The sequence below is a fragment of the Lagopus leucura genome, unplaced genomic scaffold, assembly GCF_019238085.1.
Source record: "Lagopus leucura isolate 7727_CA_CO unplaced genomic scaffold, USGS_WTPT01 Super-Scaffold_100047, whole genome shotgun sequence".
NCBI lineage: Eukaryota > Metazoa > Chordata > Aves > Galliformes > Phasianidae > Lagopus > Lagopus leucura.
The window spans coordinates 621,170-691,451 of NW_024962293.1; the positions used below are offsets into that span (position 1 = coordinate 621,170).

The window sequence follows — 70,282 nt, forward strand, 5'->3', positions numbered from 1 at the left end:
AGCCCCGGGCGTGGCGGTGCCCGGAGCTGCGCTGCGGGGCCGCCCGTGACTCAGAAGGAGCAACGACGGGGCGAGCAGCGCCAGGGAGCGGCTCTGCACGCAGTGAGATCTGAAGGCAGCGAGGGCACGAGCGCAGGGCCGGGGCGTTAGGGGACCGGGGAAACGCTACTGCGAGCCGGGACTGTCATCAAGCGCTGGGAAACGCTAACTTGGTCATCAATAAAAGCATGCTTAAAAGTCAGTAGTGGTTTTGAGGTTCTCCAACAGTAAACGCTAGAAAACAGGAGGTGTTTTTTTTTTTTTTTTTAAACTCGCTATAAAATGACTTAAATTTACAGGTTGGTTTAAGATGAAATGCTGTTTTATTGGTGGCCTTAGGCCAGGGCAGCACAGCAGCAATGTTTGGGTTCATTGTACCCACTGCTCTTAAACATTCCTAAAGTTCGTAAGGATCCATAAACTGTTTCTGTAACACAACAGATGGAGCGGGGTGTGCTGATGGAGCAGAGCTCGTGGGGACCAAGGCTTTAAGGTCCTAAAACCTGATCGCTCAGAGACGAGTTAAAAACAGCCTATATACACACAAAAAGTGTTTATTAGGCTGCTGCACTTGGGATACGTGGGACGGCAGAGGGGATGATACCACATCTGCAGGGACTAAAAGCAATCCTATCCACATATAAGTGTTCCGAGGGATACCAACTATTACACCACTCAGTTACATTAGAGCAAGTTCTAACAGCGGCTGGTTTGCCAAAAAAAGACAAAATGAGTAAAAAGATCTGGAAGAAAAGGGCTGTTGGCACTGCTGGCAATGCAAACAGTGGCAAATGACTGATGGACATGTTAAAATTAACACCACTAAATGGGACGATGACATTCAACGCTGTAAGGAAGTCTGCACAGTACGCCTGCAGTATTTATACCACATCAACACTTCAGCTGCTCTTGTCCATGAGAACCTGTATTTTTCATCCAGTGCGATCTACAAACATGTTTTGTCCTTCGCAATTGTTGCAACTACTTTCATTCCACACCAAAACAATATAATTCCTATATGTATTTTGTGTAACTCTTCATTTTACATGATGCAAATGAAAGTTGGTATCACTTTCTAGCCAATGAATACATCAGGAGGAGTCGTTCGAAGTTTCAGCCACAGGTAGCAAAAAAGCTAAAATACACGTACTGCTGTTCTTCCTTAACCTCCTTCTCTGTGTTGGAGAAAAGGTGGCCACAACGTCATAAATGCAAGTTGGTTTTTCTTTCTTGTTGTTTTTGGTTGCTTTTTTTTCCTTTCTACATTTGTGCTATTCTATTTAATTAGATTTGGAGCCTAGGATGTCCTTATTAATTTTGCTATTTTGAGGGGTCTACTTTATGCTATAAACTACAGATTATGTCATAACATTTTATTAGATCTCAAGAAGTAATTCGGTTCACACACACTTTGGAGTAGAGCTTTTTCTTGGCTGATACTCTGGAAACATTATCTTCTCCCATACAATCTTTTAGATTGTTTTATTTTTATAAACAGATTCCCTCACTGAGCTATAAAACATAGCTGTCCATAAACATTCCAAGCAATTGGTAGAAAGAGATAAGCTTTATATATTTATATCTGCAAGTTAATTGGAATATAATGAGGAATAAGACAGAGGAAACCTTATACAACATACAGTCATACATAATAAAATTCCCCAAAGTAAACAACAGCTCAGCATTGCTGCCTGCACCCTGCCACGTTCTGCTTTTTCTGACAGTATAAAGTACAGCCTTAAGTGCTGGATGATAAAGGGTGTGCAAGGCTGGATCACCTTACAAAGGCAGATTGCACTGAGCAGCTCTGAACTTACCTGCTTGGATAGCAAGGATTCCCCTGTTTTCATTCATGCTGAAACATACATAGAACTCAGCAGTTTTTTTATGCAAAGTTAACAACTTACCAAGTCTAATGAAAGTAGTTTTTTGGTTGCATGTAAATGTGCACACAGTCAGTATTGTTCAGATCAGAGTAACTGAAATGGATATGCATCACAAAACCACCTGCAATGCCCCACCTTCATCAGTTAACAAAACAACCTTCATCTCATTAACAGTCCAGCCACTCTGAGGCTGGAAGGCACACATTGCCAACGTGCATTTCTGATTAACAGAAGGAGCAAATCGGGACAAACAGCACTGGGAAACTCTGAAGGGCATTAAGGAAGCTTTGGACTGTAGCAGTTTTAAAGAATGCTTCTCTTTTACTTTAAAATCTATGGAAGTCACTATCCACATCACACGAAAACCAGGATACAGGAATTTCAGGTGAAGGTTCAGTGAAGGAGCAGTATCAGGAACAGGATCTTTTGGGGTCACGCTTTTGAAGGCTGCTGTTAACATGTTCAATTGCATCACAGTGAAACAATAAAACTATGTCTTTTAGTCGTTGCACAAGACAAGGGAGATAACTATAGCCAAGTTTATATTTTTGAGCTGTACATAACCAAAGCAGTTCAAAGGAACCACAAAGAATAAAGGAAGCAAGCAACCAGCTAGCTGTACCAGCAAATCAGAATGGAACCCTTCCAGCATGACAGCCCCCCAGAACACTGTGCAGATATTAAAAGCACTTGACATTTCTGATTGACAGGAACCTGGCCTAAGCAGTCAAGAATTCAACTTCTGATGCAGTCTAAGCTAAAGGCAATGTATTAAATAACTTGATCCCATTAGAATGTGTCAGGCCTTGCACAAGCTGACAAGGCTGTGTGTGGCCTGCAGTTCCTCAGACATCACGCTGCAAAGAAAGGAAGCATGAGACAAAAGCTGCATTCTCTCTGCCATTTTTTCTCCATCCTTTTTTGTGCAAGCTTGTCTTTTGTCTGTATACATAAACCATGGAAAAGCTGCAGTTTCTGAATGATCACTAGTGATAGCTTTTGGAAAACAGCTATTTGAACTACTACTTACATTCACTTTGCAGTGGTATTGCTTAACGTTCCTCTTCTACAACTCTATTACTACAGAGACTATTTCTGACAACACTGAGAATTCTGGAACCACTCAAACAAGGCCAGCGCATTTATAAACAAGGCTTTTTATTAATAAAATGTTTACACCTTTTTTTGCACAATACATTGGACTGGTAGTGATTTAGCATGTTATTACACTATAAAAGTTTATTATGAATGCGTAAGCTGAAAATGCCGTTTACATTATGCCAAACCAACATTTCTTAATCTTCATTCTATGCACTACATGGGAGTATAACAATACAAACTAAAAGGAGAAAACTAAAGTCTGGTTTTCCTCGTTAGCATCTACAAACCAACAATACAGACAAACCTGTACACGCCCTCGGGACCAGCCCAAGAGAAGACTAGAAAAGTCTCAGAACATTCATTAGCTTGGGAACTCATCACTGTACGATTTCATCACTCGTGATCTGACTACGTTTCATGCAGTGAAGCAATGGTAGTAAATTTGTGCAGTTTACAGTGCTGCAAATGCTCTGTAACTTTGAGCGGCTTTAGTTTGTTGCAGTAAGAGACACCACAATAAGAAGGCACAGATCCTTCCATCTTTTTACCAGGTTAACTCAATACCGTAAGGAAAAGGCAGATGGTTCTTAAGAGGGATAAGAACTGCTGATTCCAAAGTTAACCTTCACGCTTAATTTTACAGGCATGCATTTATTACACCGCAAGAGCTAAATGCACATCAGGTGATTCTTGTGCCCCAAATACACAAATGCAAATGTAAAGTTTTTGTTCAGACACTTCCAGAATGATTCCCTTTTTTCTTCATCATACTGGGGGATGAGAGGGTGCAAAGGGGAAGATTGCCAAGAAGTCTCAAGTGTCTTACAGCTAAATATCCTCCATTTCTGAGTCTTATGTCAATTCACTGTGCCACAGTTTCAATGCTGGATGCACTGTATTCAGAAATACCAAGTACAAAAGAAGTTAATCGTTTCTGTACTTCACATGATGCTGTTAGGCTTTACAATAATTTACTTCCTCTAGACGACAGTGCTTCTTGCCCTCTCATCTAGTATAGTGAAGCAGTGCTACATGTCTCAGCTGCTATGATTTCTCAACGATTTCATAAAGCTGCTCTAAAGATGACCATTTTGTTCACAAATATTTGCTGCTATGACAGATATTTCTTGAACTCTTGAGGAGAAAAAGACACTTGTCACCTTTTCTTGGCTAAATCCCAGAAGGACACAAAGAATAAATAGTGAAGAAAACATAATGGATTTAATAACAGGAAATTCACACTGTGACAAAATGAAGCAAGAAAGCAGCAGTGAATTTATCAAAGGTTTGCTGCATCTCAAACCAAAGTGCAACAACTGGATGGTGTCTTCTGTCCATACAAATGAAAAGAACAGCACAAAAGCTTGTCTGTATCCTTCAGCATTAGAACAGGAATAGCAGTTGGTTTGTTCAGTAACTTGTGTTTAAAAACATTGACAGGAATGAAAGAAAAACCCAATTTTCTTGAATAAAGCAGTTAGTGTTTCAGCAAAAACTTAAAGCTCCTAACTTGCAGGATGATGCAACGGGAAGAGCAGAACCATTTCTTCTAGGAAATTTCTGTTTTAGAACAAGGACAGTTTCAGTAAATGCTGTACCAATTTTTAGGGGGCCAAACTCATCTTAGTGCCTTGATTTTCCATGCAAAATAGGAGGCATCAAATAACTCTGAGCTACTAGAACTCCTGTAAGGATTTTGAAATAGCTGTTTACAGCACGTGCACCTAAAAATTGAGGGGAAAACTGTGAGGAGAAGGAAAGAAGGAAAGGATGACTTTAACATGTCAGAGATGAAGCCCATCAATATGCTCAGGATAGTCTCACGTCCCTCAAAAAACCTAACGATCAGTGACTTCATGGACAGTCTGGTAACGCTTATTCCATTTTTGCAGGTCAAACATTTTTGATCCTAACTGATAAAAAAGAGTTCGCATGCAAATTTTCAAGACTACCAGAAGATCAAAAGGGATTTTTTAAAAATAAGTGTTGACGTCAGAAGGCCTAACAGTTACTGAGAAATGTGTTTTGGCACTTGAACACTTGCGTAAGAAACAAAGATAGAGTTTGAAGCTTCTTTCTTTCGTCATGCTGGAGTCATAGAACTCTAAAAAGGTCAGCTGATGTTCTTTTGTTCTAAAACACTGCTAAGAAATATTAGATTAGTGATTGACAACAGATTCTTATTTTGCCTAACATTAGCAGGGATGTGATCTATTAACAGAGATGTGATGTGAACACAGAATAGTTCAGGAAAAGACCTATGAAAATCACTGAGTTGAACTGAACACTTCAGGGCTAACCAAGATTTAAAGCACAGAAAAACATTCAGGCAGGTTTTGAATATCTCCAGAGGAGATTCTCTGGGCAGCTGTTCCAGTGTTCCCTCACCCTCAAATTAAACATTTTCTCAATTCCATATGGAACTTCCTGTGTTCCCATTTTGCCCACTGCCCCACGTCCTGTCACTGGGCTCCACTGCAAAGAGCCACTTCATCTGCCCTGAAGATATTTATAAGGGTTGGTAAGATCCCCTCTCAGTCTTGTCTGTAGTTCTCCAATGCCAGTAAAGGATTCCTGAGCCAATTTTGATGTATTGGTAAGAACTTGCAGAGCCCAGAGCTGCACACAATATCCAAGGTGAGGCTACACCAGCTCTAAATATGGCAGGAGATGCACCTCTTGACCAGCCAGCCATGCTGTGTGCACTCCATAACACAGTTTGCTCTCTTGGCTGCCAGGACACACTGCTGGCTCATTGTAAGCCCACTGTCACCAGCACTCCCAGGTCCCTTTCTGCTGCTCCAGCTTCTTGTCTCCCAGTCTGTACCTGCATATGGCACTGCTCTGCCCCAAGTGCAACACCCAGCGTTCTACTGTTGCTGAAATTCATGCCACTGCCAATCACCCAATGCTCCCATCTATCTAATCTCTCTGCAAGGTCTCCTGTCCTCCAGGCATGATCACCTCCCAGTTTATTGTCGTCAGCAAATGTGCTGAGATTGCATTCCACTCCTGCACCCAGGTTGTTGATTAAATGGTTGAACAGAGCTGGCTCTAGAAGCGAACACTGGGAATTGCTAGAGACTGGCCACCGACCAGACGTAGCTCCATCTACAAACCTTTCAGTTCTACCATCAAGCCAGTTCATCAACTCAGTTGGACAGTTTGTCCATAAGGATGATGTGAGGGAAAGCATCAAAGGTCTTACTGTGATCCAGAAGGACATCTACTGCCTTTCCCTCACAGACCAAGCAAGTGGTCTATCACTGAAGGAGATCAAAGCACCAAGGCAAGGCTTTCCCTTTGTGAACTCACGTTGTCTATGCCTGATACTTACTCTTTCCAAGCACATAGATTTATTTTTTTCTTGAGCAGGCTGGTAACATTAAATTGTATTACATACACCAACATATTAAAAATGAGTTTAAGCTGAGCACCCCTTCTAAGCTGTTATCTGCCTGATACTGTGGCACTTCCAGAAAAGGTCTCACTGAAGTCAGGAGGGATTTAAAGTGCAATGATTTGTTTTGCTTCAACATGTATCTAACAATATAAAAAGTCTTTACCTCCCTGTCAACAGCAAAAGTTGTCAGAATTCTCCTAGAACTTTTTAAAGCACCTATTACAAGTTTCAGTAGTTTGGCTACTAAATGCCTCTGTGTTTTGTTAAGCACAAGCTTCCACATTTCACCTACCTAGGCACTTAGCATGCCAGCTTTAAACACATATAAAATACACTACGAAACTACTCAGCACGGATCAAGAGCATCACAGGTCATTTAAGAGACTGAGAATTCATAGGGAACGATGAAGACCCCTCTCCAAAACTTAGGCAGCACATTGAAGTAGCTCCAAAACTAAATAATAAACTATTTATCAAATGATGTTTTTGTACAGATCTGTCCTTTCTGAGCAGAGAGTTGGTACTGTTTAGAAGCAGAAATAGTAATGTTCTGTCAGTTAAAAAAATGCTCCGGATCAACGCTATGACACACAGCTCATTAGCTTTTTACAAACCTGATGTTTGCCCCTTCAAAACACTTTGTGCAGCAATCACTTCCCTTTTATAGCATTTTAAAATCTAGTCTCTGTGATGAGTGCCATTCATTAAAGAGAAAGGCAAACCTCAGGACTTCAGTGTTATTCCACTATTTCAACAATTCCTTCACAAAATTATTAATAAGTTAGCTGAAATGGTTGATCATCAGTATTTCAAACACTCAAAGGCTAATCTGCCCCCAAATAGAGAAGTTATGGTGGAACAAAATATAATTAATTTCAGCAAGCCTAGTACAAAATGGAAGCAGATGGCCTTAAACTAATACAGAAGAAACCATTTTCCTCCAACGAAAATGAGACACTGAACGTGTGTGTCTCATCCAGAGAGGACTGCACGTCAGCTTTCAGCTAAAGCCAACTGATCAACAAACAGTTCTCTTGGCTCAAACCAACTTACATCAACAGTCTGCCATTTTACATAGGCACAGTCTTTAAAAGCAGTTTCACTTCAGCATTTGGGCAATCTGAAACAACGGCCTTTCCCATGGTTCCACTAACTGGAGTAATTCAAGATCAGAACTGCAAGAAAGGTATGAAGTCTGCTTTTCTGTGTTTCCTTCAGAGAAAATACTTCAGATGACAGAAAGCCAGACTGCAAACAGAACAAACCTCATTTTCACACTAAAGCTTAACAACATATTAGCATGTACTCGATTACTTGAGTCTTTTAAAGAACCTCAATAGTGCCAGTAGGAAAGAAAAAAGCGAAAATAAAACTAAAAAAGCACAAAAAGGTATGGTCAATCTATGGTTTAATTGCAAGCACACTAAAACCAACACAATAAGCTAAACATTGAATTTGAAAGAAAAAAAAAAAAAAAGAGAGAGAGAGAGAAAGAAAAAGAGCCCCACCAAAACAATAAAAGAAACAAAACCCCAACCCTAGCAGGTAAAAAAAAGCCCAGGAACTTAGAGGTAATGATCTACATCACCACGTGTCTTAAGGTTACTTTTTATTTGTACTTTTGTGCCCAAAGCAAGAATGATTGGGTGCACCAAGATGAAAACCTGTTCAACAGACAGACCTCACACTGTACCAACAGCAGCCTCTATTGGACCTTTCAAACGTGATTTAAAGAGAACTAATTTCAGCCTGTCTCTGGAAGAAATTACAGCAATGATATCTAAAAGATGGTGGAGAAAAAAACCTGATGGAGAACCCCAGGAGTGCATGTGTAGGTGTGGAATGGAAGGAGCAAATAAGACTGCAAATTTTTAAAGACTGTTTTTACATAATTTATAATATTTTAAACACTGGTCTCATAAATATAATATGAACACTTTACACATGCTAAGCAGTTAAAGGCTTCCCCCAGATCTTTTAAGTCTTATCAGAACTATTGGAAGCATCTGTTTACAGCATCTGCTTTTAGTCAGTAATCACTTCATTTAGTCAGAACTACACCTAGGCTTTCTTTGACCAACAGCTTAACGTCAAAAACTTGTAACAAGAAGATGCCTATGAGCATATCAGTTTGCCTCAAAATGATTAAGTCAGCACAGAAAAAAAGATTGTCCGTGGTTTAAGGTCTGTTGCATGTGTCCCCACCCCCGCTGCTTATCTTTAAATAAAAAGTGCAAATGGGTCCTGGGGAGTGGACGGACTGATCTGACTGTTATCTGCCTTCATTTGCTTATTCTGTAGCCACCTCAAACACAACTGTCCCACTGTACTTTGGATTAGCTACACTTACATTTCAAATAAGGCTCACTGAAGAAAAGAAGAAGCGACATCTCACTAAACTTCAAAATCCAGACTCCTTCCACCCACCCCCAAGTCCCACAAAAGTGCTCGTTTTCCTTTTTACAAAAACACAATCTCAATTACAAAACTACTAAACATTTCAGTTCAACCATTCATAGTCAGCTTCCTTTTAAGAAAGGCCAAAGAAGTGATGATGGATTCCCTTTGAATGCAAGAGATACTACAACTTTTTGTAAGTAAACAGGCTGACATACCATGGCAGTCTTTTCTGCGAGCATACAGATGTCAGATGAACTGGTCCATTTTTACTGGACCATGGGCGTATGAACACCAGCAGATAGAGATCTAAGACTGATAATATAAATCCAACATGAACTATTAACTTCCAAGACCACCTACTGTATAAACAAGTCTGATTTTCAAATGGACCAGTCAACAGCAGCTGCGCTTTGTCACCGACGGCTGTCTTCTAAGTTTGAAGCCCTTACCACTAGATGGGGGGTTGGTGTCAGTTGATGGGATTCTACGACCTACAAGGAGGCAGAAAAAGACATTTATGGCAAACATATTTGAAACTTACTCTTTTCATTCAGTGTATGTCAGGTCATAACTTCATTAGTGCATAACATAAGAATGGCAGTTAACAGTCTGCACTGTGTTAGAAGTATGGATCCACAAATAAAAGTGAAGCAGCCTAAGCTAACTTCACACTTCAGGCTAACCTTGTCTCAGAGTCCTACAGCATAGGAGCATCCAGAGAATATACTCTGCAGGATGCAGTACCTTCTGGAAGCTCTCTGCTCTTGATCTGCCCTTCCCCAGCAGACCACCTGCATCAGGCTTAACACCAACATGCTTCTAAGAATAGCTGCTTCAGTCACCCAGTAAGCGTTTGAAGCTGACCATTCCTGGTTGAGCATTCTTCTTGAGAGGGATTTAAGAAATTATTCCATAGCTTACTCAACAGAAATCTTTAGTTTAGAGAACAACTATTAAAGTCAGTAAACCAGGAAGCTTATATACAGGACATACTTTTGACATCAGCTTCAATATACTGAACTGCTTACAAGAACAAGAAATGTCTTTTCATTTGAGAAACAGGATATCTGTATACTGGTGCTGCTGCCTGAAACATATCCTACAAATAATACTTTATTCACTTAGGAATACTGTTTTTCACTCATATATGGAAAAAAGTGTTTGCCACCATCCTCTGCCATGAATGAGACAGAGAAGATTTGCCATTTAATTGAAAAGTGAGGTATCACAAAAATACTGCTGGAAAATACACATACTAGGTGCTCTTTCTTAGGCAGTAATCTATTATTTTCAGTTCTTATGTTTTTGAAAATGCATTAGCTGGGACTAAGTACAAGCACCAAGAGTGAGAATTCAATTCATTTCATGAGCTGTATGAAGTCTGGATATTCGCCACACCATTTACTGTCCCTTCCATAACCTTGGAAGTATTAACTGCATCATTCAATTACAGACATAGTAAGATGACACTGACTGCTATTTATCCAGCAGCACAAAAGTACACCTAAAGTCCCTAGATGGAACCTTCAGAAGCCATTAGACGATGAAAAATATATGCAGCTCATTTTGCAGTTAGTATTCATATTTGGATGTCACACTTAAATCAGGATACTCTTGCCTAAATAGCACAAAAAACAAACAGTATCAAATTTCTACTTGAGCTGCTTGCAGAACACATTACCTGTTTAAATACTTACTAATTTCTATAAAGAGTTCATTAATGTTTATTGCATTTTTCGCACTTGTCTCTACAAATATTGCATGAATGGAATCTGCATAGTCTTTAGCATCTTTTTCCATGACTTCCCTGAAAAGAAGCAAAGAAAGAACTGCATGTAGAAAAGTACTTAATTCGGAACTTTCAGAGACTGATTAAGCTTTTAAGTGTCATGTTTAATGAGTATTTTGTATTACCTGTTTTGCATCACCCTGCTCCCTCATCCTGAAATTGATATCCATTTTTCACTGTGCTGTCTCCTTGTTTAAGGGCAGGAGCATCCCTAGAGCACAAACTAACAAGGCCATCTGACATGACAATGGAGTTTCATTCTTGACTACTCTAAGTGTAGGTCTGCAATCAATCACTGGGAGTAGTTTATTTTTTCCCCACACATACAAGTTTTAGATGCATTGAAAAGACCCTCATGTTCACTCCCCTAATCCAGTGATTTCCTACAGCTGCTTAGAAAACCAGGCATCTCTCAGTGCTGCACAGATCATTAGCATAGCGTTTAGTTTACGTGAAGCAATGAAGACATAGCTGGGAGCAGGAACTTGCTGAGACTGTAACCAACCACAGAGCCAAGAAGCGAAAATAAGTATTTTACACCCTCAAGCAGGCAGGTTGCTAATGCAGTATTTCCTTCAACAACAGAAAAAAACCCAAACCAAACCCCAGCAAATAAAGAGAAGACTATGCTCTCCATGTCTTTACATAACGTTTCTAAAACACATAACTATTTTCAGTAACAAGAGACTTAGGACATCAGGACACTAAAACACTGCCTTCAGGACAGTGTCTCAGATATTGCCTCTCATAAGGAGAGGAAATCTTACTCATCACAAGGACTCTTACTCATTAGCTTCAATTGCAATGTTTACATGATTTACAGCTCCACCTAAGGACCAAGAAATAAGTGCAAGACTTCATACTGCATGCCTTACAATTGACACATAAATAATTTTATTCCATACTGACTCCAGGGGACATGCTATTTCTATCAGGTTATTACAGCATGCTAGGTAACTAAAATATAGGAACAATTTATAAACCTATACCAACTTTGCAGTGGTTCCTTAAACACAAAACCATCTGTCTCTCATGAGACAGCAGCTGCAGTACCTTTTCCAATGAAAGCTAAAAACAAGGGGTTTGCACACACCTTCGTTCTGAATTCTGGGTTATTTAACCAGGATATGAATAATAAAGGGCTTCTTTTGTTTTTAATACATGCCTGCTTGAAAGTTTGGCTGTTCATAAAGTTTCTCAAAAACTTTTCCCCCTCCCTGCAACCATTCAACCACAGCCAATTCCACCCTAATGCTTAAGCAGTGAGGGAAGGCACCTGAACAAGCAAGTCAGAAAAATCTACACAATGCTTTCTAACAGGCTTGATGTTTTTCATAACAAAATGAGGTGTTACAGATTGACAGGAGTACTTCTTATAAAAGGAGGTAAACAGCTTGTATTACACTGTAGTTTCATAGGCAGTTTTAAGCTTGTGTAACTTGGCACTGCCACCAGAAAGGTAATCCTGTCTCCCTGTAAACTTCTCATTCGTAACCCTGCTGCCCCTCCTCTGCCATGCTAGCAAGTTACCATGTTGTGAGCGAGATAAATACACATGGATAAGTTTTCCTTTTTAAAATCGGTTAGTTTTAATGTAGATCAATTTTACAGCCTGATTTACTGCTAAATCACACGTGTACTCACACCAACAAAGAGAAGGATGTGGGCAAGAAAAACAAAGGCAAACTAACCAAGTTTTCTGGCAGTGGGAATAGCTCAGCCTCCTTGTGAAACTAAAATGGCAGTGCAAAAAAAAAAAAAAAAAAACCAACTTAAATTGCTCTAAATCTTTTACCAGCTTTGAAATCTTAAGAATAGCATCTTTAGCACTATTAGCTTGTCTTTCATAGGAAGGCTCCAAACTGTCACCAATTATTTACCTTACGTCGTTAAGATCACATTTATTTCCTGCAATAGCTACAACAATGTTTGGAGGTCCATGTTGTCGAAGCTCTTTAACCCAGTTCTTTAATGTTGAGAAAGTTTCCTGATGTGGCAGGAAAAAAACAGAATTAATTAGGAGCCAGAACTGCTTCATAACATGAAAAGAAGAACTGGTAATGCTGAGTAAAAATACAATGGAATTTATTGAATTTCTTACCTCTTTCGTGATGTCATAAACTATAATGGCAGCTGCTGACCCTCTGTAGTACATTGGGGCTAAAGCACGAAACTAGAAAAAAAATAATATATTATGAATCTGATTTTTCACTGATCTCCTGAATTTGCTTCTTAATATTAAAACGAGAGAAAATTATTTTAAAATTTAACATTAGCACAAAGCTTTTCTTTGCAGAGAACCAGCACAACAGAACATGTAAGCTTCCATAAAAGCACTATTATATGAAGGCCAACCAATAAATAGCTTGGGGATCAGCAGCACACCTACCATAAAAAGCAAGCAGCCCAACTTGATTTTGACTGAACGAAAATCTCTCCTTTAGTAGGCCAGTTATAAACAGACAAACCCACAGGATATACACTCAACTTTGAGTGGAACAAAATCAAAATTGAACTTTTTTATTCTTGCCAATGCTTTTGGAAAAAGTAATTCAAAAAAGCTAGTGTACTGATATCTGCTGATCTGAGCTGTCCAGAGGATCGGGGCAATCTCCAGCCTTGCTGAAAAGTGGTTAAGTCGTGCCACTCATTAAATGCTAGATTAAGAAAAGAGCATTTTTAACTGCAGGCTTCAGGGATTTTGCTCAAGTTTTTCCTCAAAACTCGGAAAATTGAAGCACATTTAGAACTAAAAATGGCAAAATTAGAACTAAAAATGGCAAAAACACAAAGCTGTGTGATCCACTGCAAACAGACATTTAAGGAACATTTGGATAATAAAAGCTTACAATAATGTTATTGCAATATTCAAGATTAAATCTACGTAAGATATATTCAGCTGGTTGTGAATTTGCAGGCTATAAACCAGGTCTGTACCTTCACATAATGTTCTGAATCCATCACAGCAAGAAAACACAAAAATGTGGGGTACATGATTGAATATCTTTCCTCAACTTCCTAAATACCCAATGTTGTATTCTGCTCATTAAAAAAAGAACCAGACAACTACTCTAAGAAGCAGAACTCTCATGGAAGCAGAATAAGCTACACGTGCAGTTCTGATGTAACCATATGAACTCTGGTCTTCTGTGCATCTTGTTAGCAGGGAAAAAAATCAGGAATAGAACACAGATTTTCATGAAGGCCTATGGTTCTTATAAAACATCAATTTCCTTTTGCTTAGTACAGTTCAACTGAGAGCAATATTATAAATCATGAAAGTTTTGGTATAAAGGAGAATTCCAGACCATTTACATTTGGCTCTCAAATTCTGCTTTGAAAACAGTAATTTGAACACAAAGTTCAGAATAGAAAAATATTTAATAATGGGAAAGGGAAACACAGGCAGACATTCAGTTCACACTGGGGCATAATCCCTCCCCTCCACAAATACTAAAATGTAAAGGGAAACATATTTGGTAAACCACCACTTGGACTGGTTGCAACTTGGCTTTTTGATTATTTGACTATTTACCTTGGGAACAAACCAACTTTCACTCACTGATTTTGTAGTACTCTCATTTCCTGCCTGCTAACACTTAGATACATTTTTCCACTTAAGAGCAGTCAGCAGATAAAATACATTAACAAAACAGATGTTAACAGGAACACTGCATTTTCCTTTTGCTGTTTTTTCAAAGACTGCAGCTTGCCATCCTGACTGATTCGCATTTTGACAGAACTAAAATGTAATTTCTACAGTTAGGCACAAATATAAGAATCCTAACTCCTTTAAATAGCCTTCGTCCAACTTTACTCAGGGCAGAAGAAATGAGAGAACAAAAACAGCACAGGCATGTAGCTGTACGTCCAGTGAACGAGTGCACATCTCCAGCACAGAGCAATGCTAGCTTGCCACTCCCTGAAACCATGTAGAACAAGGGGCTGCCCTATCTAGTCTGCTAATGGGATTTAGAAGTAGAAAATAGCAAGCACTCCCCCAAAAGCCAGTATTAGGAATTGTGTTTATAAGTATCATTTAGAGATCGCAATTCTTGAATGGTTTGGACGTTCTTGCTGTTCCAGACCACCACAAATGGGATTCTTTCCAAGATGCACTGTCAGATGTGCTGCATGGCAAGAAAACCACACAGCAGGTTTCAGCACAAGGCATGTATGAAGATCAGCTGCGACCTGCAGTGACAGTACTGGCTTCCTTGGAAGTATGTGGGCCCCACAGAAATTTCTCTGCGGTGTGGAATAGCCCTTAGAGATACCACAGAACTCAGATCAGAAGCCAGGGTAAGTCATCCTTCCTTTTTTGATTAAAACAAAAACCAAACAAAACCAACAACAGTAACACCACACAACTTGAACAGAAGAAAACTAAAGAGATGTCACTTGGTCTAAAAACAAAGACACAGAACGTACTGGGCATGCACAGAGAGCTTCCTCAGATTGTAGCATGCTGAATCCAAACAGGATGGAATGCTAATACGTAATGGATGCTTCCTGCCAAGTTGTTGCAGGCACATTTGTAAGACTTTTTTTTTTTTTTTTTTTTTTTTTTTTTTTTTAAGAGTACCACTCTCTTAAAAGTTTCATTTCATTGCTTAGAAGACTCACATTCAAACACTACCATTTCAGAACGAGTTCTGGTGTTCACATCAGGCATGCCATTAACAGTAGATGCTGACTGACTGCTGCAAATAGAAAGACTGGGACATTTTTGATAACATGCACACACACACAACACATCCCTGATGATGAAAGTTGGTTTTATATCATGCTGCTGGGAGGAAATCAGTAGTCATTTGGAATCCAGAGTTCTGAAAGCAATACAAATATACTAGAGTGACTTTCTAGACATCAAGTGTGTTACCACACTAAAAATCCAGCAAGTCAGTTTCACCAGGACTCCAGAAGGTCAAATGACTGCATGAAAATAACTAAGCCTTTACAAGATTATTTCTTTCCCCTGCTTTGTGGTTTGGGCTCGGGTAGGGTTGAAACACATCACAAACTCAGAACGGTATATGCAGACAGGATGAAAGATATTGATGCTACTTACCCGTTCCTGTCCAGCTGTATCCCAAATGAGGAATTTATGCAGCTCATTTTGATACTGTACAGTCTTGGTCATAAATGAGGCTCTGGAAAATATGCCAAAACATCATCTTAGAACATGACTGCCATGAACTGTTAAACAGGTTTCTATTTCAATTAAATTGCTTTTCCTCCCTAGATGCAACTGATTACAATTTTCATATATAAATATTGAAACTGAGGCAAAAGGCCCTATTCAAAGGATGAAGTTCAACTAACAAACCAGAAGAAACAAGAATGCAGGCTGTAAGCCTTTTGGGAAAAATAAAGGATGTATGATGACCAAAAAAAAAAAAAGTCAGAAAGGTCAGCTTTCTCAACAACACTTTTCTTAAAAGAAGAGTTGTTACCACGGATTATCTGAACTTGTACAGGATCCTTTTGGAGGGTAAGAGATCAAAGCCTCACCCTTGGCATCAGCTTTTTTTTTCTTTAACATCTCGGTACTAAAATTCAAACGAATTCTTCATCATTCCACACTTGGGATGACAGCACAGGAGAGTCTTATTGCCATTTGTAGGTGTTAAGGGGACAGACATCAGTAGTAACTCACTCGCTGTCTCCAACCTGTACAGCTCCCATAACCTGTCTGTCATTATATCTCAGCCTGCAGAGGCTCTTGCAGATCTAGAAGACAAACGAAAATTCTCTTCTTCAAATGCCCCTGCCCCCAGCTTCCAGTGTATTACAGTAACATTTTGAACTGCTTCTGTGTTTTGCTTGATCTGTTTAATGTGAATCAGTGTGCCTCTCAATAGAGGAAACTCTAAGATCTAACATTTTAAAAGAGAAAGTTCTTTGCTGAGTCTGTAACCTGTAGCCATTTTTTATCAGAAAAACAACACACTGAATGCAAATAGCCAACGATCTCTAGATGCCATGATTACTTTAGGCATATGAGATCATACATTATGATCTTAAACAGCTTTTATATGCTTAATTTTCATCATTCAAGATATTGTAGACTTCCAAACATGTGCTACTGACAGTTTTGGACACGATGGTAGATAGTAATCTGGAGGCATCCTTTGCTACAGCTTCTTAAACTGTATTAAGCTGTGTAAATTCAAAGCAGAAAGCAAGAGTCATTCAGCATGACAACATTAAAACTCAGTATCTAAGACTCCAAATTGCAGTTTCTCTTGCCCAACATTTTACCAGGGCATGAAGCTTTAGTGCCCATTACAATTTTGTAGTGAATAGAATTGGTATCTTCCAGCATGTCTCACTGTTACAGGAGGACAAAATTATTATGCATGCTTAAAATAAAGGGGAGCAATTATACAATGCTTCCCTCTGTTAAGAGGTAACCTTCTCCCATTTCCTTAAGCTCAGATAGTTTGCCAAAGAGCATGTCATTGTCCAAAGTTCATTGTTATTTTAAGAAGCTAAATATATGACTGCAGCATCCCTACTAAGAAAGGATCTAACTACAATTTATTTAAGTAGAATAAGCTAGATTTATTTTAGCAATGAGTAAAGGTAAAGAATATGATAGGAACATCTGCTGTAAAGTGCAAAAGACTTTGGTTTCTTTAAGATTGCTGGAAATTCAGCATCACTTCCTGAATTAGACTCTCACTGACAACTTCTCTGGTTCTACAAACCAAACCATGCCAGTGCGTTCAACTTGAATTGAATGGCCATACTTCACATCACAATTCAACATGCCCAAATGGTAGCTGACTACAGAGGCTCAGCTGCACCTGAAATTCTCTGAGAAGCGTGACAGAAGCAAGTGAGAAAGCATGAGCAGGAGTGTGCAACTGTAAGACAAACTGCTCTGGGAGCATCCAAACCAGAGTTAACCTTGAGTTATTCTAAGAAAAGCAGCAGTATCCCTCCAGATTTCCTGGCTGCTTCTCCCAGCAAACACCATAACTACACAAACACCTGTACTACACTCATTCAGAGTGCCTATGTAAGGATACAGAGAGCGATGCAAGATCCTGCAGCAGCAGCATGAAGTGTCCCCAGCACTGACCACACAGAAGTTCCAAAATTCTAACAGGGTTTCTACAGGCTGCCCACACTCAAATTTGAATTAATTATGGTGAAGTATGATTGCTCATATTCTTAGAACAGTGGAACTAGGACAGGAAACATAAGATCATATCTCATGCACTCAAATACCCCGGAGGAAATATTGCTTTGTTCTCACCTTTAGCTTTGCAAGATGCTCTAAAACTCCTCTCTAGTCCTCACTTTATTCTTTCTACCCCCTTGTCTCAATTAGGAAATAAAAGCATGGTCTAGCAAAAGATCCAATAATTCATTTTTTCAACTTCACACCGTCTGGCATATGGGAAGTTTGGATCAGTTGTATCACCACTGCAAAGTACTAAAACACCAAGTCCTTGGACCATTTAATTTATCCAGATCACCAAAAGACGCAGATTTTCAGCCTGTCACTTCAGAAAACCACAGGAATCCTGTAACTGTCACTAAATCAATGAAAGGAAACAAAATCCTGCAAAGTATCCTCATCACCACAATGGTGAGCACTTTCCAAAAGTACCACAAGGTATTCCCAGGCCTTCTCTTCAGGAGAAACAAAATAAAACTAATGATCCAATGAAAAACACTCTCCTAAGCTTTCTCCAGAATGCAAAGAGTTCTGTTGTCACAACAAAAGCAATGCAGATCACACAGATCTTTGCTCTGCAGCTTTACAGTCTTGCAGATACGTGGGGCCTAAACCAGCACAGTTGTTTTTTCAGAATAATTTGAGAGATAAACAGAGGAGAATGCAAATCCACTCTAGGTTACTCCAAGGTTTAACTCAGGCAACTTAAATGTGTGGTCACACACATCTCACTACAGAACACAGCATCCCACAAAAATAAATAAGCGCTCCCCATCTTTGCAGATTCTGTTACCACACCTGAACACCTACTAGTTAAGTAGATTTATTATTATTATTTAAATTAAAAATCAAGAACAATGAAAAAACCACAGCATCCAAACAAACAGGATCTGTGTGTGAGCATGACTGACCACTTTAGGCCTCTGTAGATACCATCCATATTAGTCAGCTATTTAGCAGACTAAACTATAACAAAATGTTTTTATTTTTGTTTCTAAAAGTATCTGGAATGAAATCAGGTGCCCAATTTCTCAGAAAACCTCACAGAATACAAAAAATAAACTGATCTTCCAGTAGTGTCTCAACAAGAAGCTGTGCTTGCAGCTATGTCACTGTGAGCAGTAGGTCTTAGCTTTCTGCACACACTAAACTTAAACGTTTAGAACAGGTTGGCCCTTGGCTTAAGCAAACAGCACCACAGCTACTATCCCCACTGCAGTTTCACTGTCTTCCAAAAAAAGAATATTCTTGTAGCTAGCCTGAGAGCCAAGAACGTTCAGTCCTTGAAAGCATAACAAAACAATCTAGCAATCTATCTTAAGGGCTACCTTTGTTAACAGGAAAATTGAAATAAAAACATAATTCCTATAGAACATCTTGCGGTTTGATACCAGTATTTATAATGAAAAAACAGGAAGAGGAGAGCAGCAGGGAAGAGAGCAAAAGAGAGAAAGATCAAGGAAACTACATTCTTTAGAAGGACAGGATGAGATGTAGCTGACATTTAATCAGCAGAATCTTTTTGATCAAAGCTGTAGTGGAGGCTGTGTGGCACCTGAGACAGGAAGATGCAATGCCCCCCACACTTCTCAGCATCAAGTCATGTCCTCCTGCAAGTAAAGAATTGCTTCTGAGCAAAGCAGCTCATAAGATATTTTGAGAATAAAAAAAAAAAAAAAAAAAAAAAGGCAAAAAATCATCAGAAAAACTTTCAACCACACCAGGAATTCCCGATGTCCTCCCTCTTATCTATTTGAAGATCTGAGCTAGGCATCATTGCTCCTCTGAGGCTTACCTGTAAAAAAATCCTTAGCTGTGATAGCAGCTGCACTAGCAATTTCTTCAGTTACTTAAGAGAATAGGTATAGCATATCAAGGTATAACATCAGACTGAATTAATGAGAAGAACTATAACCTGATTTAATATATTAATATCCGCAAAAGCCTTGGAGACTTGATATTGTAATTGATTCAAAAAAAGAAGGTCACAGTTGCATTATAATCAGACTTCGAAATTTAAGAATAGCATTTGAGAAACACATGTTCATCTAGCAGAAGCACCTGAAGTAAAATACTCCTAACACGATTTTATTAGCTGACACTAGCAACACAATATGGGCCCAGATCTTACAAATGAAAATTTCATTTAGTTTCTTACCCTATTGTTGGGTTGATGTTGGGATCAAAGCTATCTTCCACAAATCTCCACACGATACTTGATTTGCCCACACCAGTGTCCTAAAAAAGAACAGAAACATGAAAGAGATAAAACTTGCTGTAAACAATTCTTTTTGTCCTCCCATCTTACAATATTTTGTAGGAATAACACATTCCTGCAGAGAATCTCAGTGAAGTTAGAGGTTCACAAATATTTCGTTTTCTCTTCTTTGTAGTATTGAAAGTATTATTTTCTTTGTTAACTAGAAAAATGAAACATTTCTTGTAAGTTACAACTTCTTAAATAAAACTGTTATCAAGGAGTAGAAAAATCTGTATTCCTTATTTATCAGTCACTCAACCTTACCCTAGGTGTATACAAACCATGTATGAATTAGAGCACAGAAAGACCTAACACATTTAGCAGCATATACAGAAACTGAATTTAGTACTCCACCTTTGTAAACCAATCAAGCATGTGAAATTATACAAATGTGACACACACATTTCAACTTCTGACTAATGCCGTCCCACCCTGCTTAATGAAAGGCCTGAGATGTCTTGTATGACGCACACCTGAGACATGTTTCAAATACAACTTTACAGGGTTGAAAACGGAAGAAGAGAAAATATGACATAAAAATTTCACATAACATTGTATTTGCACCACCAACTTGACTGTTAAAAAAAAAAAGTAATAGTAGACATATCTAGGAGTGAAATGATGCACAAAACCATTCCCAATAGCAGCTGGACATCCCGAATGGTCATTTATCCAGGCAGGTAACAACAAGCATTTTGCTTTGAATGTCCAGAATCAACAAAGCATTAAGGAAACAAACAAACAAAGACACTTCACTGAAAATGAAGTTCTACTCATACATGTTCTTAAATTGCCCTCCTATCGGTGACGGTGTATGACCTTGGTTTTGGACTTCATAATATTTGCAATCTCAAGAACAACGCAAATATTTAAAGAGAAAAGGAGACGCAGCTCCTGGCTCCTAGAGTTCGGGAATCATTTTTCTTAGCTGCTTCTCTTCTAAGATGAGGAAACACAGGACAGTGGGAACACAGAGCAGACAGGAACTCTGCATTGCCCCAGAAGCACAGAAACATACAGCTTTCTCTCTGAAGGGCAGAGAGGCCATCTGGGAGTCCTGAGAGCACTGCCTGCAATGCCCCCAGCACAGGACCGAGACTCAGGGCACTGCCCTGCTTCCCACAGCAGCTCCTCAGCCCGGCAGCACTTGGCTTCTTCCAGAGATTTTGAAACTTCGACGTCACTTTGCTCCAAGTCTCCTCCTTCCCCATTGCTAGTGCTTAATGCACTTTCAGAAGCCAAATACCGTTAAACAAATATAGTTCTGCTTCCCTCCCTCTCTTTCAAGTTTGATTTTAGATATTTGCGACCTCCAAGCCCGAGGCAGCGTGCTTGGGAAGCGTGAAAGCGTCCACCAGCTGCCCGGGCCTCCCGTCCACTCCTTTTCAAGCGATAACGCTGGAACACATCAGCGGCATCGTTCCGTCAGGAGCCCCGTCCCTCAGCACGGCTCCCCGCCCTCCGCTGCCGGGGTCGGACAGTCGGGACCGGGATCAGCCCCGACTCCGGCGGGGCCGCGGCCCAGCGCTCAGCAGGGCAGGCCCGGTTGTCGGAGCCACCGGAAGGCCGAGCCCGGCGATCTCCGCAGCGAAGGGCGCAGGGTGGACGGCCGCCTCCCTCTCTCCCGCTCGCCCGCCGTGTCCCGCGCCGAGCACTCACCCCCAGCAGACAAACTTTCAGCTCCCTCAGAGCCATGGCCGGGCAGGCTGCACCTTCAACGAGCGCCACAGACGCGGCCCAGAACGCTCATAGCCCTCCTCGCCAAACGCGCGAGGCCCGAGAGACGCGGACAGCCGAGCACCGGGAGCTCCGCCGCCGCCTCCCGCTACCAACGCGTCTCTCTCCTCAGGCGCCGCGGACCCGACGCCATCTTGGGCGGCCGCCGGAGTCACCTGACCACACCCCCCAGCGCGGCCGCCACCGCCCGCAGCTTTCCTCCCTCAGAGGAAGGGACGGCGGCCGTCAAGGGGCGATCCGCCGGCGGGGAGCGGCCGGCTGTTAAACCGGTCGCGTTTGGAGGCTGAACCGAGGGCAGGAAGTGCGGGCGGCTCCTCCCCGCGCGCTCCCGTCCTCCTCCTCCTCCTCGCCCATGTCCGATCCAAGATGGCCGGTAAGTGGGCGCGGGCGGGGGGCGGCACCGGGCAGCGCTGCCACGGACCGTCCTCACCGCCGCCCCTCGAACCAACCCCTCGGTGTCTCTTTTGTTTTTGTTCGTAGGGATCCCTTTGTATTTTGTGGATTTGCAGGATGACTTAGATGATTGTGAGTAACCGTTTTTTATTTTTCTGCCTCCCCGCTCAGGCCCTCCCCCGCCCCACGGCCCCGCTGTCACGCTCTTTTCACCTCTCCGTTTTTACCCCCGGACGGCTTTCGGGCGGTCTGACGGCTCGCGGGCCTTCCGAGGGATCGCCGTGCCGGCGGGGCGGCCCGCGTCGCTCTCGTCGCCGTGCTGAGGGGCGACGGGTCGGGACCGCCGAGCTGCGAGGCGGGGGGGGGGGGGCCGGGGGCGGCTTAAAGGATTGACTGTGCTGTTGTTGTGGCTGAAAGTTGGCCGGGGCCGTCTGGGGGGATTTTTGCTGTACTAATTCCGATGGGTGAGGCCTCTGAGAGCTTTGCTAAAGGCGCTGCGTTTTGTTTTTGGAGCATCTCCGAAGCGCAGACTTCGTTACTGTGTGCGCTACTGGGGCAGGGCGTGAAAGAAAATCCGCCTCGGTGCTGCTCTTAGCCGACACGAGCCCGTGTGTTTAGGTGAAGTGCCCTTCCTTGGGTGCCAGACGAGGCTGCAGCCCCCGGTCCGGAGTTGTGTCGTGGGGTCAGAGTTGTAGGAGTGCGGGGCAGCCTGGAGATAGCTGTGTCTCAGGAGATAAGGCTTCGGCTGCTGCTGGTTTGAACTAGAAAGCGGCTGGCACATAGGGTGGTTGGGATGCTGTGTTGAGTTTTCCATTAAAAAAAAAAAAGAAAACGGAAGCAGAATTTGTTTTGTTTGTGCACTGGTTTGTTTAGCATGTGAATTTTATTGTGAAACAGTGCTGGAAAATGTACAGCAGAAGGATAATTACAGAATAACTTTTCCTGAATCTTATCATTAGTGTTTAAACCCTGTTTAAAGAAGGTGATTTTGAGGAACAGCAGGAGAAACATTGGGTACAGAACATTGAAGTTCTTTACAGAGAAAGTGGTGAGGTGCTGGAACAGGCTGCCCAGAGGGGCTGTGGATGCCTCGACCCTGGAGGTGTTCAAGGCCAGGTTGGATGAGGCCCTGGGCAGCCTGGTCTGGTATTAAATGTGGAGGGTGGTGGCCCTGAATGTCGCAGGGGGGTTGGAGCTTCGTGATCCTTGAGGTCCCTTCCAACCCTGGCCATTCTGTGGGGTGTTAAAGAGGCTAAGTGTCCCCTGGCAAAGTGTGCAGGGATGTGGCCTCTGCAGGCAGGGAGGGGATCTTCCTATGGAACGTCATTAGCTGGTGCTGCTAACTGGTTTTGCTTTCAGTGCTTGAGGCTTCGCCCTTTTGGGTAGTAGGACAAAAAGTGTTCATTTGTATTTTGATAATATTTAGAAAATGTTGGGATTAACAGTATGCAAGATAGCTCATTTTGTTTTGTGTTTGTATCTGTAAGTGTATTACACATTGATATTTGTGCAGAGACTTAAATTGTAACGGTGTGAGTCTTATTGAATTGTAAATTATAATTAGAAATGGGGAAACCTTGGAGGGTAATACTTGTAGTACATGGGTTTTTTAGTACATAAGGATTTGGAGCCTTGTTAGTGCTATAAGGAGTTGTTATAAGTAGGTACTGGAGATTGCTGGTTACTGCAGTCAGTAAATGAAAGAAGGCCACACCAAGACCTTAAATGACAAAGCATGCGAGTTTTGAGCGGAATTTAGGTGAGAAAGATATCAGATGATGCATTTCATCTGTTCTGTAGAGCAGAATCAGTCTCACCTGAGTTTCTCTAACAGCCAGAGAGCTGCAACAGCACCTTATTTAAGACTTAGAAATATTCGATTCTTTCTACTCTAATTTAAAAAAAAAAAAAAGCAAACAAAAATCCTTTTCATAGTGCTAGCAAATGCTCAGCTATGTGAATTGATTGCATCAGTTGAATTGAATCCCATCATTGAATTGTTCCCAGTTCCATTTCTCTTTTTTTTCTGTCTGCAATAAAACAAAGATACTAGTGTGTCATCTGAGTTCTGTTTGCTGAGCATAAAGCACAAACAGCAGAAATAAGTGCAAATATCTCATAGCGTTTTGTGGGTTTGTCCTGGAGTTAGGCATTCATTCTCCATTAGTTTCCTCTATATATATATATACACTATCACAGGTGTTCTTCCAACACGTGGGATAGGCTTAGGTAGTTCAGTTGAGAGGGACCTGTAGAGCCCATCAGATCCATCTGTCTGACCACCTCAGGGCTGACCAGAAGTTCTTGTTTATAGCTGAGCAGATTTGAAGTTTTTTTGTTTCACTGGAAAGAAAGTGCTGAATAAATACTTCATTCACCTGTGAGCAAATATTATATACATTAGAAGTACCACCTTATTTTTTTCCATTTATTTACTGCTACCCTGTAGTCTAAACCTTGGAGCTATCTATAGCTGCTTCCTTTATGGGGAAAAAATTTGTGAGAGAAGTGGAAATGGGTTCTGCTGTGACTGTTCCGGGTATTGAGAGTGCATGCAAAAATTTCGAGTATTTAACTCTCTTCATCCTTAGTAAAAGTGGTTTACTCTGTTTTCCCTCAGGTCCTAGAAGCACTAATGTGTACTTAGCCAATTTAAATGAATAATAAAACTGCTCAACTAGTAAAGCTAATCCTAGGTGTAGCATTATGGTCAGGCTATAGAGATTTGTTTCACTATCATTTGACTTGGTAGGAATTCTGCTCAAAATGTATGAAGGGGCCAATAGTAAAATGGGCTGCTGAGTGCATTCATTTTTGAGTTGCTCTGTAGTTCAGTACAAGTGGGAACTAGATGAAGTTAATGGCAAGTGTGTTGGGTTTTCATTATTATTGTTTGTGTTGTTTTCAAGCCTCAGTGGATCCTTGCACAGCAGGTGGCTAGCCTCAAAAATCAGCTAGTGCAAGAGTGCTCAGTCTGTGTGCACTTCAAATATGTAATGCTGCAATTGTGCAGGCGTGGGGATGGGCAGAAATTGGTTTATGAGATGGGAAAGAGTTACAATCTCCAAAAGGAAATGTGCATCCACTCCTACAGCCTGTAGCTTCCTGCCAGCCCTCAGTCATACAGTGGGTTTGCTTTGAAGCAGGAAGTGCTGGTACCTTCAGACGAGCTTGGAGGGATCCCAGCATGTGGATAGATCAATCCCTATTAGCTCTGTGCAGTGTAAACTATCTACACTTGTGCAAATAAGTGATTTGAACCTGACAACTTCATGGTTGTTGTTTACGTGCTCTTAGAAATAATAATGGCCCCTTGAATGAAACTAAGGCTGCCATAAGAACGAGTATAAGAATGAGTAGCACGTGCTTCTGGTCAGGTAGCTGTGGGTTCTCTTTGTCTGTATACATTTTAAGTGGGAACAATTGGTCTAAACCCACAATTGTCGTCTTTTTGAGTTCCGTTGAGCTGTTGGTGGGAGCTTGTCTCCAACAAGTAGAGTTGCTCTGTCTTAAAATTGGAATAGGTTCCTTAGAAATGATGTCTTCAGAAATCCAGTCTGTTTTATTCTTTTGTTCCCCAGAGGACTGCGGCGTAATGTTTTGCCCTGAGTATGTCCAAATAATTTCTTTCTTTTTTTTTAATGACCTGTATTTCTGTGGAGAATGTTATGGCTTCAGTTTGCGTCTGATACAAGGAAACCATTTCCTACTCAAAGTAATGGATGTCTTCTGTGAGTTTGAAAGCAGTGTCTTCTATAGATTCAGTCCATTTAAGCATGTAAAGTGAAACCTGAGTATTAAATAATGGGAAATCAGTCATATGTATAAAATTGGACTTTCTCCTTGCGGGGAAAAAGCCAAGGCTTAGTGCCCCTGAGTAACAGATTATCATTTGTATAAAGATTTGTAGTGGATATTGATGCAGTTTAGAGCCAAAGTCCATCGCACCTGGTCTCAGATTAAGGGGTTCTTTAGAGAAGTGTTGGTGACAGAAAACCAGTGGTAAAGGATGGATAGAGTTGAAACTTCGTTGTACTGGTTAAGGTACAGCCACTGCAGTGCTGAAGAAATTGTTGTGTCGGGAACGCTGTGATTCTGTATATGCACCATTTAACCTCCTGGCAATTTGAGAGAGTATTATGAAATAATAACGACTTCTCTTTAGGGTGTGCAAAAGCTTTATACAGTCTGGGATGATGTATTTGGAAATACTTCAGTTTTTTATTTAACCAGAGTACTGAAGGGGTGGTTATGTAGGTCTTCACGTGCATATCTGTTAATCTGCTAAGTATGTCCTGTTCTTCCCCTTTTTGTAAGCAGGAGAAATTGATGCTATAAACGAAACTGTGTCTGGTTTGTTTATTTGTTTAGCCAATGGTTTGCTGTATATTTTGGTGGTACTTTTGGGGGTTGTTGTGTTGTTTGTTTTTTTTTTTTTAAACTTCCCCTCCCTGCAGACAGGAGTTCTCTGCCTATGGAAGCAGCCTGGAGTGCCTGGATTTTTTTATAGGCAGTTTCAAACACAGACCGTTTGGCTTGTCATTGTGCTTACGAATTATTACCAGTTTTGTGTTTTCTTTACCAATCTAAATACCTAATGTAATGTCTTGCCAAGTCAGGAACTGGCTTCTGTTTTACAGTGCTTGTCACTCCTAGCACATGTGCTGTTCTGAGACCTTGCATCTGAGAAGCAGTAGTGGCATGATTTGTGTTTAAGGAGTATCACACTTGCTGTTATTAGTGTGAACAAAGTCCGAATAATTCAGAAGCGTGCTTTGCTGGGAAAGTTTTAAACTGAGAAATATCAGCTACTCCAGTGCAGTATTTTCTGCCACTTCGATTGCTGTATGTGTTTCTATATGAAATGAGAGAAACTCTGTAGTTAATAATGTCTGCAGTAAAAGGCTCCCTTAGAAATGAGGTGAAGTTGAGGTGTTTTCTAGGCTACCAGCGTGATGTAGATGAGTGAGACCCATGACTTCAGTGAGAAAAAGGAGCCTCGGTAGCTTTGAAGCAGACAAGAGTTTGTGGGTTCAAAGCAATATGGTTTGGGATTTTGTCATTGCAAAAATTGCCATTTCTCGTAATGGGACTGATTCTTATTCTGAATTTGTCTGTTAGTTGGTGGCACGTAATTCTTTCACCTGAGCCCTCTTTAACATGCATGTAGTTAGCTCACTCAAGTTGCAATGTGAAATGTTTAAAGGGAGAGATATTATGACAGCTGAAATAGATTGCACTTCAAGGCTTGACTTTACAGCTCTGTACACAAGTGTTGCTCTGCACTTAGTTAGGCACAACTTAGAGATTTTTGTAAGCGGTTTTCAGTGATGCACAGTTTTGCTTTGAAGGATAGTTCTGAAAAAAGTGTTGGTGTAGGATATTTTGTATTCAGCATCTCTTGCTGACTTTTGTGTGATTTTTAAAATTGCTTTGTTTTGTTGTTCTGTTATACTTGTCTTTCAAGTTGGATTTGAAGATTATGGACCAGACTGTGATAGCATGAGGATAACAGCATTCTTAGACATTCCAGGACAGGACAATTTGACCCCACTGGCTCGTTTAGAAAAATATGCCTTCAGTGAAAATGTATTTAACAGGTAAGGATTCAACAGTTCTGCTGGAGTCTACTAGTGGATGTCAGGGGTTCACTACTTCTCTCATTATTTTGCTAAATTGAACATTTGCTTGAAAAACAAGCTGTTACAAAATACTTTCCATAAAAGGTAGTTTAATCTGTTGGTCGTTTAATGTCTTTGGACTCCATCTTTGTTTTGTTGGAGCCTGGCAAAATTGTGTACCTTGTATGTCTGAATGATCAGAGTAGATCTTGGTCTTGTGTTTTAGGGTTTCCATCTGGTTTTGCTAAGATCCTGCCATGTTCCACCCATGTTGTTGACAAGATACTAAGGCGATTAATATGTTGTCTGTTCACAGGCAGATTATCGCCAGAGGTCTTCTGGATGTCTTTCGAGATTTCAGCAGTAATGAGGAAGATTTCCTGACTGTAATGGAAATTGTGGTCAGGCTCTCTGAAGATGCAGGTTTGAATGTATTTATTTTAATTTTTGTAATTCTGGACCATGGTGATGTGTTGCGAGGTTATTCTATTTATTTCCTTCAGAAACCAGCAATCTCAGTGGTAACATTTCTGTATGTTTTGAGTCTTTTCATTTTAGTCCATTTTGTAAACGTTAGACCAAAATAAAATCCTGCCTTTTTCTTAAGGCTTTTAATTTTGAATTTCCTGATTTAGTTTTTGCTTTTTTTAATTGGTAGAGCCGACTGTACGTACAGAGCTGATGGAACAAATACCTCCAATTGCCATTTTTCTGCAAGAAAGTCGACCAAAATTCCCAACAGCGTTTTTTGAATACCTGATGCCCATAGTGGTGAGATATCTGACAGATGTGAACAATCAGGTAGGAAAAACAGGCTGTGTGAGTGAAATATCTGGAAATTGTGTTGTGGTTTGGTAATCCTGAAGCACGAGAAAAAAGGCAATAAGGAATTCCCTGTTAATTGATATCCAGTTCTTCTGTAGCACTTTGTATTTATTGAATGCAGCACAATTTACTATGGAAGTCTGAATATATGCATTTTTTCTTACTTCCCTTAGTGGGGAACTTGCAGGATTTACCTAATGGCATATTGACATTGTGTTACTGGAGTCATGGCTTCTGAATTCTGACTTACACTTCAGATTTTGGCTTCTCACAATGTGATGCAAGGGCATCTAACAATTAGATTAACATTTAATATTTATTATTAATTATTTATAGTGCTAAACTTTTTTTTTAAAAAAACAACTTTTAACTTTTTTTTTTTTTTTTTTTTTTTTTTCCTCTTTCTTTAACCTTGTACCTTTGTGTTCTACAGAAGCATACCTCTTGTAGCTCTCACATCAGTAAATGTTGTTTTTACAGCTGTAGACTTCTGTTTGTTCACATTAACAGGTTAGAAAAGCAGGTCAAGAAGCACTGCTCATACTTTTGGAACAAGATCTTGTTTCTCAGAGTGACATTGAAAACAAAGTGTGTCCAATTCTGTTGGACCTCTCTGCTCCTGACAGTGATGATGAGTATAAAGTGGAAGCTGTGAATGTGAGTGAACTTGAAAGAGAGCTTGTATCTTTACCTTGTTAGGCTTTTCTTTAATTGCTTTTTTTTCTATTTTTTTTATCAGTGTTGTTATAAAGCCCTTTTGGAATGTATTTGTGACAGCTTTTGTGCAGTACTTTAATAAGCCTAAGAGCTCTACAGTAATCATGGAACCTAAACTTTCTATGCCATCGCTATTGCAGTTTGTTGTATTTCTCTGTTTATGATAATTTGCTCAGTTGCAAATTGCAGAAGTGCTGTAGTGATATAGTTGAAGCTGGAACCACAGCTTGTCTGTTAAGCTGTTAGATCTTGAATCTGTAAGTTTGTTAGTTATTTGTAATGTTGAACACTGTTGGAAAAACATAAATTCTCAAAGGATTTGGGCAAGGTCAGGACTTGATACCTTATATTGAGAGATTTAAAAAACACAAGTAATTTTTAGGAGCAGTTTGGGACTTTGCTTATAAGCTTTCTAATTTTCTTGTCCTTCCTCATATTCTCTTCTTCATTTCAGATAATCTGTAAAATGGCTTCTATGCTGAGCAGAACAACAGTTGAGCACTTGCTACTTCCTCGTTTTTGTGAACTTTGTAGTGATGGGAAATTGTTTCAAGTCCGAAAGGTTGGTGTATTTTCAACTGAAAGAATTTGTGTATATGTAGTTATTCAAATGCCTACTTGAAGAATTAAATTATAACTTTTGCTGATGAAATTTGAAAGATTCTTAGAAGAATGCTTTCCAGTTTTTGGAATGGCTGTAGTTTCTGAAGTTCAGTAAAGAAATAGGTAACAGTCCTTTGGGAATAGCAAGCCTGGGACCATTTAATAATTTTTCACAACCAATACTTAAACCACCATGGTCAGTTCTTCAAAACCAGAAATTCAGAAGGAGTAGATATTTGAGAGATTCATCCTATATTATTGAACAGAGAAGTCTCAGAAGTGTGAGATTTATTCTAAGTTATGATCAAGTACAAAGGAAATTCATACTATGAAGTCTTAAAATAGTTCAGTAGATTTAAAGGTCACTTAGAACTTCAGTTTGGACCCTAATGTAAGCTGTGGTTGTTGGAATGTGACCTGTGTTAGACCATTATAATTCTGACTTACATTAAATAAATCAGACATTAATGGAGGCCCATGTTAATTGATTTTAGATTTCAGCTACTTCTTTTGCATCATGAATGAATGTCCTATCCTGCCTTAATTATAGAATTTGTAAGTTACTGCCCTGTAAATGGCACCAACTTGAGACCTTGGTTAAACTTTGCTTCAGCAAAGCGCTTAAGCCAGCAAAGAGAGTTCTATCAGTGCACCTAAGTCCTGACCCTCATATCATGTTTTAGTCTGCTTTATTTTTGACAGCTGAAGTTCCAAGTCATTAAACTTCCAGTAGGCTTGTTGGGCCCTTTTAATTATTACTGAAGCAGATGAAACTCTTCACAATGCAGAGTACTTTTCACTATTGATTTCAGAGACATGTGGCTTACGGAAGCCTGCTCTATCGAGTCTTTATCTGGGGTGAGCTAATGTTACAGGATGTAGTTACATGGCTGAAATTTGAATAGTCAAATGTGCAGTTGTTACTGGGCGTAAGTGGTGAAGTTCATGATGAAACTAAAGCACTTGAAAAGTCCAGAATGTTGTTACTGACTTTTTTTTCTTCAGATTTGTGCGGCTAATTTTGGTGACATTTGTAATGCAGTCGGGCAAGAAGCCACAGAAAGACTTCTGGTATGTTGGGAAAAAATAAAAAATAAAAATCCAAATCCATTTACAACGCATGTATTTATCAGTTCAAAAAGTTGAATAATGAGGTCTTTTCTTGTAATCTATGTTGATGCATTTTTGAAATGGTTTTGTATAAGGCTTGATTGCAATTGTATGTCAGAACTGGAATTGAGCAGAAATAAACAGCTCTTGTTTTTCAGAATGTTTTTAAATATAATTGGTGGCTCATATGTATACTTTTGAACTACTGACTTTCTTTTCCCTGAACTAGATGAACAATCAAGTTATAATTATAAATGGCTAACTTTTCCTGAAATTATATTTTCCAGTACATGTAGTTATACATAAAGCCCTAATAAAAGTAAATGGGAAATATATATTAACTGAAGAAACAGGGGAAAAACTACTTTTAACCTGTCCTCACTCATCTGTTCTGTGAGTTTTCGTCGTCTCCAGTTCCAAAGAAATATACTGATAGTAAGTTACTACAGTCTTTGCTTAGTCTTTAATTTGTCTTGGTTTTGCTTATTTTTGGCAGATTCCCAAGTTCTTTGAGCTTTGTTCTGATAGTGTTTGGGGCATGAGAAAAGCTTGTGCTGAATGCTTTATGGCAGTGTCTTACACCACATCCCCAGAGGTCCGCAGGAGCAAACTGTCCCCACTCTTCATCAGTCTTATTAGTGACACTTGTAGATGGGTAAGTAACTCGCTTTGTCACTGGTGCGTCCCCCCAGGCAGATCATACACAAATAATGAGCAAGTCAGAGGCACACTGTAAGTTCTCCACACAAAATTTGCTAGGGTAAGACTCTAATCTAGTAAAATTTAAGCTTCTCTAAAAAGATTTTTAACTTGCTTTACCTCTTTTGTTACTATGAAAGAAAATTGATAGAAATTCTAAGTGTAGTCTTCAGAGAATAGGTTGCTTTTGTTAAATGTGTTCTTTGAAGTCTGCACTGAGACCCTTACCATGTTTGTAGATGCATGTTTAATATTCCAGCATTCTTTTTATAGATGCCACTTATTTGTTAATTGGTTATTTTTGGTATTAAATGAAGCTGTTGTAGTAAGAAACAACTTCAAGCCTAATTTTATTTTAAGCATTAGCTCTACAGGAGTTGCACGAATCCTGAATGTTGTCTTTCTCCTACACCAGGTTCGTCAAGCAGCTTTTCAGTCTCTTGGCCCTTTTATTTCCACTTTTGCAAATCCGTCAAGTGCTGGACTCTACATCCGAGAAGATGGGACACTGAGCATCCGGCCATCAGCACAAGATGTAAATTCCAATTCCTGCCAACCAAGCAACAACGTGACTGTAATTGCCTCTACTGCAAATGCTGCATCATGCAGGTAAAATCATGGGAAAGATGTCCTGTAGGGGAAGGGAGAAATAAGAAGGTAATTCTTTTAGTTGTTGCTTGGGGTAAAAATCTTGAAAATAGTTCCAGGAAAGGAATGAAATACGAAGTCTTGCATGTACGTCTGAGTGTAGCCACATTATTAAAGTGTAATTGATGTTTATGGCTTCAAAGGAAGATAAAGGGAAAACTGGTGAAATAAAGCATAGTACTAACATATTTTCTGTCTTTCTGCAGAGAAAATAAGCTTCTGTAGTTGAAACTATTTTTCTGAAGTATTTCACTGAGGAATTACTGTTATAGATATTTTATATGGATAACTGTGTGTTTGTTATCAGTTTGGAACAACCAATGGAAATCAAATCAGAGTCATCAACTGAGGAGACTTCAGCTGAAGTTAATGTGCCAGTCTCTGTTGAGAACCTCAGTAGAGACACGTGGGAAGCAAGTTCAGATTGCTGTATGAGTTCTGGAGAAGATCTGTCTAGATTGCCTCAGGATGATGGAGTTGTTGCTGGTGTGGAAGTCGCTAAGGACATCAATTTTCCAGCAGTTACCTCAAGGCTACAGTGTTCTGAGGATGTATTTAATACTTTTCTCTACTGGCGGCCTCCGCTGCCTGATATAAGTCAGGAGCTGGAGTTGCTTCAGTTCAAGACTGAGAAGCACAAAGACAGCTGCTCAGGGCCGTGTAATAACTGCGTTGCTAGCAGTGAAATAAAAAAGGTTCTGGAAAGCTTACAGGAGCACATAGATGATCCAGATGTTCAAGGTGAGACTAACAAAGAAAATAACATTTTTTCCCAGTAGATCCTCACCTTTACAAAAATCTTTGGCTGCTTTTTGGTGGTGATGACATCGGTCATCCTTAATCAAGTTTCTCATTCCACTGAATCTCTCAAGTGTTGCAGTGAATTAGCTTGTAAATATGCCTTTTATCAATTCTTCTGTTTCCCTAATTTCCAAAGTATTCTACTATTCTTCTCCTTTAAATTATCCTCTGTTGTGTCTTGAAGCTGCTTGCTGTAGGCATGTGGAAATACAGCTACTGTGGTTTTTTGCATTCTGAACAATTAGTAACTTCCTGTTCATAGAAGCAGTGCACTGTAACAGTACAGTTTGTCCACATTAACTGGTGATACTGGTCAGTGGTAAACCTGACCTTTTATTTTCCATCTACTTCTGCTAACCAGTTTAGAAGTGGTGTGATTAATTTCCTTCCCTAGCTAGAATTTTTTAATAATGTTTTTAAATGCATATTCAGCTGCCTGGAGAAGGCATTAAAAATTCAAGAATATTAAAAATAATTTGTATTAATATGTTTGACGTGGTGAGGAATGGGATGTGAGCTGGTATGCTGTGATACTTCATGAGGATTTTCAGAAATGTCTTTCAGTAGTAGAAATTAGTAGATGTTTCTGTTGAAAACATAAATTAAGAGCAACAATTTGGATGTATTAAAGTGGAGATTTTGTGGAAGAGTAATTGGCCTTTCAAATATCAAGTGTTTGCATGTTTATGTGAAGCTTAGTTTGGACTTTTTTTATTCCTTCAGATTAAGTAATTACAAGTTTAATTCTTTTAAGTGCAGAAAGGAGACTGAATGGTATCTTTTGCTTTATACAGCTCAGGTCCAAGTGTTGTCTGCTGCTCTCAGAGCTGCTCAGTTTGATTCTGTTGGGGATTGTGAGACCAGAAAAATGGAAGAGAGCAGTGGTGAACTTCAGAACCAAACCATTTCAGATCAAACAGCTGTTTCAGATGCAACCTGTAACCAGGTGGAGGAAGGCACTCTTTCATCCTCTATGACCCAAGATAGCATCAGTGAGCAGCCCACTACCAGTGTACTGAAAAGCACGGTAAGTATGTGTTGTGCTTTGTGGCTGATAGGAATTCTTACCAGCTGAAGTAGTGTTTTTATGTAGACAGTGACATCGACCCAATTCTGGCCTATAGGCCCTTAAGTATTGCTACCAAAATAAAACTATTGAGGGTTATTATTTCTGTGTACTCACAGAGAACCTGGGAGGTAAAACTTTGTGGTAACCCTGAAGGGTTTTTCATATGAAACATATCAAGTACAGTCTCAGTTCTTCCTGCGATAAATTTAAAATCTTTTTATCTTCATGTGGAAGGCTGAATTAGATGGGACATCTACACAGTTCCTGGTACACACACAATTTCTTGATCACAATGTACACATTGCAGAATTATTTGTGCCTTAATAGTATTTCTGATAATAATTTTGAATAAAGGAAGAATAAAATAAAAAAAAAAAACCAGCTTCATTTGTGAACAAAAGCTGTACTTAAAACTGTACAAACAAAATTGTACCAACAAACGAAAACTTAAAAAGACCAACATCCAAACTGTGTGATCTTTTAAGACTCCCTGTGGTTTTGGCCTTTTAAACCTTTTAATTCTTTCAGTTTTCATATTTGGAGGAAGATGTGTGATTTTTTTTTTGTTTGTTTTTCTTTTTGTTTTTCCAAAAGTTACACATTTATCATATTGATTTAGTGAAGCAACTGCTCTGCTACCTTGCTTAATCTTTAATTTCAGTTCAAGAATAAAAAATGTAGTAAAAGTAGCCATTCAAACTCTGAATGAATGTTAGTTTACTGCATTAAAATACCTTTGTTTTTATAAGTAAATCTAACTACCGTTCCCCTTTTTGTTATTGCAGCCTTAATAGTGTTTGTCTTTAGTATTCAACCGTTATCTTTTTTGCACTTGTACAAACACTGAGCAAGGCTTTGCCTGTACAAGGTTTTGTTTACAAAAGGCTGTTTTGTATCTGAATTGCGTTGTTCTTGGTGTGATGCTTTGAAATATTGCAAATGGTGCTAAGGCTGTCTGATTTCATTGCCTAGAATGTCCTTCTGCAGGACTCAGAACAACACAGAGGAACCAGTGTATTCTTAAAGAAAGAACAGGAGAATCATCCTCCGTTTGAAGACGACAAATCAAAGTTACAGGTAACTGAAATACCACCTGCTTTAGCTGAGTTCATCTTATCCTTAATACAGCATTAGCTTTTGCAGTTGTAAAATATGAAGAAATGCTCTGAGCATTTAAGGAGAAATTTATTTTAAATCTGAAAACTAGAAAAATAGTTTCTGGTAAACAAGTTTAAGTGCTGCCTACTGGGTAGAGGCAATCTGCAACAAAAGTAGGAGTTAACTATACTTTTCACTGGATTTATTGTTTGTATTCAGTGAAGAATGTATTTTCAGTTTGATTCAATGTAGCATGTTGATAAAGTAATATTTATTGTTCATTACTGAATGGTGTATTTTAATGGGAAGACAAATTAGTCGTTTACAGTGAAGCTAACCCACAAAACAGGGTTGCTGTTGTTTTAATTTAGGTGCCAACTAATTGGTAGCAAGACAATACTGTAGTACAACAGGAATGTTTTCTTACTGATTTTTAAATTAAAGGAAAATGTGTGTTTCTCATGTGCTCTCTTGCTTTACAGGATATCATACCTCAACCTTTACTTGACCAGTACTTGTCCATGACTGACCCTGCTCGTGCCCAGACGGTTGATACTGAAATAGCCAAGCACTGTGCATACAGTCTTCCTGGAGTGGCCTTAACGCTGGGCAGGCAAAACTGGCACTGCTTGAAAGATACCTATGAGACCCTGGCCTCAGATGTGCAGGTAAAAAACAAAACAAGTACCACAACCAAGCAAAACCAAACAAATGAAAAAGTTGTCTCCAACCAGAGTTTTGAGTAGCTTTTTATTTTTTTGGTTTGCTGCGCTGAAGTTATAATAGACTTTCTTGTAAGTGATAGACTAAAAATAAAAAAGTCAGAATTTAAATCAGTCCATAAATGTAATTGGCACTTCCTACTGCTGTGCAGCTTGCTTCAATTGTTCTGCTCTCTCAGTCCCTCACATGGGTGCCTTTGAAAGCTTTGTTTAGTTTTCTGATGATTGTGCCTAATCTATATCAATTCTTAAACTGTTTGCAGTGGAAAGTACGTCGGACATTGGCTTTCTCTATACATGAGCTGGCAGTTATTCTGGGGGATCAGCTAACAGCTGCTGATCTGGTGCCAATTTTCAATGGTTTCCTGAAAGATCTCGATGAAGTGCGCATTGGTGTCCTTAAACATCTCTATGATTTTCTAAAGGTAGGAAAGCATAAAAGCTAATGTAATTTCTCAAGAAACCATAATTGAGTGGAAAAAAAGGGTGTTTTAGTTAGAGATACAGGCATCAATATCTAATTGTAAAAGCTAAAGTCTGTGCTATACTGCCACTTCTCTCTTATAACCCAGTAAAATATCAAAACTGAAAACTTCTGTAAACGTGGTTGTAAAAGCTCCTGATACAGGGAAAGAATTAGTACTTTGAGAGAAGGGAGCAAATGTTTGTGGTCTGCTGCACAGTAAGCAAAGATCCGTAGTTTTTGGTTGGTAATTGTTATGCCTAGAGATGGTGCTTTGTCAGATGTCCTTGCAGAAGGGAAGATTTGTGTGGGTTTGTTTTGTTGGTTTGTTTTTCTTTTTTGATATCTTTGTCTGGCCTGTCCAGGTAGTTGGCTGGTTATGCACAATTTGCAGTAAATATCCTGTGGATGACCTTGCTTTCAAGTGGGAAAAGACACACAGATGTTAATAGAGAAATTCAGCAGAGTTTTTAACTTGAGTAGTTTCATGGTAATATTGCTTTTTTTCAGTTACTTCATGCGGACAAAAGACGAGAATATCTTTACCAGCTTCAAGAATTTGTGGTGACTGATAACAGCAGGAACTGGAGGTTTCGTTATGAGTTGGCAGAGTATGGGAACTTTCATGTACATTACTAACTTGGAAATGGATTATTATGCTAAGGAGTTAGTGGATATTAATCCTAATTAGCATTTTTTTCTTTCTTAAATGCAAATTGTGTTGTAATTGAGCACAATAGAAGCTTGAATACCTGTCACATATCAAAGTGGAGATCTGATTTGCCTGTAGCTTCTGAAATAAGACAATCTGATAGATGCTACTCAGTGAGGTTTCAGATTTTACTCAGTTCTGGACTGACTGTAAAGTTAAGGAAATGTATTAGAAAAATGATTCTGTGTGTTTGCTATCCTGCAGATAGGTAACCTATTGTTAGAAGCATTATTCAGTTGGTATTTGGGGATATAGTTGAGATAGTGAAGTCTCCCAATTCTTCAGTTCTTTTTCTTGCAAACCTTATTGATAACTGATATATCCAAAGAATGTTTGTAAACTGTTTGCAGCTGAAAACTGGTCTTTCTATTTATCTCACTGCTTTGTTTGTGATATTGAGGATGTAATCTCCCTTTGTAGTTTAACTCAAGAAACTAAATCTTGCTGTGGTGCAGTTCTGTTGTACAGCGGTCCTCTGACATCTAGTGGAGACTGCTGTTACTTTGTGGTTGATTTGTTGATGGCTGCAGTAATGTAGTTGGTGTGACTGAAGTGAGCTCTGTGCAGTTTCCTAAATTAAATCATTTTCTGAAACATAGCCTTAATTTTCTGTAGAAATCTGTCATTTTTAGGTTGCAGTAAGGTAGCTGATAGTGGCCTGAAGTTGTGAAGAAACTTCTCATTCTGCTTCAATTTGTAGTTTTTGTTATTTTGATGCATTTGGACAGCTGGTTTGGGTAGAAGTTTCTTTTGCACTGCTTCACTGAATAAAGCATGTGCCTCTTTTGATACGTGTATGTACCTTTCTAAAGAGAAGATCTGTTCAAGTGCTTCATAATAACCACAGTAATTTCAAGGCTCCAAGTGAGTCTTCCTTACCTCTAACAGTCGGTGTTGAAGCAGGTTAGTGGTGCACTTGTGTGACCCAATTGCTTCTTTGTTTCAGGCAGCTAATCCTGATACTGGAACTCTACAATCCCAATGATGTCTATGATTACTTAAGACATATTGCACTAACTCTCTGCTCTGATAAAGTTTCAGAAGTTCGGTGGATCTCCTTCAAACTGGTTAGTTTTTGTTTATCTTCACTTATGCTTTCTCTGCAGAAGTCTTATCTCCAGAATAAACATAATAATTTATTAAATTCTGTAAGCAGAGCTGATTATGCTGTATATGCTTGTTTTCTCTTTGTAAGATTGAAATACAACAATCTCCTTTTCCTCAGGGCTACAACATGTTTCATTTCTTTTTTTTTCATCTCCTCTCCTTTGCTCACAGGTTGTAGCAATACTGCAGAAGTTCTATGCAAACAATGCAAGTGCACTGGGATTAAATTTCATTAATGAACTCGTAGTGAGGTTTCGCCACTGCTCCAAGTGGGTTGGAAGACAAGCTTTTGCCTTCATTTGTCAGGTTGGAATTTTCATTGTGTGGTTAAATGTAAATCAACTTTGGAACCAGTTTGAGGCTTTCCAATAATGTAGTCAAAGCTGAAATCCAAAATTTCTTAAAATTCTGTACGTTGGTCTGGCCTTGGCAATAGTGAATGGCTGTCCAGTTTTGAAACTGTTGCCTCTGTTGTGCTATGCCTCCTGCTGGAAAAACTGATCCTTGTCTTTTCTGGCATCCTTGTAGCTGAGATGGGAAATAAGTCCTAGTATGATAACATTCTGTAATACCTCCTTTGACTTTGCTTGGACAAGAGATTACATGGACTTTTTTGAATGTTCAGGCAAAATTAAGGACAAGATAGGAAAGAGTGACAAAAACAGTCTTTTTAACACAGCTTTTGCTCTTATTTTTTGCTTTTATCTTGTAGGCTGTGGTAGAAGAAGAATGTATGCCTGTTGATCAGTTTGTTGAACACTTACTGCCCAGTCTTTTAAGTCTTGCTTCGGATCCTGTGCCAAACGTAAGGGTTCTGCTTGCCAAGGCTCTGAGGCAGACATTATTGGAGAAAGGTATGGTCTCTAACTTCCTCTCAAAGGTCCATGTCTCATGAATGTTGTCCTTCATCTGCCAATGCAGTTACTCATAAATTGGCCAGCTTGACTGGTAAAAACTTATTTAGTTCTGTTCATACTGAAAGCACGATGATACATTGCAATCTGGGATATTGCACTTAAATCTATATTCCTAAATCAGAATTTACACATGTATAACACTGTCTTTTTTGACTTGAAGTGGTTGTTCATCATCCATAAGGGGCTGTAAATTGGCAGGGATAATCCATCAAGTGCAGTCCTTCATCCACTAGGGGGCAGTTACATACTTGCTTAAGGCAGGAAGTAGCTCTGTTACTCCCTGTTACTGCATGTATTTATTTTTGGTATCTGTAATGCTTACAGCAAATATTTTTTTTATTTCAAAATTTTAAACATCATCTTAGTTACTCTTGCTTTATTTCATGCATTTATTTTGAATTAAGTATATTTTCATTTGATAATTCAAATGAAGCTGTACCTCTTTCTGAAACGGTTTGCTTTGTTTTTGTCTCAAGGTAACAATTGTAGTAGGAGATAATGTCGTTTTCTGTGCTGCTATGATTTTTCACTATTATCATTCCTTGGAAAACAAAAAAAGACTGATTTCTGGTTAATCAAAGCAAGGCACAGAAATTTCCTCTGTTTTTTCTCATTTAAAGTTATGGTGAGTGTTTTCTGAAACACTGTATAGCTGCAGCTTCCTGAGCCTCTTTCTGTTTGCTGATATGCTTCCATTTAGGAACTAGAAATTCTTCATGTACCTAATAAGATAAATAAGAAGCTGCATATTTTTATCAGTTTCCTTAGCTTGCTGTAATGTCTCTACAGAGTCTATAAATGAGATGAGAGACCCCCATGTATTTTCAGCTTCCTCGGTATTTCTGTGCTGTGTATGCCCTGTGGTTTAAAAGGTTCTTTTTGGCTTTGATTAAAATTCTCATTTTCTCCCTTATTCCAGCTTATTTTAAGAGTGTTGGCAATCCTCACCTAGAAGCTGCAGAGGAGACTATTCAAGCTTTGCAGTCTGACAGAGATCAAGATGTGTCCTTCTTTGCTACCATAAAACTAAGGCAAAACAACATGGACAGTTCTCCCACTGAGAAACAAAACTAGTGTGTTCTTCTCCAGTAAGCTCTGAACATCAGAATTATTATTTGCACAGCATTCATGGTTAGTATGAATAAGGTGGACAAACAAAAACTACTTCTTGCCTTCTTGAGTTAAAAAGGGCCTATTGAGAATTGCCATCATCTTCATTCCATGACTACTTTCCATCTACAACTGTTTTTCTACCTTTGTTTTTGACCAATTCATTTTTGGGTCTTTTTTTCTTCACAAATGTGGCTGGTAACTGCAGGCTAGGTCACAATTTGCTGTTGTCAGTTCTTACACATAGTTTATGTTCTCAGTAATTAGAAATCACTTTTTTTTTTTTAACAAAACAATTCCAGTAGTTGCTTGCTATAAGCTTGCAATATTTTCTAAACCTTGCAACTTCATTATAGCAAATTTACCTGAAGATATTATTTTCTCAGTTTTATTGTAGCTTTTGTATTGTTTCAAGTATTGCATTTTGTTTTAACTGGAGGAATTGTATATATGTAAATAGCTCTTAATTTTTAACAAAAAAAAGATGAAGAATTTTTTTCTGTATCAGTGGAAAAAAGCTCAATCATTTCATTTTATGAAGTAGTTATTCTGCTGGAGGTAAAGCACGGTTCATTTTTACTTAATATAATGTGATATTTTTCAAAGCACAGAGCTCTGACATTTTTGTGACTTTTCTGTTACTTTATTACTAAACTGTACTCTTACAGGTGTTAACGCTGCTCCTGTTACTGCTGGTGCTTGTAGCTGTAGAGACTGTTAATGTCTCAAACTGAAAATTACTCATTCCATCCTAGTGAAGTTCCCTTCAGCTAAAGGATTCAGTTCTTACTACACGTTAGTATCTTTGGAAGGATATCACAGGATTTTATCTATCTAGGTATTATCTAGGCTCTTTTACAGGTCTCTTTCATTTGAAAAGCACTGTGAAGTGGGCCAACGTTCAGATCCCCATCAGCCTGTTACTTTTTTTGTAAGATGTAGAGGACATCTAAGTTCTGGAGAAACTCCAAATCGTAAGTGTTCAGGGTAAAGGTGTTAATTCAGTTTGCTCTAGAACTTTTGTTTATTATATGGTAAGTGTAGAGGCAGACAACAGGTGTAGGCTGCTGAGATCCTTAGGCTTGAGCAGGACGTGCCTTTTGTTGATTTAGGTCTTTCAGAAGACAATATACAGATGGAACAAAATTGCATTAATCTGACAGCTTCTGACTAGTTTGCAGAATTACAAAGCTGATAATTCTTGGTGGATGCTGTCTTCTGTTATGCTCCAAACCTACGTTACCCCCGTAGGGCCTGAAACAAAAAGAGGTTTATTTTTTTTTTGGTTTGGTTTGGTAGTTTGTCTTGTTCAAGAGGAAAAAGTTCTCAATACTAGAAAAATGGTTTCATGTAATAAGTTACTTTGTGTACCCATTAATTTGTTGTCAGTAGACCTGTGGAGATATTTCTGTCCTCTTATTTCACTTCTTTAAATTATTTTTTAAGATGTGGCATGTCTGAGATGCAGAGTCCAGCTGAGGAACCTACTTGCTGTATTTTTTAAGGGTACAGTTTTGTATCAGTTTGTCTAACTAGTCTTGTATTATAATGTACAGTATTTGTAATAAATTGTTTTCTTGTGAGTTCGCAATACTTTTGGAAAATAAAGGCAGAAATGTACCATTGCCATCACTGCTCTTACAGAAACAGCATAAGCTGTAAGTTCTGCAGCATTCTACAATTAATTTTTTACAATTTTTTTTAATAATTTTAACTGGTTCTACAGACTTTTTATGATTGCAATTTCTTAACAAAGATTATTCAAGTTAATTTTTTCTAGTTCTAATATCTTTTTCTAATGCTGGCTTTATATTGGTATTTTATAACAGTTCAAATTTTCTAAGGCCTTTCTGAGAAGGTTTTACTTCTGTTTTTCTATTACCAGCTCACTAAATTTCTCAGCACTGATCAAAATTTTTGTGTGTATATGTAAGTATGTTTGTAATGTACATGAAGTTGAGCATTGACACAGCCCAGGTCTCTGTTAGATAATGTTTTGTCACCTTGCAATAATCCACTGAAAAACACACAAGCTTTTGTGTTTTGGCATGTTTGATTAGTATTCATCAAGAATTTTTAGTTAGAATATATATATACATATATATATGAACAATAAGCCACCATCTGTAGAAGTTCACTAAAAACTAAATACAGATCTTTGTTTTTGACAGTATTTAATACCTCTCTAGCTCTGAAAATCACATCTGTTCCAAATGGTAAGATTTCATTTGGAGCATTCAAAAATCTGTTTGAACTCTACAGTTGCATGCACTAATGGAGGACACCGTAGCTTTTGGGAGTGTCTTTTTTTCTTTTTGTATGACAAGGTGCAGGTCTGTTGATGCAGGTTTACCCTTTGCAAGGTTTGCCTTTTTGTTGCAATTTTCTACTAGAAATGATTTCAGCATGACTAAAGACTGCACTTTACATCTTGTTCTGGACAAATGTATACAGTGATGAGTAAAGCTGTGTGTTAGCATACAATCCTCTGGGTTTAAATTATGCAAAAAAAAAAAAGTATGTATTTTAAAAGCCAGACGAAACAAAGTGAGTTAATCCACTTCCACAAAAACAGTATGAATATCACTTTAAAGCATTTCTAGCTAAGGAACATGAAAATAATGTTAGTGGGTGCAATATTGCTTGACTGTTACAGGAAATCATCAAGCACTTGTAATCCAAAGCATGTTAGTCATGTTGCTTGGAATTCAAACTCACTGGTATCTTACGTATGATGTACACTTGGCATCTGTGGGGATGCTGCCCTAGTGGCAGCTGTGACTGTACACAGTGTTGTTTAGAACCCAGTTAATGGAGGCACTCTGGAAGTGTCATTCATTTGTCAGAATAGAGAATCTATGTAACTTTCTATTTGTATTTATCTCAATAAAATCTGTGACTGTTTTATAAATCAGCTTGTAACTGACTTTTGTCATTAGTGGAATAAGAATGTGTTCCTTTGGTTACTGAAAATCTCCCTGTCGTAAGTGCAATCATCTCTTTAAACCAGTGTCTTTTGGAATTCATCATGATGTGTGATAAAAAATCCATTAGATGTCCGTAGATTTGAAGCAGCTTTCGGCACTTACTCCTCAAAGCAAGCATGCCAGCAGTACTTTGAAACTTAGATTCTGTCAGAACTGGAGCTCTAACAAGATATATTTTAAGTGGAAAAGGCTTGTGGATGTGTTGGATGAGAGTGGCATTCAGATCTTTATATTATATCCTTCCAAACTTTAGTTAGGAGCAACATTCTGGACTTCTTTTCAGAGTGATGCTCTCAGACATCCTGCATAAATGAATGATTGTGAAGCTTTTAGACTTTGAGGGGGGAATGAGTAATCAGCACCTGGCTGGTTGGATTTGCTTCTCATATCAGGAGTCTTCTGTATGTTCTGCTGCTGCAGTCATCCTTTTGTTTGTTTCAGATGCTGGCTGTTCCATCTCTTGCTCTGGAGCTTTTGCCAACTGTTGCAAAAGAACATATGATCTCTCCCCTTCTTTTTTCTCTGCAAGATTTAACATGATGTAAAAATGAAGAGAATAAGCAGCCCCTTGCACCTCCTAGTGAAGCGTTTCCTCACTTTCATAAAGACAGGAGAAGTCTGTGTAGTGAAAGTGGAAACACAGTGGAACAGCCATGTGCTCTTTTTAACACACATCAAGTTAATGTGTATATTGTGACCTGAACTTGGCCAAAGAAAAGAGGAATGTGAAATGTGGGTGCCTCAGATGTGTACTTTAGTAATTAGTTTCTTTACTGCTCATCTTCCAAGTAAGTTTGTCATCCTAGTGAAAATCAAGAGGAAAAAGTCCTTCTGCTACCATCTTGGTGTGTTACTTTCTGTGAAGTTCTCTTGCTTTGTTGGTACAGGCTATTACATCACACAAGCAGGTTGTACTTTTGTGATGTCAGTTTATGCTGCATGGATACTGTAATGTGCTAATGGTACACAGGGCTGTCCATCCTTAGTGACATCTATCCTGATGACGAGGAGTGCCAAGGGAAGGGAAGAATTACAACTGGTATCAGACCCCTGTCCTTATAATGGTACCAACCTTTGTTAAGAGGAAAGCCTCAAGCCTTCCCAGTCAGTAACAACTGCATGCCCAGGTCTTCCTCGCCTCTGCAGACCTTTAGCTTCCAGCTCAGGCTAGCTGAAACTAATGAGATATTTTCACTACCTCAGTGCCAGAATGACTTGACGCTGAAGCAGCTCAAGTCTGATTTGGAATTATTGACTGGGATCCCCTTTCATTTCCAGCGGCTTCACTACCTGGATGAAAGTAAGAACCTGTAACCTCTGTTGTTCTTGAAGGTTACTGACAGGTTATTGTTCACTCACCATCTATTTATTATAGTTTACATTTGTTTACAGTCTCTGAGGGTACGCTGACTTGCTTTTATTTTATAACTCCCTTCAGTAGATCTGCCAGACGATTCTACGCTTATGGACAATGATTTTGTCCCTGGTGGAACAATTACAATGCGCATCTGGAGGCAAGATGGCTGGGGGCATCTCGTGGCAGCTGCTGCCAAAGGAGACACGATGAAGGTTGATTCCATTGCCTGTGAATGCGTGGGGTGCTGTCTGTAGAAATGCTGAAAGTGTGTTGCTGAAGACTTTAAGTGCTTTTATCAAGGAAGAGTTCATAGGGGAAAGAGTGGGGAATTCCTTAATGGAAGAGACAATTGTTAAGTAGGTTAGTTGTATTTACTGCAACAGTTAACAGTGAAAACAATGAAACAGCAATCCAAAAACAAGAGAAGTCAATCCTTAATGCAGGCTGTTCTGTTCAGAAATGTCTTTTTGCTGTTATTAGTGGACAGCATATACAGTTGAAGCCCAGTTTTTTCTCTGTCTTGGGACTTTTTGTAGGATGAGTCTATACTCATGATTTACTTTTCTTGTTCCTGCTACCTGAAAAATGTTGGGATTTTTTGTTGAGCTGCCTGCTGTTTTATTCTTTTGATGTGTTCTGTAGAAAAGATACTTCATTCCAGTACTTTTCATACAGGTAAGAGAGATGACACGTAGTATGCAGGAAAGGCCTCTTTCTTAGGTATCTTAAACAATCATGAGAGGGCTTTGGATTATTTCTTTTTAGGCATTCAAGAGAGTCTGAGTGACTTGTTTGAATTATGAAATTGAGGCAGAAACTCTTTCTTAATCCATCCTTCTCTGGCAATATTGGCCACGGAGGAAGAATGGGAACTGATGCTCTTTCAAAGCACACAACAGATTCAAAATCAAGGATCAGAAAACATTTTGCATCCCTTTTGCTTTACCTTCTGTCTTCAGTTTGCAATGCTGTCAAGCCTGATCAGTAAGACAGCTTTAATTTTTTTGCAGAACAAATAGTTTTGGTGGCTCTCTGATAGAGGACATGCTGCTTTCTTGATTTAGGACTGAAGTGTTGTCTCAGCAGAAATGCGAGGCACTCTGATATGTCCTGTAAATCTTTAGGCCCAAACAGATGTGATCACGAAATATCCTTTGGTGCCTTTCATAACGAACCATTATCGCTGTTGTCCTGGCCAAATTCCAACTTGGCTGATTATATTCTGTTCCTCTGTATCTCCCCAACCATTGCCAATTGATGCTGCAGGATTCTTCTCTTGCTGTCATTAACTGTTGTGTAGTGTTGCACTTCATTGGTAAGCAGCTGTTCTACTTCATGCCACAAACTGCTTCCATTTTGCCATTGGGCAAAGTGTTTTTTTTTCTCCATGTTTTAAGTTCCTTGTGTATTAGAATCTTCCCTCTCAGTGTGGAGGCAAAAAGATGTGCCAAAGGCAGTGGTCTCCTTTGAAATGAAAGATGTATTAAGAGCCCACAAGAAAATTGTTGAGACTTGACTCTCAAATATATTTAATAGAAAAAAATCATTGAAGAAATAACTGTGCAGCTGCTCTATTAATGTGCTTCCTCTTACTAGGTGAGAAGGCCATGGTGCAGTGTTAAAGATTTAGTCCAGCTTGGAATTGCGGTCTCGAGAATAACAGCAGTATGAGGCACCTGAGAATTGTGCCTAAAAGGCTTTTTGGCAACACTTGAGATATGTTTTGGCTTAATTGTCAAAAAACCCCACAGACCACCTTATGGAAATAAAATGATACAAGACAATCCTGAAGCAGCTAATGTTTGAGTTGTCCAGAAGAATTAAGGCCTAAAGTCTTAATTAGATCCTAAGGAAGTTCTGCTTACATGGCGAGTGTCTCCTGTCTTTGTTGTCCTCTCCCAAAAACTTAGAGCCTGGTCAGTTTCCAGTGAACTTGAAGAATTTGTGAAGTCAGTAACTACATGCAAAAAGAAAACCTAACTTAATGTTCCCTTTAAGGGATGGCTATGAAAAAACGTCGTTAGGTAGTGGCAAATCAAGATAGGGCAGCACAACATAAAACAAGCATGTGCTATTTAGAATGATTGACTTAGAATGATTTATGCAGTATGCTCTACGTGCTGAAAGGAGACTGTTGATATTTTTGAAGAATAAGGCCATCTTTGTGAAAGAGATTAAAAGGTTTCTGTTTATTCTGCAGCTGGCCCAGCTGGGAGTTACAGAAGAGTATGCTGGCACCTCTCCATATGCAAAGATTCTGGGTCCGGAGCAGAAAAAGGAGTGGGTAGCACACCGTGCTTTTGTGGCTCTGTTTGTTGCCAGCCACAGAGGTCACGTTAACACTGTGAAGTTTCTCCTGAGTCATGGTAATGTTATGAGATAGACTTGTTCTCTGGCTGTTTTTGCATAGCATACCACCTTCCTGCTTACCAAGTTACAGAATTTTACCTGAACTATCTCTCAACTTTTGTATTTGAGTTGAAGAATGCATTTGGCCCATCAGCTCTGGTGTAGAATTGAAAACAATCAAAACTGCTCTTGCTAACTGTAACAAGTTTGATATTAAAGTAGGTAAATTCAGAATGGAAAACAGGAATGAGAATTATTTCCTTGCTTTGGAGCCTCAGTTATTTCTATTTTCTTGTTATCTAAAGATGTTCAGTTTTTCTTGATCTTGTGCAGTGCTTTACAGTCACTGCAATACAAGCAGAGTTGCACATTCTGCTTCCATGGCTCTGACATATGGGCTGTTTGCCCTTCCTGAGAAATATGTATTGTCCAGCAGTACTCCTTCCAGCCCAGGTTCAGCCTGGCCCTGTTAAATCTTGTTGAGGGATGGTGCTGTTTACTCCCAGTGCAGGAGTAATGGCAGCGCTCAACTGGAATGTGACTTGGTGTGAGCTCTGGCCCGTTGTCCCTTTTTATGAGTCCTGTCACACTCATACTGCGTTTCTTTGCAGGTGCAGATGTGCACTCTAAAACTCCACTGGGAAGGACTGCGCTGCACGTAGCTGCTATCATGGGCCGCTGTGAGTGCATTGAGCTGCTGGTGAGCTGTGGGGCACGAGCCCTCGACCCAGATTGTGAGGGGCAAACCGCAGTGAGGATGGCCCAGCGCTGGGGCCAGAAGCAGAGCGAGCGTGCCCTGATGCGTGTCCCACGGCCGCCGGCTGGAGCCAGGCCTTGGTGCAGGGATGGAGCTGTGCTGCAGGCTCATGGCCAGCCGGCCTGATATACACAGTCTGACCTGGTTCTGGCAGATCTGAAGACAGTCAGTAACTTTCCCAATGACACGCACTTTAAATAGAGGTCACTGAGTACCTTTTGTAGGGTTTTGTTATGAAATAATGTCATATTCTGATGATGCTGCAGCTAAGGTGACAGCTAGCTCAACCACATAACCCTTGAGCGTGTGCTTTATTTGTAATTTAAGCTTTCTGGTAGTGCTGCTTTAATTTCTTTGAGTTTAAAGTTGCCTTTTTTTTTTTCATCTGTGGATGTTGAGATCGGGAGGCGGCAGTGGGGCCGGCAGGGGGTGTCCCAGCACTGCACTCAACTGCAGGCAGCAGTGCTGCATCCTCCCCTGACGGTGGTGCTCCGACTGTCTCCAGAATAAGGGGATAAATATCCCTGACTTCTTCCTGGGAATCGAGTACTAAAGCAAGGTTCAAAACCTTAGCCTATGGAAGCCAGTAACTGGGAGAGCATATAGCAAACTTTTTATGTGCTGGCATTGGTCTGAACAAATGCAGAATTCCTGCTGGAACGATGCCTTTTAGTACTGTTTAAAAAAGGCTCACTCTCTGGTTTCCTGTTGGTTATTAGTTCTGCCTGATTCAAACATACAGATGTTGGGTAAATGCAATGACAAGATCACGTTCTATCAAAGTGATCAATGGACAAGATATAAAATGGTGTTTGATGTCTTGCTGAGCAGTTGCATATTGTAAGCAGGATTATACAGAGAAATCTTTAGAAATCCGTTATTCTTTCTTTGTGTTGTCTGTCTAGACTGTCTGATCTGTGCTTAGGCTTCTAGAAAGGAGGAGAGGATTTGTAGTTGCTTTTAGCCATTATGCAGCATAACTTGGGAGAACATAAGAATGTCATTCACAGAGAACTGAGTGTCTTCAGGATGAGAATTCCAGAAATGGTAGAAAATTATGTAGTATACAGTCATGGAGGGCAGATAGCAAGTATTGCTTGCTGGTAGCTGGAAACTCACCCTCAGAAAAGAAAAAGAAAAAAAAAAGAAAGAAATCCTAAATGTGTTGTGGCTGGGAAATGAGTGTACACTGATCCAAAATTGTCATGGGGCAAATCAGAAGAGAATTAACATCTGGACAAGGCCAGCACTGGAACAGTGTGTGCTCGTGTTTTTCTTAGATGAGAAAGGAGAACCCAAGCTGAAGAGAGATTAACCAGAGGAAAGGAGGGAGTTTGTCCTCAGGAGAGGAGCAGGAACACGAGGCATTCTGCGTTGTGGTTGTTACTTGCTCTTCTCTGTGCTACAGTACAGAAGGAGGATCAGTCTTCAGAAGAATTTAGTGAGGACTTATTAATGAGCTTTGGGATTCCCAGATAAAGGAAGAAGCTGATTGTTATGAAGAAGAAAAAGGTACTAAAATGCTTTGTGTTTAATTTGGCCCAGGGCAGGACAAATGTCACAACTGTCTCCTAATATTAGGAAATCCAAAGCAACCCTTTTGGAAGGACTGTTGGTGGCCCTGCATGTGGCAGGAGGGTTGGAGATTCATGATCCTTGAGGTCCCTTCCAACCCTGGCCATTCTGTGATTCTGTGACTGTGACTCCCGTGGATGTAAAAACCAAAGTTAAATAAAGATGACAAGCACAGCAATAATTCATCACACTTTCTTAGTGTTACAGCTCACCCCTTTCCTTGCCTGGGCAGAGACCAGTACTGTTGCTCATAGCCATCACAATGACTGCTGCTCCCTCAGAGCCTTGAGAAAGCCAGAGCTCAGCAAGCCTGACACTGGCTGCTGCTACTTAGAGGTAGTTGCTGTAGCCAGTGACAGCCTTGGATGTCTATAGACTGTCACCTTTGATAACTCTGAATAATGATATGTTCCCCAAACATTTCCCCTTCCTCTGGAAACATTTCTAACTTTAACTGAGTTATACCTGTTCCATATTTATCTGTAGTGCGGAATGTCGTGGCAATCATGACATTCATTTTTCAAAGTGAATCAAATGAATAGAAATTGTTAAATGCTGGAGTACAATACAGCTTATAAAACCCAACATCAGGAAAGTTGCACTGATTGGACTCTTAGATGCTGTTTTCCTTTTGCTTGGGAAACAGAATTGTAGTCAGCTTGCAATCTCCTCAACATTGTTCATGGAGGAAGCAGACAAAAAATACCAATGGCTGCAATTTAGTTAATTTTATGCTAAACACAATCAGCATTCAAACTGGGAGTTACCAAGTGAAAATGTATTGATGGAGAAGCCAAAATATTCTCTGTGAGTAGATGGTGAAATATTAAAATCTCAAATAGACTCCTGAAAAGCCCATAACTGTAGGGCGGAGAAGATGCAAAGGTGAAATTTGGCTCTGCTGGAGTCAACAGGAGGTCAGTGAGGTCATGAATTAATCCTCAACATGGGAGGTCATGAATCTGTGTGGTAGGAACCAGTGCAGCACTGGTATAACATAAGGCCTTGTGACAACAAAGACAATGATTAAAAAAAAAAAAGAGATAAAAAAAAGGTTGCTAAGGATGTATCTGAATCAGGACTTATGTAGGAATGCTTTCTCTGCCATCAGTTTTCAAATTTGCAGCGTGCCTTGCATTGCAACCACCAACTGTGTTCAAAGACAACCAGAATTTGGTTGTGAACTTTCTGAGGATCGTGTTGACCATTAATGTTTAGAAAGGATAGCGGTTCACGGAAGGAAGCCAAACCTATATACTTTCTAGCATGCTTCCAACATCTATTATGCTTCCAGCATCCCGTTTAGGTTGGTTTGATGCCTGACCTACACTGCAATTGAGGTTAGTGCTTTGCTTTTCCTTGCAGTTCTCCATATGGTATTCTGTTTGCAAGATTTGCTTGACATAACTGTCTGGTATGGTTTGTTGGTGTTTTGCTAGGATTCCTGTGTGTTCAGAAGCTAATAAAGGAACTGTCAACTTAAAGGCCTGTCTTAAAATGTGGCCCTACTGGCTTGGGATAAGAAATGCAGAGATTCCTCTTCCAAGCCTCTTCTGTGGAATTCGTGATGCTATTTCAATTCCTTTGGTTTCCAGTAACAAAAAAAACCCAACAACTGGGGTCAAGCAGAAGTCAAGGTATAAAAATTAATCACTGTGAGCTTCCTTACTTGTAAGCTGGGCCATATGTTAAAGGAATGAGCAGTTCTTATATCTCTTGATGAGTGTTTGTATGCATCGTTCAAATGTACATGTGTTTGAATTCCAGCCTGTACTGATTGAATTGGTCTATGATAATAAACAGGATAAATAAATCAGATGAAAGTAAAAGCACTGATGTGCTTGTAGAATTGTGCGGGATTAAGTTCAGTACTATGACCTTGAGCAGGATGTAATTTCAAAAGTGCCTTAATTATGATGATGACATAAAATAAGGCTGAGGAAACTGGAAAGGCAGAGAGATAGGAGGCAGAGGAACAAAACAAACTCATTTGGAATGACTTGGTTTTAGCAGGATTACAGGCTGTTAAGTGGCTTATGTGGCTTATGGTAGGGAAATGCAGGGCCAGGGACCATAGGCAGTCAGACTCCAATTGGAGTGGAGTAGTGTGCAGTAGAGATCAGAGCATGGCTAAAAGGGCACGTGCAGCATTGGGGGAAATCGTTTCTAAGGTGAATTGCTGTCTTGGTGCTTCTTTTCTGACGGAGATCTGCTGTACAGCTGTGCTTGCTGCACAGCTGAGAAACTGCTGGCCCTGTTGAATTCAACCCCCATCCAGCAAAGCACCTCCTCCTGTGATTATACTACTGTAATAACAGTGATGAAAGAAAGGTGACTTCTGTGTACTTGTGCCCCACGTTTCTATTATCCATTGGTTCTCCATAGCACAGGGCAGCGTTAGAGCCTGCATCCTTGGAGTTCCTTTGTCGGTTCGAGCTGTTGTCACGCGCCTAGCTAATACCCTCTAGTAATTTTCTTATTCACATGCACACTTAATGTCCTTAGTCATTAGACTGAAAAATGTTAACCTTGTCATAGTTAGTGACTGGAAGCAGAAAAGTCCATTTAGTTCTCAGGGGAATGAATTCTAATTTTCTGCTTGTCAGAAAGTGACATTTTACATATTTTTCTCTTTTTTTTTTTTATTCCCACCATTTTAGTGCTGAGTTTAAATGTGTGTGTCATAGGAATAGACTTTTTGTCTCTGCTAAACACCCCAAAAGGCTTGGCAGGTATCCAATGCATGACCCTCTTGACCAACAGCCACTGCTTGAGCTTGTCTTGTGCACTGAGGAGAATGGGAGGTGAGAGTGAAAAGTTAGAAGCAAGGGGTTATTGCAGAGGGCATATTAATGTTGCATGTCAGAATGCATATTTTTTTATCCCGGAAAATATGGATGAAAAGCAGCTCATCTGGAATAAAATATCCAGTGAAGAAACAAATTATGTTAATCAAGCAGGCTCGTACTAATGTTAGTCATTAAGATGTGACACCTTCTATATAATGTCACAGGCTGCTGCAACCCTTTGAGAAGAGTGCTGGTTTGAAGGCAGCTTGTCTGTGGTTATTGAGTTCACTGTTCTGTGAAAGGGAATAACTTGTGTCTTGAAAAATAGATGGCATTTATGGCAAAGAGAAATCATCCTCCCACAGATTACAGCTGTTCTTTGCATTGTTGTGTTGGTGGTCTTATCTCATCAGTGGATATTTTCTGTGTTGTTTTTTGGTTGTTTGTTGTTTTGTTGTTTTGTTTTTGATACATTTCCATAAAGCTGTTCTGAGGAGAACATTGTGTGCTGGGAGCTGGATGTGTTTTGAGAAAGAGACACCACCACAAAGAACTCGGAGTCTAAATTGAAAAGATGGATGAAGTGAAAATGAGGGATGGTTGTTTTGCTTCTTACAGATGGGAACTGAAGCAGGAGATTGTGACTGTTGTGGCCAAAGTCACCCTGGGAGTCCACAGAACTGCATCCTGATCTTTGAAGTCCAATTTCAGTATTTTTATCATGTATTGCCTTTCTGTTCCCTTGCTGCTGAATCTAGATTAAATATGCATGTGTAGCGAGATAAACATGTTCTACATGTGTTTAGCCAAATTCTGACCTTAGGGACATGAAACAAGCTCTCACTGATGTAGATAGGAGTGCTTTCATGAGTGGATTCAACCCAAGGAATACAAAACAGCGTTGGCATTTAGTTCACGAAACATCCTCTTGTAGGCCTGAGGTGGAACTGGTGTTTTAACCAACTTCAGCCTCTCTGTGAGGTCTGGAGAAGGCATGCCAGGCCAGAGGGTAACAAAACTGTGGGGCTGATTGTCTGACTCCTATATTGCCTGCACACCAGATACTGATTAATGATTTGCATGTAAGAAATTAATTAATGGATGCTGTAGGTTTTTGAGGGAATAGTGTGTACTTACCTAATTCTTCATATAAAAAAAAAAAGGGGGGGGGAAGGAGGGAAATGGCCAGCACAGAGCCCTTCCTCAAAACAGCATAAAACAGCATGAGATTTTGGCTCACTGGGTGTGATGATCCTTTCTCTTGTTTGGATGCTTCTGTTATACCAGGAGTACTGTCCGCGTTGCGTTATTCAGCTCTGAATCAACTGTAGCAATACTGCCAAATGCACAAGGAGAAGAATACAAAACGCATTCTAAATAATTTCAGCATTTATGTGGTTTTGGGTCTTCTGTGTTTCATGAAATCTCAACAGATTGTTTGCTGCAGCAGGACCAGAAGGCCGATAGGTGCAGTGCAGAGCGATGCCTGTCCCTGCTGACAGGGACTGGTTAGCAATGGCTCCAAGGTATGACTGAAAGGAGAATTAAAAGCAGATTTAGGGAATCTTCTTTCCTCCTTGCTTCTTAAGTGTATAATTCTGCATAAATACATCATGGAAATCTTAACTGTAATTTGCCGGGTATGAAGAAGATTGTTTCTTCTAAAGTTAAATAGCACTGATCCAAGGTGAAGGAGATGGTCCTAAGCTCTCTGTTGCTTATAGCCAGCCCACAAAAACGTTTATTTTCTCAATGCCGTACCTTAAACAAATAGGAGCACAAGTAAATATGGTGAAATGTTTTGCTCTGAACCATGGCGAGAGCTGTTGCAATTGGTCTTTTCCCATTTGCATACAAGTAACTCAAATGATTAATGGCATTGCTTCCAGGAGAACAAACATCAGCAGCGCTCCCTGCAAGCCAAGTAGTTGTCTGGTTGGCCCTGCAGTGAGTTACCTTTCCCCTGACAAAGTGCCCTGGTCAGAGCCATCCAGAAGTGCAAGCTGAAGAAAATTCTACAATCTTGAAGATTCAGGGGCCATCTCCTGGTGTTCTGTGCTGCAGAGAAAGAGCAGGAAGTGTTGGAGCTCTTTTCTTCCTCCCAGTCCCTGACCCAGCAGCACCGCTGCTGCACAGACCCACCGTGCCCTGTGACAGAGGCACACAGCCAGCCTGACTTCTCGGGACCTGGGCTTAAGCAAGAAGGGCGGTTTTGTTACCCCTGCTTATGTCTCACCAGAGAACTGACTGCAGCCACGGCAGAAGCAGTGTGCAGACGATGCCCCTCTGCTCAGGTGAATGGATAAGCAGTGTCCCTTCCTGCTTTTTCTCCAGCCCATGAGGCATTGGCATTGCTCAATAACTATACCTTGGCTTCTGCTAAGGGACTGTGAACATACAGGGTTTGCTCCTTCAGCAGGCGTTGTGCTGAGATGGAAGCTGCGCTGCACATAATGGGGAGCACAAGAAATGGCTGTGGATTTTATTTAAACAAAGGATAGGAGTGTGCTCTGGCAATAAGAGCATAATGTCTGCTTGGTTTTTCCAGACAAGGACAGTGCCTTGCTGGTTGGTGGTTGTTTTTTTTGGGGGGGGGAGGGGTGGGGGGAGGGAGCCTCTTGTTTGTGTTTTTGCTCCAGCTTTTAAGGATGAGAATGTTGTGTCTGACGCATGTCAGCAAGCAGAGGAGATTTACTAGCATGGCTGGGTTTGTCTTGCTCCCCTGTGATGAATAAAAGCATTAACCGTCTCTCACTTCAGGAGGAGAAGGGGGGCTGTTTTCAGCCTGCGAGAAGTGAGAAGGCTTTGTCAGGTTTGGGTCAGGCAGAGCACAGGGCTGTGTGCTGCTCAGAGGGCGGACGAGCCGGGTGTCACACGGCAGCCTGCAGGCACCGCTCGGAAAGGCAAGAGACAGCAGTGTGCGTGTGTGCGTGCAGGGTGTGGGGGCAAGGCTGCCATGTCCTGTTTTGGTGCGAGGCTGTTTGCTACAACAGCGATCCCTCTGGAAAGCAGTCTTGAAAGATGGATTGAATAAAGAGCAGAGAGAGAAACGGCCATTTCCATACTCCCTGTGCAGTTGTCTGAACTGTTACAAGCATTGCTTAACAAGATGCCTGCCCGGTTGTGATCCCGCTCTGTACATGAGGCCTGATCCTGTGGTCAAATGTATCCAGTGGAGCCGTGTAATTACATGACTGAAAACGATGGGGGGGAGAAGAAAGGATCCTCTTTGTTCTGTTTATTTCTGTTTCTTCTGCAATCTGTTTTGATGCTTTGAAATTCTCAGGTTTATTTCAATCGCGGCTTCTTTAGTGAATCACACGATGCATGGAGGAGAAAAATATGAAGGGAATTGCCAAATTTAAAGTTGGGTCAAGCTTTGGCAACGTACCTGAGAGTAGAAGATGTAGTTTATATTAATAAAAATGTGTTGTACTGACTCATCACTTCATAATTTCAGCCATATTTCAATATAGCTGTGTAGCTGTGCAGTACATGTCACCAAAAGGGGCTGCAGAACCTTATCATGTGATAAGGAAACAGTAGAGCTTGGAATAGAGACCTGGTCAGCTGGTTCACATTAAAGTCTATAAATATGTGTTATCTGTTATTATAATTTTCTTAGTGATGCAATGCTTTCCTCCGTTCCAAAACAGTTAAGTGAAACTGGAGAATCCTTAAAGTTGTAGTTTGATTCATTATTGTAATAAGCATGCAATGGCCGTGGGTTTAAAGATCCTTCAACACAAAATGAATTCAGACCAAACCCTCGTAACTTCAGCTGGGTAAACTTCAGCACAGAAACACAGAATGGCCCGGGTTGGAAGGGACCTCAAGGATCATGAATCTCCAACCCCCTGCCACAGGCAGGGCCACCAACCTCCCTATGTAATACTGGGCCAGCTTGCCCAGGGCTATGGGAGAAATGTAGGAAAAACTGAGAGTTTTCTCAGTTTGTTAACAGGAAATGCAGAACTTTTACATAATTCCTACTGAAAAGAAGGAATTTTTCACTCCTGGGTGAAAAACAATTTTTTCTCAGTTGTCCTCAAAATCCGTAGTTTTTTGTTACCATTGCAAATGAGGAACAATAAAGTTAAAAGATACAAAAGGCAGGACAGGTAATTATCCTCAGAGTTACTCTCTAAAGAAGAAATTTTAATGCACTGTGCTCTAATGTACCGAGTGTAACGTAACATGTAACCTCGCTTAGGTATTTCCAAAGAGGAGGAAGCACACTTACTTCAAGTTCAGTTTTTTCAGATGCTCTCATTTCTTACAAAAGAAATAATGTGCCTAGAGGTAACAACCAGGCTTTGATCTACAATTTCCTGTGCTGTTGCTAAACACGGTGAATTTTTTGTACTCACAGAAAGTTTACTGAGGCTGTGTTATGTTACTTTTGAGATCACTGTACTGACTTGAGAATGAAAAAAGCATTGAAGGCTGGAAAAATCTTACACTGGGGATCAGAAGCAATGATGCTTTCTGCTGATCTGCTTTACAACCTTTGGAAGTGGCAGTGTTCTGAAGAATAGATTGCCTCATGTGTCCACTAAGAGTTTTGTGTGTTATAGCAAGTAGAGCTGCGTATGCTTAAGCAAATAGGAATTAAAATTAACCTGTTGTGTTTACTTTTATGTCTGATCCCATCTGATCCTTCTCTGAGCATCTGCTGTACTGCCTCCCCCAGCACTGTGTGCAACCCGTTGTTACGTGGCAGCCAGCTGAAGGCAGCTCGTGAGCAGCAGAGGGGCAAAGACAAGTGCTTCAGAACGCTCTTCCCAGTTGCCCTGCATGCTTTGTGCTAGGTGCTCAGTGGCTTGACTGCCTTGAGAGAGTTTGAATGTTTCATGCTCTGTAAGGGTGTACAAAACACAGTGCTCAGACTGATAAGTGTATCTTACTTTAAAGGTGACAGCATGCTGAGTGTTTTGGCTCTGAGATGAAAAGCTGTCCTGTTCAGGTTATATCAGAGAGTTTTCTGTTAGAAACCTTTATGAAAATAAACGTACCACCCAGATGTACAAGAAAGAATGGTCTTCTAATCTCCTTGTTCTTCGTAACATAGCAAGTGTTGAGATGTGTGTGAGCGACCCTAAGATCAAGAATATCTCCAAGTCATCTGATCAAAACAAGGTCCTTCTCCAGAGTTCTGTTTTGCTGGTGTAATGTGAATCAGATGTTAGCAATTTCTTTGTTAGTTCTGGAAAGTTTCTGGTTTTGTTTTGAACACTGCTTTATGGCTTGTCCTTTCCATGTCTGATAGAGCAGATCAAAGGGGTAGCATTTTTTACACTGAACCCAATCAGTGTCACAGCACGATGGTATCATTTTCCAGTACAGTTCAGTTTATTACACTGTAGTCCTATGGAATTATTTGACAAGCTTTCGACCACTTAAATAACAGTGTGATGGGATGTGAAAACCACAGGAGCCAGGAAGGAGGCAATAGGCTGTGAGCAGGCCTTATCTGTCTTGCTGCAATGACATTTAGGGTTTTGCATTTAGAAACCTAATGCAAGGAGTGACCTGGACTGGGCTTCGCGTGGGAGTAGAGGTTTGGGGCTGGTTGATAATGGCTAGTGTTTGGTGCTTTGTAGAATGTGCAAGAAACCACAAAGAATCCTTCACTGAAGGAAATGATACGTGTGAATGGGGAGCCTTATGTCTCCAAAAAGGAAAAAAATATAAAAAATACAAATCCATATCCTTGCTTTTGTAAGGCAAGTGATCTCAGAATGAAACGCAGGCTGCAGAGCGGCCAGCAGCAGGAACTGGGATGGTAACTTCTGTACAGACTTAGGAGCAGAGTGGTTATCTATGAGGACGGCTGGGGAATGGGGCTCTGTAGAAATGTCCCATGTAGAAGAGCAATTAGTTACTCTCTAAGTGGCCACTCTTTGCAGCAGCAAAATCAATTGGCTGTGACTGCAATTTGATTAATGCTACTTACACGGAATCACCATTTCACTATCATGTAATCAAAAATCTTCACTCCGATTCAAAATGCATTTTAAATAAATACGAGTTTTTCAACTTTGAGATCTCTGTAAAATATCTTGTATTAAATAAATTAGAAATAGCAAGAGCCATTTGTATGCCAGTCCTAAGAATGCAGAGAAGAATGCACTGTGAAGGAAAAGGGTTTTTTTGCTACCCAGTGATGTGGCTGATGAAGCAAGCAAGTGCTTATGAGAAGGATAATTCTGATTTCATAGTTCTTCAACTTAAATGCAATTGTAACTCAAGTCCCTACTATTATTTCATCACACATCCGCAGTCACAAAAGGCGCGTGGCTGATTTCATGTACTGCTGTTGGTTGTGTACAAAATACACAAGTATTTTTGCACGTGGAATTCTGAAAGCGTACTCTGCAGTTTCTCTTTAAAAGCAGCATGATAGCAAGGAAATTGAACTGAAAGTGCAGTCAGAAGACAAGATGGCTTCAGCTCTCTGAAAAATGTGAGTCAGCTAAGGAGGAATTGCTGTTTCACTTTGCTGGTGGGAGCCTCAGGCCACCAAAAGCATGATGAATGTCCACATTAAATGAAGCTTACACTGGAGCACAGAAGACAAATAGCATCTCATTTTCAAATTTTGGTTAAAAATAATCCATGTAACATTTTATGCATGTTTAGAAACAGCTCTTTCTGTTCCGACTTGCATAGGAGCACAGGCTTAGATGTTTGTACAGAATTACATTTCTCCCAACTTTTGCTGCATTTTTGAAGTGATTTAATCTTGTTATGAAGCCTTTCCCCCACGATGTGCACTGAATTTACTAACACCATCCCGACCTTGGAAATAGTGTGATATTTTACAGCATGCAGTGACATTTATGTGTGCAACTTGGCTCCAAAAAATAGGTTAATTTCCAGAAATGAGATGCCAGGTTTAAACCTTACAAGATGATTTAATAATCCTGTATCAGCAAGTTGGGCTCACGACTGAGGCAGTTGACTGGGCAGTACGTTGTCAGTTGCAAATCTAAAACCACTTCACACATTTTTTTAGGTATGAAAGGTCAAATTAAATGTGCTGGGAAAAGAAAGGTTTCTAGCTTGTGTATTCTTGAATACCAAAATCCTAAATGTATGGATCAGCACTTCACAGATTTACCCTATAGGAAGTTAAAATTCTAGGCAATAATGTTTACGCATCCCCCAAATTATCAAAGTATTTCTGGAGGTAAAAGCACTATAAATGATAGAAAGTATAGTAAAAAAAAAAGAAAAAAAAGAAAAAAAAACACCACTTAATTGCTCGTATGGAGTCAATACTCAGACATTGGAAATAAGATTCAGAAATGTCCAACGATGGGTGGTGGACAAGGAGCTCATTTGGGCTTCCAAAATCAGTGACTCATACGGAGTTGGTTTTCACTTCATACAAACATCTACTGAATATCAGATGCCAGCTCTGGACCTGTAATGTAACATTTTAAAACTGTGGTTGTGAAGCTCCCCTTTCATTTTGCTGGCATCCATGTAATTTTATTGCTACCAAATTACATATTAATGTTACAATACTGGTTTATCTAAATCAAACAAGAATAAAAGGATCTGTGCGTGACCTTAAAAGCTGAGGAACCATGTTACATATAGAGACACACACTTATATAAATACAGAAACATAGCAATGACAAGAAAGCACTTAAAATTGAAAAATGATGTAAAATATAATTATCTTGCTTTTTCATTGAACAGTTTAACATGTATACTTAGTAGCTAAAGCGCAATTTGGTTTAAATTTCCAGTGTCTGATTCCAAGTAATTCTTTATTCTGTTTTTTAAGGCTGCAGTTAGTTCTGCTGCGTATTCTCATTCTTCGGTAATTTTTCCAAAGGATATGATTCACTTCTCCATTATTTGTAAAGAATATGGAAAAAGTAAAACATAGTTATTTTGTGGGCACTTGGAACTGGATGTAAAAAAAGTAGGTGGGCTGTTGATCATTGTGAGTCATTTCTTGGGAAGAGGGAAAGAACAAACGCTGCTGACCTACTGCTATGAAAGCCAAGGGCTCAGTGCTGACTCAAGCACGAATTGATTGCTGCAGAAAACAGTGGAGATCTAGCAGCAGGATTACAGAGGAAAGCCTTTTCTCCTTAAGTAATGAGGACTACTAAGAATTGCCTGTATGGACTTCTTGGAGCCGTTTGTTTGTTTTAACAGTTTTTGAATGTTATACATTAGTTAACTGGAACTAGAATCTGCAAACAACTGCTGCACCTAAATGAGGCTCCTTGTGAGTTTTCAGAAGTCCTGGCAAATCTGCAGGTGGGTGATGAAGTGCAAAGGCTGAGCCCTCCAACACTGAGATAGCTGCACCAATAGCTCTAATAAGGCAGTCCCTTACTGTTAATGAACATGTGTGTAATGTAAAATGTAGTTTAGTTTGCAAGACTGCGTACAAGAGAACAAATTCTACAGATTTCAGAAACAATCTCTTGTATGTAAACAGGTATTCATATGGTTTGCTGTTAACACGTTCCTCTCATCTCCATTTGCTTTGCTAAAATGATAGCAAGAAGTGTTGAGCAGCATCCAACGTGTCCATTCTGAACCAAACACCTTGGATTCCTCATCGCTTACAGGAGGAACCAATTCACACAGCTTTATCTGAGAGTGCGAGGCAGGAGGGACCCAGTGCTGATTCCGATCCTCACTCAGATATTTGATTGATTTAATGGCAGGTGACAGTATGGAAATGTATTTTATTTTCTCTCTCCATGCTGTATCGTACTGTGCTGTGGTTGCTATGCTGCTGTGCTTGGTAAGCAGGATACAGGTGAGATTCCACAAGCAGCCAACCCTCAGCGCTGTGTGACGAACCTTCCAACCAAAGAGGGAGTGTGTGATAAACTGAGGAACGCCTGGTGGGTTATTCAAGAAGCTGCTGTGGTGTTCGTGTGTTTATTTTTGTTTCTACACAAATATTTCTGAAAATAGGCCTGCCATAAGCAGTGATTTGATAACACATTGTCTTTTTTATACAAAACGTGTTAAATGATGTATGAAGATGGATGTATTTAGAAATTTTCAGTGCAAGAAAATACTTGAAGGCCAATTTAGCTTCTCTCTCTCTTTCTTTTTTTTTTAAATGAAGTTACTTAGACTTCAACAGTCTGTTTCTGAGTTCATACCAGTCCTGATTGATATAAACATTGGTATAAAAAATCTGCAGCAACATAAATACTTGGTGGCATATTTTTGTTTTGAATCTTATGCTTAGAAACTTATATTCTGAACAACAAAAAACACTTCTGATACCAAAACTGCTTTTAGAAAGTGACTTTATTTTACTGAACGGCCTTTGTAAGCTTTACTTAAACCAATCAGGCAGCTCCACTGGAAACTAGGCAACTCAGAAGCAGTATTCACAGCATGAATGCTATAGGTTCCAAAAAATCTGCACCAAGCTAAATGCTGCATTGTGATGTTCACACATTGCCACAATGATTGTGGGTGCTTATAGAGGCATTGAACAATCCACTGGTGAATGTTAACTTTGGAATGCAAGTGCTTCTATGTGCCCAGCTGCTGTTTCCTACTGTCAGTCAGAGGGCTCGCGTGGCCAGCGCAGATCCTTGGAGAAGGCGCCTTTGCAGCTCTGGATTTGAAAACAGCGTTCAAGTTGCAGCTCTGGAACAGCTGATCTCCAGCCAATAAATCCCTGGGAAGTCCTTGGAACTGGAGGAGATGGATCCACCTAGAATGGAAGTAAACATGGAATTCAATGATTAAAAGGATTTTGATGGTAATTTCTGTCACGCAACATCCTCCTTTGTGCTCCACTGTGGATGGAAATGAGAATGCATAAAAATAGTGAGTTTAAATGCATTCTGATTAATTAATATCCTGAATGCACACTGGCATTTATGGAAGATTGCCTACTTGCATGCAAGTTTGATTTATAAAACAGGATGGTTCATAATATAAAAAGTCATTAGGGTAATTTAGGTCCCATTCTGTAGCAAGGCACAGGGGAAAAGGGAAGTTCAGTGGACAAATTCCAGTGAAGTAACTAACTTTCATTTATGATTCTTTATAGAAGTCTTTTAGTGCCTTGACTGGTAGATATAACAGGAAACCAAAACTCAAAATTATCATTCAGTAATACATATTATACACTTTCTTCATGTATACAGTTTTGTTCAATATATTTCTAAGGGCTTTCTGTTATTAGAAGGATTTATTCTTTAGCTTTAACAGTAATCTTTAAGCTGTTTGCCTTCTCTAAACAGGAAAAACAGCACTTTATACTTGCTGCAGTGTTTTTGGTAGCAATGCTGCCATGGAATAACAGTTCTGTGGCCAAATGCTAAAGATATTACTGACCAAGCTGGCTTCTATGTCCAGAAGTACTCATCCATTCCACTTTCTACTTTAAAAGATGGGTAAGCATCAAGTTAATCTGCAACTAATCTTGCTAAAAAGGAAACAAAGCAAAAGCCAGCAGCCTCTGTTCAGTGACTGCTGTGCTTGCTTTGGCTGAATCATCTCAGTTGGGCACTTACATGGTTTTATCATCTGGGGACTTAGTAGAGAAACACACAGTAAGAGAACAATGTTTCAGTTCTCTTGCCAGAGTTACTTCACTTTGTTCTTTGGCCAAGACTAGAAATGTTTATGATATTTAGGTGGAGCAGTTCCTCCGAAAAGATAATTTTTATGGCCAGAAGTGCCACCCACCAAGCAGGATAATAAAGGAAATCACTTCCTACTTATGATCTGGGGGAAGGGACTATGAAGAAGCATGAATCCAGCCTAGAGAGAAGAACAGATACGATGCCTGTTACTATAGAGGTGAACATGCAGAAAGACACATCACGGTGTAGGAAAGGCAAACCTGAGCGACTCAAATTGGATGCCTGGGACAAAACTGCAGAACAAGTAGCGCTAATGGCAGAAGGGCCGCCGCTTGATTTCTGTCACTCTCAGCACTTGCTCTTTTATTCAGTTTAGTCTCAGTAGAAGTACTTGCTCACCTTATCTTACCACCCTTGGAATCCCTTGAAATTTAGGACAACAATTAGGAATTTTCAGTCTCTTTTGTTTCCCTAATCTTCTCAGAGCAGACTACCCTTGCTTTTTGTTGGCACGTTCTGCCTCTCCTTTTACGAGTGGGTTCCTCTCCCTTTGTGGGTGATCTAGCTCTATGGTTATTCTATTTGGTGGTGGATTCGGACGCTGTGTATTTATAAATCAAACACGTTGACTCATTAGAACTCACTTCTCTCAGCTGATCTAATTTGTGCCACTAAAAGAACAGAGGCAGTGTCTCAGCCAAAAATAATACTTGCACAAAGCTAGAAAAAATCTCCACATCTTAACCACTACTTAAAATTGAGAGATGAGGCTACGCTAAGCCTTGAAGTAAGGTATGTGCGTGTATATCTGAACAGTGACTGCTCTGGGCGTTCTTCTATAATAAACCATACAGCTGACTGCTGTGTTACTCGATGTCACAGAGAACGGGGACGTGCTTTAGGGAAAGATGATTTCATACATAAAGCTCTGTGAACTAACAACCACATCCAAAGGGCAATTCCTTGTTTTAAATGAGTGCTTTTAAAGCATTGCTTGGGCCGCTAGTACAATTTACTCTGACCTTTAGCTAAAGGCCCACCTCTACAAGTCAACTGGTTTTGGGGCTTGGGTGGTCTCTTCAGACAGGCATTGCTATACTGCAATCTCAGAATCTAATTTCTAACCTTAATATATTTTTCCACAGGTGTCACAGGTCGAATCCGCAGATGCTCTGGAAGCTGTATCTTGGGCTTTGGTTTTTTTTTCTTTTCATCTTCAGTCAACTGAAATAAAAACGTCACCATTAAAAAAATGGGCTCTGATATCTATCCCATTAACCTGACTGTTGCATCTGTTCTCTCTGTTCTTTCCACTTAAAACACGAGCACATACTGTAGTGTTTTGGAAGTTGTTGTTGTGTACTTTTTTTTCTTTTCCCCAGAAAGTGATATAAATTTGAATTTCAGGTGAAAGGCAAAATGCTGCTGAGTGATTCAACTCTCTTCATTGCACCAGATGTCCAGAAAGGGCTAGAAATATACCTTATGTACCTTCTATGACCACAAGGCAAAGACTAAGTTCACCAATAAGAACACATTGAGTTTGCCAGCTTTTCTGCTACCCATCTATCAGCACTGTGCAGAGGTGGTGTGAGTGGCAGACAGTGCTTGTCACGGATGGATGCTGAAGCTCAGAGGACAAAATGTTTCAGAGGTGCTGATGTAGATGCCTACAGCAATGTTCCAACATCCTGCAATGGATGCAGTGCTTCCAGCTTCATGTAGGGTAAATGTATGGCTGCATTCAGGGCCTACATTGCTCTTTAGCAATGAAAGATCATGATTCCAACCTAACGTTATGTGACGCTAGATTCTCATATCTAAACATTGGTGAGAATAGACACCTCTCCAAATATTTTAGTTCTCTGTAAGTTTCTCCACTGAAATTTTAATTAGCTAGAGCCTTTCCCCCTTGGTTTTTAATGTACCATATGGATAGACAAAGGGGAAATGTTTTCCTGTCAGTGTGCATCTCGTACTTGTTAGCACTGCTGGGAGCCGTGTTTCTCAGGAGAAATACATCAGGATGTGCGTGGCATATCAATTACCACTTGCTGCATTTCATTCAGAGGAAAGTCGGAACCCCGAGCCCACCTTTAAAGGTACTGCATTTGCAAACTGTGAACCTGGCTTAGCAAAGCATGCACAGCACTCCTCTGTGTGCTCACTGCTGTGTCTGCACAGCCTCGTGTGCCATCGTGCTCCACACCTCACCCAGCACCGTCCTGTTTTACCTCCTCAAGAGCTGTTTTCAAAAATCCCCATTTGTGAGACCATCTTCTTGCAGTTTCAAGCTCACTTTCAACGTATCGTTTCCTGAAATGGAGAAACGTGTGAGAAGACTCAGCTATATTCTAAAAGCATAAACCAACGAGCCCAATAAAAAGCACAGCAGAGCGTGAGCCTTCAGCCCTCTGCCTCCGAGCAGCACGGCTGCGCTGACAGCTCTCTGAGTGGAGGTGATGGGAGCTGTTTCCCACGGCTTGGAAAGGAGATGATGCACGTGAACGCAGCGCCTCGCAGGTGTCTGTGGTGACACCTGAAGCTCGGGTCCCGAGCTGCCCGCCTTCCCCTGCCCTCCCAAAGCTCTGTACCCTCGTGCCCGTAAGCACGAGCGAGCTCCTCCCGCCCCTGCTGAGCGGAGGGGGCAAAACAGAAGGGCTCTGCGGGCCGCTACCAGCAGCTGTCCTCAGCCACGGCGCTGCGCGGCTCTGCCATTTCCCTGCCGGGCGGGGCCGCGCGCTGCGGCCGTTGCGGGGCAATGAGCGCGTGGCCGTGCGCGCGGCCGGGGCGCGGAGCGGCTCCGTTGTTTGCTCTCCAGAGAGAGCGGCGCTCCTCGAGCGGCAGATGACCCGCGTTGTGCAGGCGAAGGGCTGCCAGCGCCCGCCGCTTCCTGAGGAGAGCAGGGAGGTGGGCTGCTGTAGTTCGTTCTCCATCATTTTCACTTATTTTCTGGACGCTACTCGCTAGGAATACACGTCAGAGCGGAGCAGGTGACAAGTGTTTCAGGGCAGGAGGCGTTTGCTGAGCTCCAGGTTCATTTTGCGGAGCTTAGCGCTGCCGCCTCGCATTGCAGAGCTGCGGCGCTTTATGGCCCTCCAATGAAAACCCCAACTGCGTGCAGTTTGTAACAAAGTTCACATTGTTTTGGCGCTTTCTTTTTTCTTTTCTTTTTTTTTTTTTTTTTTTTTTTTTTTTTTCTCCTCCTCCTTCAGCTCCTTTAGAAATCTAAATTGAGGAATATCAGAATTTGCACAGTGAAAGCGGCCCCTCTTGGCGCGAGGGCTTGAAGTAATTCCCCGCCCCTCGATGGAAGCTGGTTTGGACTGAGGCTGCAAATCGTTTTTCCCGCTGTCGGACGCTTATGGTCATTATAATATAAATGCAGACGCGTTCTGACCTTAGCCGGGTTGTTTATAGGTAGTGGGTTTGAATGCTTATTTGCTATTTGTTTCTTTATTGTCGAGCGAAGTATCTAAAAGTCTTAAATATTTGCACGTGAGAAGGCTGTAAATGTTTTCAGCTGTCATGTAGGTACCCCGAGAACTTCTATTTGAATTAGAGGGAAGGAAGGCGCTCTGCAGCCCTAAAACAGCAGCTCTCTAAAAATCAATCAACAAATGCAATATTTCATTTATGTGCCGTTTCTTGGTTCTCTGTTTGATAATTAGCCCAGCAATTAGATCAGCTGGGTCTGCTATCACACCCATAACTGCTTACTCATTGTCCTATTTAATTAACACCTGCTGCTTCGTCACAGTTATCTCAGGAGCCCTCTTATTGCAGACTAGATGTTTTGTGTGAGACAAGTAACTTGTTAACGAAAGCAATCCAATTCATGTATATATATATATATATATATGAAATTATGTATCAGGGTTTAACCTGCAGTAGCATTTGTCAGGAGGGAATGAAACTTCATACTAATTTAGTGAAAATAGAACCTAATAATGTTCTGTGTTTCTCTTTTGGTGCTTAACTGATGGTCTTTGAGAGGAGGGGATGCAGGGAGGTGAGCCGTCAGCTGGAGCTGTCATTTGGTTCTTCTGAGCATGGGATAATATTAAAAAACTTGCAGTATGGGGAAGCAAAGTGAGATAGGGATTAAGTGAACTGTCAGCTGTACAAAAAGTTTTAAGGTCAAGTATCCATTGAGATTTAGAGGTCATCTATGGAAAGTCTATAGCTTGTAGTTACATACAGCAGTGTTTGTCAGCACGTCACAAATGAAGTAAATAATAGGTAGGTACATAGGTAGTTTAAGGTGCATGTTTGAACGTGGTCAAGTCTAACTAGGAAACGAGATGATTTGACCCACGCTCTTCTGTGTGGTTCTACAAATGCTGCCAGCAGCCTGAGACAGGGCAATGATGGAGGGCTGGGTGGATGTGCTGGGTGTTACTGCTGGGTCTGTTTACAACACTATAGCCTTGGAATGTTGTGTTGGTATGGGTAGAGGTGGTATTGCTCTCTGAAGTAATTAGAGAACTGAAGTGACTTAAACAGACTCCTCAATAAGTGGAAATGAGGTCACTGATCTACTGTGTTTCACAAAACAGCTCCATGAATGGTTGTGTTTCTGCAATCAAAGCAACGAATGGAATGGAGACACTGGAGGGTGATGCATGAGCCAAGATGAGCAACCAAGGGTAGGTGGACCTTTTTATCACACGAGATGTTGTATAAAGCAGTGATGGCTTTGCTTATGTCATTGTTGGTCTTCAAAAGCAGTTAAGCTTTTCTGGGAATTTTGTATGCCTACGCTGATGAAAATGTGAAAGCTTTTTATATTGGTTGTTCATGGAGAAATGTCCAAATTAGCATACAGTAGCTCTGCTAATCTTTGAAACTGCTTGGAAGGAACAAACCTGTTCTCTTTCAGGCTCTAAGTGGGATTTTGCAAGTGTTGTTGATGAGCACCTCAACTTCCACTGAATGAACTGAGAGTGGTTCTAGATCATATTTGTGCTCAGGTTCTGTAGGTGCAGGTATGAAGCTCCTTATGTTTGACAGTACACTAAAACAGCTCTTCTGTAATGTTCAGTTCTGGTTACAAGGCCAGCCCTAAGTCATGGGCCTAATTCCAGCATTAAATTATCAACTACACAGTTTTTATTGGCCTACTATTCTTGCCAGTAGAGATAAGAATCCTCTGCTTCTCATCAGACTTGGGGAGGAAAACCAAAGAAAGAGGTTTTTGTTGTTGTTGTTGTTGTTGCAGAGGGTATTTTGAATGTTTTTATATTTTCTACTACATGAACTATAAACATAAATTGCTACTGTATGGTATTCAGTGCAGAGTTGTAATTAGATCTAAATCCTTGATCTCTTTAATAAGAGCTCTGCATTGTTCACATTGGAGTTACCAGGAAAAAGTACAGCTGAGCATTTTTGAGAATCATGAGATAAAAGCTATTGCTAGTTTACTATTTTACTACTCTGTGTGCATGTAAGGTAAGCGTAGGTAGAGGTTTGGGGATCAGCTAGCAGGACAGTTCCTGAGCAACTGATCTGCTTGTTTCCCTTTGAGGAGGTCTTAGCACCTTAAGGACTCTCCCAGCTTTTGGTAGACTCAGGTGTGCAGTAACATGAAAGTGCTCAGAGATTCTTCAAACCCTGTCCTCCTCCTGTGCTGTTCTAACAGTGCACTTCATCATGACCTGCAGTAACTGTCACCATGAAAGCAACGATACAAATGATAAGGAAAGACTTTCTTTCCACTTTGTGGAACTTACGAAAGTTTAGAGTTGAGGAGTAGAAGTTTACAACTGCTGTTTTCTATCTGAGAAATTCAGTGCAATATAGTAACGTGTAATGAAAAACACATGTTAGTGATCTGAGGAGTTGTCTCAGGGCTGTGCCACCAGCTTGGATGTGACCAGTAAGCGCCATGCGCTCCCAGTGTGGTGTGGCTGCTGCTGTACATCTGGTGGTTCCGTGGGGCAACTGTCAGTGTTCTGACTGGGCTGCTTGGCTGGAAGGTGCCAATAATCTATAAATAATCTATGCAGATGTGAGATAAAGCAGCGAGGGAAAGAAGAATGCTGATAGTCCTAAGGAAACCCACAGTGCTGTGTTCCAGCCTGTGCTCTATGGCTTTATTTGTTAAGGGCTGCACTTCTCACTATAAGCACTGCTGTCTTTGCATCCATCTGAAAACCTGAAAGGCATTATTTTCCTTTGTGCTTACATGTTACCACTCCTCCTCTGAGGGGAAGCCTCTGAAGATGAAGATGGATGTTGAGGTGTATTTAAATCCATACATAAATCTACACTTATGCACTTGCATTGAAAATGTTTACCAAAAAATGTTGGTTACTATTGGTAGTTCTGTACTTGTTGCCCCATGTTGCTTTTTACAGCACTGAGTACGGAAGTCAAATAGAAGAGATCAGTGAAAGACTCCAGCTATTTTTACAGTGTTTCTGGATAATACCTCAGACGTAGGCTGCTGAGTGGCAGACTGCTTTGCTAGGATGTGATTTGTTTTAAATAAACTATGTCCTATTGAGACCATGGACTCTGTCTTCATCCAAGAACAAAACCAAACCAACCAAACAAAAAAAGCCCCGAACAGCAATGAAACAATAATTAAAAACGCAACAAAAAAGAACCTTGCTGAAGTCCATCACATCAAGGAATATGTTAAGTAGAGTTCCTGGGTTACCATTTATGAGAGGAATCCGCGGTGTGCTGAGAATGATTGTATTTTGTAGCCAAATTTAGAATGGTCATGATCTTACGGCGGCTGTAGTTATCCCATGGCTTTTTGAGTGGTGTCTGGCATTTCTATTATCCCAATTTAAAAATGTTTTCTGTCTGTAAAATGTCACAGCTACAGCTTTTTGCAGGTTTCTGTGCTTGAGAGGTATGAGCAATCTTAACTGATTTAGATACTTGTCAATAATTTCTGTTAAATTTGGGTTTGTGAAGATCCATTGCTTCTGTTTGTGCTGTAGCTGTTGGAGTTTGATATATGTGCTTCCCAAAGTTATTTCTATGGTGCTGTGGAGGGTTTTTACACTGTCAAATTGTTGGACTTCTTGGTATCAAAATCCTTGGTTTGGTTACCTCTGAGTTCTGCTCCGGTTGCAGAGGACTTGCAGGATGCTGCCTGTTACAATTGAAAAGATCACAGATTATGACCACCACTGCTACCCTTCTCTGAGTGAACAGTTCTTGTAATGCCTACGTGCAGCACATCCTGGAATTCTCCCCAGCTACGTGCTGGAGTACCTCAGCATAATGTCTATTACGGTAAAGCAAAGAAGACATAATTTAGAGTTTTGTTGCATTATATAAACTGAAATCAAACAGTTCACGGTTTTTGAAAGTATTTTTTCTCTCAGTAAGTGCGTGTTTCAAATCAGAAGAGTTGCCTTTTTTCTTTTTGCATGGAAGGCAGGGGGCCTGGGACATTTTAATAGCTTTCATATTCAACTCCGCAAATA

General features: G+C 40.3%; 4 protein-coding genes across 8 annotated transcripts; 2 read left to right on the plus strand and 2 right to left on the minus strand.

Moving 5' to 3' along the window:
- Positions 1-3,066: 3,066 nt before the first annotated feature.
- On the minus strand, positions 3,067-21,986 carry RAB22A (RAB22A, member RAS oncogene family). 3 transcript variants are annotated; one of them, XM_042884976.1, is made up of 9 exons: positions 21,730-21,986; positions 19,969-20,048; positions 15,690-15,771; positions 12,720-12,791; positions 12,499-12,605; positions 12,310-12,351; positions 10,527-10,636; positions 9,190-9,320; positions 3,067-3,919 (listed from the first exon to the last, which is right to left on the minus strand). In XM_042884976.1, exons 1-8 carry the CDS (start codon positions 21,763-21,765, stop codon positions 9,223-9,225), a joined length of 627 nt encoding a protein of 208 aa, XP_042740910.1. In that variant the 5' UTR covers positions 21,766-21,986; the 3' UTR covers positions 3,067-3,919; positions 9,190-9,222. The 3 variants fall into 3 exon arrangements, with proteins under 3 accessions (XP_042740910.1, XP_042740909.1, XP_042740911.1); XM_042884975.1 differs by having other exon boundaries at positions 3,067-9,320; positions 21,730-21,985; XM_042884977.1 differs by lacking the exon at positions 12,310-12,351 and having other exon boundaries at positions 3,067-9,320; positions 21,730-21,980.
- An 81-nt stretch (positions 21,987-22,067) lies between these two features.
- Positions 22,068-43,333, plus strand: LOC122187459 (serine/threonine-protein phosphatase 4 regulatory subunit 1-like). Of its 3 annotated transcripts, none has more exons than XM_042884973.1 (20): positions 22,068-22,180; positions 22,288-22,332; positions 27,668-27,800; positions 28,138-28,244; positions 28,480-28,622; positions 29,157-29,303; positions 29,818-29,925; positions 30,972-31,037; positions 31,573-31,731; positions 32,191-32,384; positions 32,731-33,164; positions 34,019-34,251; positions 35,281-35,370; positions 35,874-36,059; positions 36,377-36,538; positions 37,087-37,187; positions 38,235-38,355; positions 38,567-38,701; positions 39,108-39,249; positions 40,232-43,333. In XM_042884973.1, exons 1-20 carry the CDS (start codon positions 22,174-22,176, stop codon positions 40,384-40,386), a joined length of 2,868 nt encoding a protein of 955 aa, XP_042740907.1. In that variant the 5' UTR covers positions 22,068-22,173; the 3' UTR covers positions 40,387-43,333. The 3 variants fall into 3 exon arrangements, with proteins under 3 accessions (XP_042740907.1, XP_042740905.1, XP_042740908.1); XM_042884971.1 differs by having other exon boundaries at positions 22,069-22,180; positions 35,266-35,370; XM_042884974.1 differs by lacking the exon at positions 22,288-22,332 and having other exon boundaries at positions 22,070-22,180; positions 35,266-35,370.
- An 807-nt stretch (positions 43,334-44,140) lies between these two features.
- Positions 44,141-54,809, plus strand: ANKRD60 (ankyrin repeat domain 60). The gene is made up of 4 exons (XM_042884978.1): positions 44,141-44,709; positions 44,848-44,978; positions 46,967-47,132; positions 47,727-54,809. The coding sequence occupies exons 1-4, from the start codon at positions 44,529-44,531 to the stop codon at positions 47,996-47,998; spliced, it is 750 nt and encodes a 249-aa protein (XP_042740912.1). The 5' UTR covers positions 44,141-44,528; the 3' UTR covers positions 47,999-54,809.
- Positions 54,810-61,649: 6,840 nt separating this feature from the next.
- On the minus strand, positions 61,650-65,770 carry CUNH20orf85 (chromosome unknown C20orf85 homolog). Its single transcript, XM_042884867.1, has 5 exons — positions 65,558-65,770; positions 65,426-65,514; positions 65,066-65,147; positions 63,957-64,055; positions 61,650-61,951 (listed from the first exon to the last, which is right to left on the minus strand). Exons 1-5 carry the CDS (start codon positions 65,768-65,770, stop codon positions 61,796-61,798), a joined length of 639 nt encoding a protein of 212 aa, XP_042740801.1. The 3' UTR covers positions 61,650-61,795.
- Positions 65,771-70,282: the final 4,512 nt, after the last annotated feature.

Coding starts and splice junctions, on each gene's coding strand:
- LOC122187459 (XM_042884971.1), top strand. Junction 29,304..29,817: donor ATAAAGTGGAAGCTGTGAAT/GTGAGTGAACTT, acceptor TCTTCATTTCAG/ATAATCTGTAAAATGGCTTC. Junction 38,356..38,566: donor GGTGGATCTCCTTCAAACTG/GTTAGTTTTTGT, acceptor CTTTGCTCACAG/GTTGTAGCAATACTGCAGAA.
- ANKRD60 (XM_042884978.1), top strand. CDS start 44,529: ATGCCCAGGTCTTCCTCGCCTCTGCAGACCTTTAGCTTCCAGCTCAGG. Junction 44,710..44,847: donor GCTTCACTACCTGGATGAAA/GTAAGAACCTGT, acceptor AACTCCCTTCAG/TAGATCTGCCAGACGATTCT. Junction 47,133..47,726: donor GAAGTTTCTCCTGAGTCATG/GTAATGTTATGA, acceptor GTTTCTTTGCAG/GTGCAGATGTGCACTCTAAA.
- CUNH20orf85 (XM_042884867.1), bottom strand. CDS start 65,770: ATGATGGAGAACGAACTACAGCAGCCCACCTCCCTGCTCTCCTCAGGA. Junction 65,515..65,557: donor GCAGCGCGCGGCCCCGCCCG/GCAGGGAAATGG, acceptor GGCTGAGGACAG/CTGCTGGTAGCGGCCCGCAG. Junction 61,952..63,956: donor CTGTGGAAAAATATATTAAG/GTTAGAAATTAG, acceptor CTTCCATTCTAG/GTGGATCCATCTCCTCCAGT.
- RAB22A (XM_042884976.1), bottom strand. CDS start 21,765: ATGGCTCTGAGGGAGCTGAAAGTTTGTCTGCTGGGG. Junction 20,049..21,729: donor TGAAAGTTTGTCTGCTGGGG/GTGAGTGCTCGG, acceptor GTTCTTTTTTAG/GACACTGGTGTGGGCAAATC. Junction 12,606..12,719: donor TTTATGACATCACGAAAGAG/GTAAGAAATTCA, acceptor CTGCCACATCAG/GAAACTTTCTCAACATTAAA.